General features: G+C 46.0%; 2 protein-coding genes across 6 annotated transcripts; one reads left to right on the top strand and one right to left on the bottom strand.

Annotated features, from left to right (window-relative positions):
* Positions 1–12,462: 12,462 nt before the first annotated feature.
* Positions 12,463–28,287, top strand: GSG1 (germ cell associated 1). Of its 3 annotated transcripts, none has more exons than XM_082741064.1 (6): positions 12,463–12,709; positions 22,598–22,916; positions 24,137–24,184; positions 25,067–25,219; positions 25,818–25,929; positions 27,869–28,287. In XM_082741064.1, the coding sequence occupies exons 1-6, from the start codon at positions 12,662–12,664 to the stop codon at positions 28,209–28,211; spliced, it is 1,023 nt and encodes a 340-aa protein (XP_082597190.1). In that variant the 5' UTR covers positions 12,463–12,661; the 3' UTR covers positions 28,212–28,287. The 3 variants fall into 3 exon arrangements, with proteins under 3 accessions (XP_082597190.1, XP_082597188.1, XP_082597189.1); XM_082741062.1 differs by having other exon boundaries at positions 24,137–24,307; XM_082741063.1 differs by lacking the exon at positions 25,818–25,929 and having other exon boundaries at positions 24,137–24,307; positions 27,874–28,287.
* Positions 28,288–29,027: 740 nt separating this feature from the next.
* On the bottom strand, positions 29,028–63,297 carry FAM234B (family with sequence similarity 234 member B). 3 transcript variants are annotated; one of them, XM_082741060.1, is made up of 14 exons: positions 58,223–58,337; positions 58,016–58,056; positions 53,086–53,484; positions 49,458–49,556; positions 46,854–47,042; positions 45,666–45,796; positions 41,684–41,831; positions 40,969–41,110; positions 39,806–39,949; positions 39,555–39,636; positions 36,551–36,706; positions 34,304–34,421; positions 32,097–32,317; positions 29,028–31,520 (listed from the first exon to the last, which is right to left on the bottom strand). In XM_082741060.1, exons 3-14 carry the CDS (start codon positions 53,174–53,176, stop codon positions 31,515–31,517), a joined length of 1,527 nt encoding a protein of 508 aa, XP_082597186.1. In that variant the 5' UTR covers positions 53,177–53,484; positions 58,016–58,056; positions 58,223–58,337; the 3' UTR covers positions 29,028–31,514. The 3 variants fall into 3 exon arrangements, with proteins under 3 accessions (XP_082597186.1, XP_082597185.1, XP_082597187.1); XM_082741059.1 differs by lacking the exons at positions 58,016–58,056; positions 58,223–58,337 and adding an exon at positions 62,863–63,297; XM_082741061.1 differs by lacking the exons at positions 58,016–58,056; positions 58,223–58,337 and adding an exon at positions 62,357–62,681.
* Positions 63,298–70,869: the final 7,572 nt, after the last annotated feature.

Raw genomic sequence — 70,869 nt, 5'->3', positions numbered from 1 at the left:
AACTAAGTTCTGAGCTATTAAGGCCAGCAAGCAATAACTCTCATGAACAAAAGCAAAACTAAAGCAATATGAACCCAAATCAAGCTGATCCTACAAATGGCTATTATGCTATTGGTATCATCATACACATTTGGAGTATCAAGGCAGGTTATTTTCTCCAAGTTAGTTCTTGTACACAGTAGTAGGGGTACCTTGGTCATGGCCTCCTGGTCCAATGGCTATATATCTCAGATGCATGTTAATAAACATTTGGGAATGCTCGCTCAATTAGTTATGCTTCATATACTAAGTTGTTTCTACGGAGTCACCAGCACAAATCTGAATCGCTACTGTCATTGGGTATGATAGTCCACAAAGTAATAGGAATCCGTCAGTTCACAAACCTGCAAATGAAGATTGGCACTCTCAGAAAGGGGCCACACGTGGAAGTCTATTCGTGTTAGAATCGGGCATGTCAATGTTTTCATCTCCTATGAGTAGAGCGAACAGCAGAGGCCCTACAAAGAGAATCTTCTGTCCCTTTTTATTCTGGTCTAAAGTACACATGGCCCACCATGTTCCTTCACTTGTGTGGCCAAACAAAACAAAACAAACAAACAAAAAAAACACAAGGGTCTCAAGTAACATTACAAGCTGGTAAACTAAGTGAAATCATAGAGGCGATATTTTTGATTCAACATAAGCATTCACTGACTGTTCATTCATTTCCCCTTCCCTTCTCCCTAGAGGAACTGGAAATGAAAGCTAAGAATGTGCCACCAAACCCAACAAGTCAGAGACAGTGAGAGACCGCAGCCCACTTCATCTGGTGCCACCTCCATCCTGGCCAGCCATGCGTGGGGCGGGGGGCAGGGCAAGAGGAAAAGCCAGCATCTGCTGCCACTAGAGAGATGGACCGGCTTGTCTTTAAAAGCTCGCACTGTGGGGCGCCTGGGTGGCTCAGTGTGTTAAGCTGCTGCCTTCAGCTCAGGTCATGATCTCAGGGTCCTGGGATTGAGTCCCACAACAGGCTCACTGCTCAGCAGGGAACCTGCTTCCCTTCCTCTCTCTCTGCCAGCCTCTCTGCCTACTTGTGATCTCTCTCTGTCAAATAAATAAATCTTAAAAAAAAAAAAAAAAAAAAAAAAAAAAGCTCGCACTGTGATAAGATCTACCCAGATAGCGTCAGGTTATTTCCAGGCTGATAACACCTCTGACTGAGCGTGCTCTTGTGGGCGATCAGAAAGAGAACTTTGCCATCGCTTTGTCTCCCCAGAACACGAAGGATTTGTAATGCGACTGAGCTAGACTGAGAGCCAGCCTCGTGTCCCTCAAGGCGGGCATGTGACAAGCCCGGCCTCCCCTCCCATCGGGGTCACTATCGTGCAGGCAGCCAGACCAACAGTGCTGCCCAGAACTAGCATTAGAGCAGACCTCAAGCACATCCTTGATCCCTGAACACCACGGCGCTAATCGCAAAAATTGGGAACAGTGAGATGGGTCTCCCAACCCAACATAATCTTGTTGTTTATTTCCGCCTAAGAGGTGAAATTTTAACCCAGGGCCAGTCAAAATACTCTCTCTATAAATTAAGTGCGATTATGCCTGGAGGCAGATATCAGCTCAGCGGAGTATGAATAGTTTGCAGATCCTAAGATGAAAGGTCCAGGTCTCTTTGGGCTTTGTGGTGCTATTTATAAGAATCCCTTTGCCATCTTTTCCCTCTTTTGCCCTGTGCCTTCCACTTGCCCTTGATGAGGACACAGAGCTGGAGAGGGTGCTCAGAGCCCTGTCTCTGTGGGGAAAGCAAGATCGGGGAACTCAGGATGAAGTTCTGAATTGAATCTCTAAAATTCAGAGATTACTTGGAACAAACTCACCTCTTAAAACCAACACTTCAGATAAGGAGCAATTTGAGGGAGGGCTGTATCCCAACGACTTGTTGTACCTGCCACACACACGTTAATGTTTTAATGAGTGTTTTTGCTTCCTTTATTCAAGGGCCTTAGAATCCTTTAGGATGAAAGGTCCCGGGAGCCTGAAAGGGCTTAATGATGGGCTTCTGGTGTTATTATCCTCCCACAGAGACACCTACAATCTAGAGAGCAGAAGGTGAGTTTTTCAGCCCGAAGCACTCAGGTGGGTTGCAGATTTTGCTGCCTTAGAAAACCTCCCCAGGAGTGACCAACAGCACCGAGAGGGGGAGGGCAGGAGGGCAGGAGAGCAGTAACCCTCATAAAAATAACAGCCTGGGTGAGAGTCACCATGTGGCAAAACGCTACTCTCAGTACCTTCCATTTAACCCTGATGACCACAGTGTGACTACATTTTCCAGATGAGGAAGCTGGGGGCAACCGAGAGCTTCAGTAACTTGCTCAAATTTGAAGATCTTGTAAGTGGCACAACAAACCGAATTCTGGAGACGAAGCTCTTGACAGAAAGACAAGGCGGGACTAGAGACCCCGTCCTCCTGTCCTTGTTCCTCCTTCTGTATTTCCAGTCTCAGAATCGGTGAACACCCAGCCTAGCCTATCCAGTCTGCCCAAGAGTGTGTCTGAAAGAAAGCTCCAGGGAATAAGGGGGTATCTGCTGAGCGTTTGCTCCTCCAGTCTGCCTAAGGAGCTGCCTTTTGCAGACAGATTGAGACATCTAATGGCTGGAGGCTAAAAGCGGACCACACCAAGCTCTGGGCAGACATTTGCAAACACAGACCATGTGGAACTCATTCAGCAGCCAGGATGGTGAAAGAACAGGAGACTATACCAAATAAGGAATTGCTCAAGGAACTGGACGTATTTAGACTGGAGAAGAACGGACTCGGAAGACAGAAGAGCTATATCCTCAAATACCTCATCTGTTCTCCTGGGAAGAGAGAGGAGACCTGGCCTGACAAACCCAAGGGAAGAATTGATACAAAGGCAACGAAGTTAATTTTAGCGCGTGCTCAGAGACACCCACAGACAAATGCACAGCCTTTCTTAGCAAAAGTGTTTAATTACAAGCAGAAGACCACTGGCATCCTTGTTAGTAACACATCCTTTCACTTTCAAAAGAGTCCTGATTTGGGTCTAAATTACGGGTCACCAGAAAGAAGGAACAGAGAGCCCCTTCCCTCCTGGATGACTTGTCTAGGTTTCAAATCATTTCCAAGCATGTAGTTTTTAAATTTGCATCTACGAGATGTTTTTGAGATAGGAATCCTATTAATGATTTGTCACTACGAGGCTTATACCTTGTATCTATTTTTCCATCATTTCTGTTGTGGTCATTGAGCCTATTCCTTCAGGGACTGCTCCATTTTCCTGTCTGTGAGCTCCCACCAGCCCAGGAAACAAGCCAAGGAATGTTGTGCTGAATGGAAAAGGCAGAAAAGTTCTGTTTGGCTTGGAATCCTACAGCCTGTGGCAGCAAGGGTGGAGAAGGGACTGAGTCCTTGCACAGGGTGTTCTTTGGGGCCCAGAAAACTTGGTGAAAGAATCCAAGTTCAAAATAAATGGGGCGGGAGTGCGGGGGGGTGGAGGTGGGGGGGTGGGGGTGGGGGGTGGACACAGAAGGACGGGAGGGACAGGCAGGGACCAGGCCCTGTGTCTGTAGGTGCAGGGGGGAAACTGGTCATCTGGGGATGCCCTTGTTCTCTGCTGTCCCCCGGTCTGCTTTGTTTCGCTTTGTGCTTTTTCTTTTTTAAGGAAAATACGTCCTGGGGCTAGGAGCTAAAAGTGTCATTTGAATGACAATTTCTAGGAAGGGAGGGATCAAGATTAAAAAGAGAGATAGGGGGAGGGCAAGAGACCACAGGAAAGAAAGTTCTTTAGGAAAAAGAAGTAAAGAGGTCCTCGCAAAGCCGGGGTGCTGGACAGATGCTCCTTCATCAGAGGACTAAAACCAGAGTTCTCTCAAGATCCTTCTAGTTTATGATGCGCTGATCATTGCAAAGAGGACCTTCCGTCCCGTGCGGTGTGGGAGAACAGAAAGTACTGGGCCAGAGTCCCCTCTTCCCCTGTTAGGCTCTGGGGCCTTTAACAAAAATCACCTCACCCCTTGGGGCCTCAGCGTCCACGAGTGTTCACGTGAAACGTTGAGGGTCCCTTCCTCTTACTGCCCTGGGCACGTTCTCCAGGTAAAGTAATGAGATGGAGGGAGAGGCAGGAAGGGAATTGGTCCATGACGGTCTTGATGGGCAGGCAAAAAGGAATCGAGCTGATGAGAAACGTAAGCAGGGAAGCCCCCAGACTTTTCCTCTGTCCTACTTACTCCATGTCTTGCGAAGGCCCTGGGGGAGTGACACCGTGTCGGCCCCTGCGCAGACCATGGATCAGGCTCTACAGTGTGTGTAGCTTTCATGTGTGCTATCTCATCAGAGGCCACAGCCCCTCGTGAAGTAAATAGAACTGATAGCATCACCCCCATGTTAAGAGTAAGAAACTAAAGCTCAAAGGGACCTAATGACATAGTCCAGCTCCCGCGGCTGGGGAGTGTCAGAGCATACACGGGCTCTGGTCCACATTAATGAAAGGCAGTACTTCAAAAGAGAAAGGAAGGACACATAACCCAGCCTCTGCTCTCCTTTGGAATTCACTTTTATCCGTGCGCGTGCTTTCCCGCCTAAGAGGCTCCCAGTACCTGGCAAATCATTAGCCTTTCCCTGAGTACTCCTCCCCACCCCTACACACACACACACACACACACACACACACACAATCCGCAATTTCCCAGAATCACACAGGGAGAAAAAGTTCATGACAGTCCCTGCCACACTCAGGCACCAATTAGTACCTTATGCATTGAACACCCACGCAGTCCTCACCTAGCCCTGCGGGGCTTTATGGCCACAGAGAAAAGGCTGTCTTTATTCTCAAGGAATTTATAGTCTTAAGAGGAAGTCGGGGAAGGTGCCTATCAAGTCACACACAGGGTATGAAATACTTCACAAGATGCCAGGATGAATGGGGGCACGTGAAATGTACACGCAGGTGGGCAGCGCCTGGGGCGCGGGAACATTGGTACCACATGGTCATACCGCGAGGTCTCCAGCTCACGACTTGAACAAGCGCAGTCGCCTTGCTCACCACCATTAGTAAATAAAAACATGCTTGCATGTCTTCAAAGGCACGTTTAGATTTCACAGACTGGCGCTGACTCCTACTTTAGCTAATAGAGGGCACACTTCTCTTTACCCTTTTAAGTTCCTTTGATGTCGGTTAGGACTATTAATAATAATAGCTTCCATTCATTAGATGTTTGCCCTGTGCTGGGCACTGTTAAATGCTTTGTATTCGTTTTCTCATTAAAACCCCTCTAAGACCCTAGGAGGTAGTTGTTGTCAGCTTCCTCTTCAGACCTAGAAACTGAGGGCTAGAGAGATTTTGAACCAACCTGCTCCAAGTCATATAGCGTGTAAGGAAAATGGAGATTTGAACCCAGATCTGTCTAAATCCAAAACTCATAGACTTTTATTTTTCCATTTTAGCTTGATGACAGCCTTATGGAATACGTAGGAGAGGTTCTCTTAACCCGTATTTTAAAGATGAAGAAACAGATTTATCCAGAGCTTTGATGATTTACCTGGGAGTTTTAACACTAACCTGCAACTCCACTCCACTTAACAATCTACCCGTCGTCTTTCCACAGCACCAGCAACTACTTAGACCAAGAGGGAAAGCCAGAATATTAACAGTCTTGAGACTGAAGTATAAGCAGGAGGGCGATCCGTGCAGTTTTTAATTTTTTTGCTATGCGAGCAGCTTCCCATCTAAATGTTCAACATCCTACCCTTCACCCAGTAGAGAATGCGGATGGCTTGGACTCTTCAAAGCCAAGCTGGGAATGACCTACATTTGAGAAAACTCCTGTCCTGGACGCTCTCGAAGCTACGCAGTGCCAGAGATGGTTGTAACCTTGACTTACATGAGCACTCAACACTCGAAACCAGCAGTTCTGTTGGGATCGCTGGTGACTCAGACCCCAAACTCCCCTGGAATCCCTCCCTGTGAGCCCTATCCGCTGTCAGTTTGCCTCCATGGAGAGTCACCTTCTCTGAACTGCTGCCATGTGTGTTAGTCATTCTAGTAAGTTGGGCGAGGTGTGGGTCCAGGCCATCGTACTTCTGCTTGCTCAGAAAGCCCTGAGAACCACAGTCCTGCTGTAACTTACCTGAACTAGCCACAGGCTGGCGATCTGCAGAGTCATATCCTCAGGTTCCTCGTGGGTAAAATAATGTTAATAAGCCCACCTGACTACATTATGGGGACTGAATGAGACAATGAAGAGAAAAACCCCATGGCACAGAACATTGTCAGTAGTCAATAAATACCAGCCAGACAACATTCTAGTGTCTTCCATCACATTATACTGTACTATATTATGTTATTAATAGTCATGTGATAGTATTCTATTATTATTACTACTGATGAGGTGGTGGAGCATATTGAAATTCATTAAGGAGAGTATGACTAATTGGTATATGCAATTAGATTTTTTTTTCTTTAAAAACTCTGAGTTGGGTCCTTTCTTAGTCAAACAGTGATTTAAGAAAGAAAAAGACAAGAGGCAGAATTATTCCTATATTCGGTTCAGAGCCTGTTGTGCCTGTGCTGTCTGAATGGCTCAGGGGAAGAAGGCTAGTCCGAGAATACCTACCTTTATGCATCGGAGGGAAGAGAAGATTGCATGAAGAGGTGGGATTTGGGGACCTTTGCTCCTTCACTCACAGACTCCCTTCCTCGTCAGTGTTTCTCTCATAAATTAAAAGCAACACGGCTCAGAGAGGACATGCCTTCCCACGGGCCTTGTGTAGGAGCTGGGGCAAGGATGAAAGTTGAAGTAATTTCCTTTTCCATGGCTGCACTCGTTTCCTGTGGCTGCCCTAACAATTACCACAAATGTGATGGCTTCAAACAGCAGAAATTGACTAGCTCAGATTTCTGGGCACCCGGAGTCTGAAACCTATTGCACCAAGCCAAAAGAAAGGTGTCAGGAGGGCAGCACTCCCGGGGGAGGGGGGGCTTAGGAAAGCCAGTTCCTGGCAGCTGCTGGATTCCTTGGTTTGTGGCCACATTACTCCAGTCTCAGCCTCCATGGCCACACTGCCTTGTCCTCTTCTGCCTGTGTCCAGTCTCCCTCTTATAAGGACACACGTGGCCACATTCAGGGTCCACCTTGATATCCGGGATCATCTCCCCATGTCCAGGTCCCTGACTTCATCATATCTGCAAAGCCCCCCCCCCCACCTTTTTTGGCATGTAAATTAACGTTCACAGGCTACAGAGATTAGGAACTAGGATGGAAGTATTGGGAGGGGTTCAAGAGGTACGGGGTGGAGGCGTGCATGTTGAGCCTAGCACAACCACTTTTTCTGTTAAACTCTGCAGCCAGCTCTGTTTATACCCCTTTCACCAGATCCAAAAAGGAAGATTTCATAGATGTTGTTGCCTAGATTGCTCTCCTTGACTCTTAAGAGGTTTTTCTCCATGGGACGTCTGGCTGGCTCAGTTGGATAAGCCGTTGCCTTTGGCTCGGATCGTGATCCCAGGGTCCTAGGATCAAGTCCCACATCAGCTCCTTGCTCAGCCGGAGCCGGCTTCCCCTTTCCCCTCTGCCTGCCTCTCTGCCTACTTGTGATCTCTCTCTGTCAAATAAACAAATAAAATCTTTAAAAAGAAAAGAGGTTTTTCTCCAGATCTCCCCACAAAAGCTTCAGATATTCAAGCAATCTGGTCTTATTCAACCATTTCAAGTCAGCAAATGAGAACTGAGCAGGCACCTGTGTTTCCGGCACTGTGGGGGTTTCAGAGATGAGTAAGGGATATTCTCTGCCCCCCAGGAATGAACCAGGTGGAACTTGAAGGACAGTAGTTCCACTTTCCTTCATGAACAATAACAGAATAAACAAAACATCGATCGAAATGAAGTCTCAGAGCCTCATCAGGACCAAAGCCCTGGTCTCAAGAGGATGTAACGCCAGTAATGGATATATTCACATCTACTTCCAAAATGTAGTTGAGAACTATTTAGGGGATCTGTAGACACTTCCAGTACTTGTTTGCAGAGAGAGCAGAAATAATTTAAATTTATGGAAAAACTGCACAAATAAGCCATACTTAAATTAATACAAAGAACAGTCCTCTACCTTTTTCCCAAATTTACCTGTTGTTACAGTTTTACCTCATTTGCTCTATCATTTGCTTCTTTCTCCTTCACTCTGTCTCTCATACTTAAATTTTTCTAAACACCCTGATCACAAATTCCTTATATCACAATCTTTTGCTCCTTACTGTGTATTTTGTAAGAATGGGGGTATTGTCTCACACACGTGTAATGCGGTTATCTACTTTAGCAAATGTGGCATTGATATAATACTTTAATCAACCATGGGATTTCCAATTATGTCAGTTGACTCAATAAAATCCTTTAAGTTTTTCCTCCTCCAGGACGGAATCCAGTCCAGGATCAGTATTGATTTTAGTTGTCATTCCTCTTTAATTTCCTCAATATGGACTCTTTCCGTAGCTTTTCTTTGCCCTTTGTGACATTGACATTTTTGAAGCGCACAGTCCGACTTTTTAAATACAGTGTTACTCATTTGGGATTTGCTCAATGTTTTCTCATGCTTAGACTCACCTCACACAGTCTCCACCCAAATCTTACACAAACGATGCTGTATTCTTCTCAGGGTTTCACATCTGGAGACACAATGCTATCCATCTGCCCCTTTTTGGTCAGGTCACTTGAAATCACCTGCTCAAAGAGTTATCTGATTTCTCTGCTGTGCGGTTACTTTTTCCCTTGCAATTAATGAGCAGTCTGTGGGGAGCCACTTTGAGGCCATGAAAATAGCCTGTTTCCCATCACTTTCCCCTATATTTAGCATGCATTGGTAAGTGGATTTAAACCTGTCTTTACTATAATGGTTGCAAAATGATGATTTTTCAATTCCAGCCTGCTCTCCACATTTATTGTTCAGGAAGCAAGAGCCTCCCCTTGTCCCTTGTTTATTTGTTATTTATCTGCCAATTTATGCATCAGTAAAGACTCATTAATTCTTGCTTTTTCCAATCATTTGTCACCCAAATTTGATTTTTCCAAATCATTTGTCACTGTACTTAATTATTCTGGTGCTCAAACTACCAGAGTTAACCAGTAGAAATCCCTTCAAAGTGGCTTCCATACCCTTGTGAAATGCCCCTCATCATTTTTTTTTTTCCAAGCATTACTTTACTTTCTGGCATAATGTTCAAAGTTCATCTCATAATTAGCTTGTCCCATCTCTGGGATTGGTCATTTCTTTGAGAAGCTTTTGATATTAGAGGCCAAGATTGGAGTGCTACGTGCTCATTGCTGCTGGGGATTCCTTACTTCTAGGCCCTTTCAGTAGACAAAGCTAGAAAAAATATACATGTGTTTACACATATACATACAAATATAATACACGTGTACATATTATATATATACACATGCAAATATGTACATGTCTATATATTTATGTGTATATATATTTATGTGTATATATATAGATGTGTGTGTGTGTGTATTTAATCACAGTGATGCCTCCAACCCCAATCTACCCAACAAGTTTCCTTCTTGCCTTCCCCCATTCCATATTTTGATGTCACTTTCCCATACGGGAATTGTAGCTCCCAATAGCAGTCACACATTTCCATTTGCCCAGTGTCACAATATATTGAAATATTTCAAAATTGCTTGACACGCCCACCACAAGATGAGTGCAGTATATTGACTAAAAGGAGTTCTGGAGTTGGTTACAATTCTCCCCAACCCGGCCTCACCCAACACAGAAGGTAGAAGGTCAAACACTGTGTTCATGAGTATCTTGGATTTGTTCTTTCTATTAACTTCTCCCCACTTCAGTGTGGTTGTAGTGTTTATGGGAAATACAATTGCCTTTGTTTGTTTCCATTTGTTTTCAGTTGTAGATTTTCATTTCCCTTCCCATCTTGCTTTAATTTTCTTCTTGAATACGTAAAACATTAACATGCCTCCCAAAGTCAAAACTATACAAAAAACATTGTGCTCAAAAAAATCTCTCCCTCGTGAATCACTTCTATCCCCTCCATCCACTAAGTAATCAACTTCATTGTTTTTTTGGTTTATCTTTCCTGTGTTCTTTGGTAACAATAAGCCGATATTTGTACATTTTATTTGCCCTTCTTTCTTACACAAATGTGCAACTCTCTTGCACTTTCCAGCTTTTCAGTTAATATTTCCTGGAAAGCATTCTATATCAGTTCATGAAAATCTCCCTCATTTGGTGCTTTTTATTTTTATGTAGTGGCACAGTACCCCATTGTTTGTATGTGCCATATTTAATTCAACTGAGCTATACTGGGAGATTCAGGTAGTTTCCAGTATTTCACGATCACAAATAGCACTCTGCAATGAGTAACTTTGTACATATAGATGTCCATATAGTTGGCAGTACATCTTCAGGGTAAATTCCTAGAAGTAGGATTTCTGTGGCCAAGGGATAAATGCACATGTGGTTTCGTTAAATGTTGCCGATTCGACTCCCCACTGAGCTCAATCCCAGAACCTGGGATCATGACCTGAGCCAAAGATGGCTGCTTATCTGAGCCACCCAGGCACCCCCTCATTGCTGTTTTAATGTGCATTACTCTGACTATAAATGAAGTTGAATGCCTTTTCATATATTTAGGGCCACTTACATGTCTCTTTTTATGAATTACCTGTTCCTTAATCTTGATCTCTTCTATAGGAATTTTGATCTCTTTTCTCCCTTAATGTTTAGAAGTTCCTTATATATTAGAGACAGGCTTTAAGCTGTCATATGCATGGCTCATATTTTCTCCCAGTTTATGATTTGTTTATTTATTTTGTTTATGGTGATTTTTGCCATGGAGAAGGTTTTTGTCTGTTTGTTTTTTAATGTAGTCAAATTTATCCATTTTTTCTTATTTAGTATCTGGATTGTTAGCCATCATCAGAAAGCCTCTATTTCCAAGCCTTTACTCCAAATGATTTTAGAGTTGTTTGCCCCTGCTTTCTTCTAGCACTTGTAAAATTTTGTTTTCTACTTTCATATCTCCAGTCCATTTGGAGTTTATCCTTGAATATCATATAAAAAGTGGGTATAATTTATATTTTTCTAAATAGCTGTCCAGTTTTTCCCAATGCCATTTGTTCAAAAGACCATCTTGGACCCAGCAATTATAGATACCACCTTTGCCACATACTAGATGTCTCTATGTAGATGTGTTTATTTCTATTCCGTTGGTCTGCTGGCCTAGTCATGCTCCAGCACCCCCACTGTATTCCCTGTAGAGGCCTGTAGACTGCTTTAGTATGTTAGGGCTGGTCCTCCCTTAAAGCTCCTTCTTCCCAGTATTTCCTTGCTGGTCTTGTGCATGTGTTTTCTGAAAGGAACTTGAATGTCAGCCTGTTCTGCTCTTTAAAAATATTCATTGTATTAGGGTTACATTAAATTTGCAAATTAGAGAGAGCTGACATCTGATCAAGTTGAAACATGCCAAGAACAAGGCATGTTAATTCCCCCTGTTCAAGATAGCGATGGATCATTTTAGATCTGGTGGCCTCTCTTAGATGTTTACGTAGGTATCTTAGCTAATAAGAAGCTCCCCGTTAGAGAGCGAGACCATATGCACTATACAAGCTCAAAGGGAAGAGAAAAAGAGAGAAGATACCTAAAATCACAAGGGTAGACTGTGGGCTGAACTGATCCTGGAATCAGGCATCCTGAAGGGCAAATAGGATTTAGGTCGGGTGGCAAAGAGGTGGATGGAATCCCAGTGAGGAGCACCCAGAATAAACTCAGAGGTACACTCAAGGTGACACGTCTTACAGGACAGAAAGCCCCCAGCCAGACTCTTACCTGGAAGACTAGGGAAGACACCACCTTTCTCTTTAAGCCTCAGAGTTACATCTCAGTGTTAATAGTTCCCAAATCCTCACTATGTGCTATTAAAATTAGGTTTATGAACATCAGCTAGATTTCCAGATACTAGTCCTATAGAATGGTCATTTCTGTACATTGTTGCCTTTTCTGGGAATGCTCTAGGGCTGGGTTACCCAATTCAGTAGCTTCAGTTTTAACACTACTTAAGATATTGTTGTACTGTGACATGTGTGTCCATTTTAGTTTTTGAAACGTGGCTACTAGAAAACTTGAAATCGCATGCATGGCCTGTATTGTACTTCTCTTCAGCCGCACTGGTCTAGAGCCTCACCACTCAATGTGGTCTGCGCAGCACCATGTAGGAGCGATCTCAACCCCTCAGAATCTGCTTGCTTACAAGGTTCCCCAGGTGCTTCTTACACACAGTAAGAGACGCTCTGGCTTGGATGACTCAGAAGACATCCAGGCCTCTGCTAGGTACCCCAGAGCAGCTCCCCATCCTTCTGGGGGTGGCCCGAGGAGGCAGGGGTGGGGGCCGGCAGAGAAATGGCCCTGTGTGATGTCATTGTGATGTCATAGAGAAAAACCTCTTGCATCAGCCAGCCCCGCCCAAACTGGCGTCCTGGCTCCAGGATATCTTTTCCATCTTCTCCAGTCCACCTCATACCACCTCACCCCTCTGCTGGCAAGAGGGGGCCTGATTCATCTTCCCGCCAGGTACGTGTTCCACGCAACCAATCAGGGCCGACCAGAAGAAGACCTGAGACACCTTTGCCTCAGAGCTTCGAAAAGTGAATGAGCAATCCTTCTCAACTGACTCAAAATGTTTGTCTCACCCAGAAGGTAAGTACCCCACTTTATTCCCCCTAGGTTTTTATCGAAATTCCAGTGAACATACAGTGTAATACTAGCTTCAGGCATACAATGTTGGGTTTGTAATACAAGTTCTACAAATTTACACTTTATTTCACATGTGCAGGGTAGGAACTGGAGAACACACTGCAGGATTACCCAAAAGGGAACAGAAATCTGTTCCTCAAGCCCGTTTTCATTGATAAACCTGGTGATGTCCATACCTTGACCTTCTGTTTTCATCTTCTTCCACTAACCATTTGTTACCACCTCCTCTGCCTCTTCATGACTTTTCCTCACTGCTCCCAGGACGGCTTGGGGCCCTCCCGCTCTTCTTTCTCCCCTGGTATCTGTATGATTCCTGTTGCCAAAATCTGGTTCCTGGTAAAAGGCCCGGTGGCGGGGCAACCCCAGAGCTGTGTAAGACTCTAATGAACGGAAGAAGCAGATAGTAAATGCTCTGCCAGAGAAAGGCGAGGCACCCCTCCAGTCCTGCTGGTGGCCAGCTCTGACCAGGCATCTACTGGAACTGAGGAGAATGCAACCTTAGCTGTGCTAGTTTCTCTTTCCAGTCTCAGAGAATCTGGGAGAATGTGCAGGGAGCCTTCCAGATCCAGAAAGACCCTCTGTCAGCCAAAGATGTCTTGGCTCCTTTGGGAGAACCCACATCTGGAAATGACTTGCCTCCCATCTGAGACAGCTGGGAACGGCCAACTTTCAGCTCAAAGGGTTACTAAAAAAGCAAATGTTCATTTCTCACACCTCTGGTCTTTCTCAGAAGAATGAAGCTTCCCATTAGGCACGGAAACAAAACACACACTCACGCACACAGAGCACGGTGGCTTGTGCTGTTCATTGGTGGTTGGGGATCACAGGCGGTGGGACTGCAGCCCAAGTGAAGAGATCACAAATAGGAGAACCCACAGAAATGGGTAAGAAGGTGATGAAAAAGCCAAGCGTGGTAAATTTTATCTTTTTTTATTATGGATTTAGGAGGACAGAGGGAACATGAGTTTATCAATCTGTATCTTAAGTATAAAACATAATCCATTTCATCATTCCGTGAGTTTCCCGTGCCTTTTGCTAAGTGGCGTGCATCTTCCCTTTCCCGACTGGCAGCCTGGGGTTGAATCCAGAGGGTTTTTTTTGTTTGTTTGTTTGTTTGTTTGTTTATTTGTTTGTTTTTAAAGATTTTATTTATTTATTTATTTGACAGAGAGAGAGCACAGTAGGAGAGAGGAAGGGAAGCAGGCCCCCTGCTGAGCAGAGATGACCTGAGCCGAAGGCAGCGGCTTAACCCACTGAGCCACCCAGGCACCCCGAATCCAGAGGTTTTGAACACTGACCACCATTTACTAGCCTTGTGGCCTTGAGATAGTCCAACGCTCCCTGTAGAGAACGGAGTGGCCGCCTCTCCCTCAGGCTGATTGTAAGGATTACCTAAAGAGTCTAGCAAGGTGTCTGGAACTCGGCAGATTCCTTCCCCTTCCTTTCCACTTTCCCTGCTGCCCCTTGGTCTTCACAGCAGCACTGGGAAGGACGGCTCTGTCGCCTGACTTGCTTCTGAATCGCTCAGGTGGGGTATGCACCTTGGCCAGACTCATGAGTCCAGTCGTGGGTGCGGCTGGGACTAGAGCCCAGATCAGACAAGCAGTCGCGGGCTCCAGGATTCCCTCTCAGAGCCACCAAATGAGGCAAAGGCTTAACCAGCCGCCAGGGATCTGTACCTTTAGGGAAAGGGCGGGGGCTGGGAAATACCTGACTCTGGGGTTCCCCTGCCACCCGCACCTCCCGACCCTCAGGCCCAGAGGCTGGGCGTGAGGCGCTGATCAGAGGGCCGACTCTTCCCCGCCCTCCCTCTGCCGAGCCTCGCCAGGGCAGCCAGCCATCAGGCCAGGCCCGGGGCTCGGCCTCCCTCCGGCCGGAGCTCGCCGGCTCCTCCTCTCGCGGGGGCCCCCGGGTCGCGGCTCCGAGCCGACGCCGGGGCCGGGAGAGGAAGCCAGGGCCCCAGGCCGGGCCCCACCCGCTCGCAGAGTCCCAGGCGCGGGGCCGCTAGGGCGGAGCCTCCCAAACAATTCAAAACACGCTCCGCGCGCGTCGCCGTGGCAACGCGCGCCCGCTGCTAGGCGACCGGGGCGCCGTAGTAAACCCGGGGCGGACGTGTTACTCACGGAGGGAGGTGGGGGCGAGCGGAGCCGGCGGGGCCTCAGCTGGGCCCGGGCACCGCGACTGCCGGAGAGGGGGAGGGGGAGAAAGCAGGAAAACAAGGGACGGGGTCGGGGCGCACGCGGAGTGGAAACGGGGCGACCCAGCTGCGCGCCCCGAGCGACCCTGGAGAGGCGGATCCCTGCCCCGCCCCGCGGTCCCCAAGATCTCCCAGCCCCCGCAGGCCCCGAGGGCTCGGTCACCCGCGCGTGAGCGATTGCCCCACAGGATGTGCAGATGTGGCTGCCCCTCTGATTCACTCCAGCTGCTTGGGGCATGGAAGAAAGGCGGCTTCCTCTCCTGGAAATGACTGCATTAGCAAAAGCCCTCTAACAATTCCACTAACAACGGAAAGGGAAAGGCGACGGAGAGGAGAGGCCCTAAAGTGCTTTTCTTCGGTCCTTGCCCCTGAACAGGGTCCATGCTCCTGACCCATGTTAGAAAGAAGGGAGTTGTTCTTATTCCCTGTGCCCCTCTTTGGGGGCCCTGGGGACATGAAACACTGTTGCAGTGGAGGTTAACCTGAAAGCCCAGAAACCCCAGAGCTAAGTGTCCTATACTGGTGGTATAGGGGTTTTGGTGCCATTACTCTACCCTTCAAGGCTGGGAGGAACATCAAAACGTGTGAGGACCTTATCTTCATCAGTGAATGAGTGAATGCACTGAAGCAAAAATTGTGGACCTGGGAAATTTCGGATGGTTGGGCATAACGTCATCCGAAAAGGTTCTAATCAGTAGGGAATCCCGGAGCTTGGGAAAGAACATGGCTTTTTCCAATCCGTCACTGGCGTTTAAGCAATCTGTTTGTACCCTGGTCCATGTGAACTAAAGATAATACTCGTTCATGAGATCATTGCTGTTTTCTGGGCTTTGCTGGTCAAAAAGCAGGACTGTTTCCACAGGTGGGAGGAAATGTATTGGCAGAGGATCTGTTGGCTATGCACGCTTCTGTGTAGAAAGCCACAGGGTGCGTCTGTGGACCTTCTTCCACCTTCTACCTTCTTGCAGCTCCTATGTATGTGTATCAGGAGGATTGGTGTGTCCTTTAACAATAGAAGACCAGACGCTTTGCTCTGTTCACAACTTCTGCTCGCTCCTAGGCTTCTCAATTGCATTCTGAGCCTGGTTTCCATTACAGACTTCATTCACTCATTCCCTCATAGTAGAAAGTGCTAGGCTCTAAGGATCAACCATGAGTAAAACACAGCTGCTCCTCTATCTAGCATCTTCAAGTCAAGCCTGCATGTTCTGAGCTGCAGGAGAAAGGCACACAGTGGAATAGGCAGGAACAAAGAACAGGAGCCTGGAGATCAGAGCCAGTGACAGCAGAAACATTCATGTCCTGTTCCAGCTTTTTGACTGCTGAGTAACAGAAAGGAATTAGTTGGTGAGGCATGGGTCAGAAATCTGACTCCAGGGCAAAGGACAAAGATACTACTACTGGTTGGGGGCAGATGGTGGCAAAGGGGGGTGGTGGGGGGGGGTGGTAATGGCAGCTGCAAATGAACCTATCTTGAGAGAAGATGCCACTACTGATAATGGGAAAAAGACAAAAAACAAAAAAATACCCAAATCCCTTAGCCCCAGGCTGTGCCATCAGGCAAGTTGTATGCATACAGTCTGCTCTGGTCGGGCATTCTTACCATTGTTTTAATTGCATCTGATCTACTGTGTATTCACAAAACAATAAATTGGATTCCTGTTTGCGAACTGTGTATGGGTGTCCCAAGACTATTGTTTCTCTTTGTGTATACTAGTATGGTTTGGTACAGTGCAAGGAAGAGTCACTGAGGACCTTAGCAAGCACAGATGAGTCCCAAGCCTTGGCTTTGTGATGTCATAAATGCTGAGTCACATATCGGTCCCTGGGGAGGGGGGAGGTCATCCTGACATGGTAGCAGTCCAACATACCAAAGTCAAATACTGTTTTGAGATACGGAATCTCTGTGTGTCTCCTGAGTCATGAGCTTCTGAGCCCAACATAATCACAGTCATGTTGCAGTGACTGGCAATTACTTTTTCTGTTCTAAGGGAAGAAAGAGAAGAAAAAATATTAGCATGCCTAAATTATAATGAAAGGAAGTGAGTGGGATGCCAGGCAGAGAAGCTCATGTTTCATCAAAAAAAGGAAATTAAAGGGGCGCCTGGGTGGCTCAGTGGATTAAGCCGCTGCCTTCGGCTCAGGTCATGATCTCAGGGTCCTGGGGTCGAGTCCCTCATCGTGCTCTCTGCTCAGCAGGGAGCCTGCTTCCCTCTCTCTCTCTCTGGCTGCCTCTCTGTCTACTTGTGATTTCTCTCTGTCAAATAAATAAATCTTTAAAAAAAAAAAAAAAAGGAAATTAAACATTGTGGCATGGGGTCCATGGGGCTAGGGGGTGTCCTCAAGATGGATCAAGGCTAGTAGCCAGCCAGCCAGCCCAGCCATGCAAAGTACACGGCCTAGATTCAGGCTGTGGGGAGGCCTAAAATAATATAACTTCAGAGGCTCTCTCTAGAAAAAATAATGCAAAGTGACAAGTATGTCGGGGTCTTGGAAGGGGTCCGAGTTAGTGAAAGCCCCCAAAACTGGAGTGTCACAAGCTTGCTTCGCTTCCAGTCTCCCTCCAGGCCTCCTCACATAACCTCAAGACTGCAGCTCCCATCCTTTTCCCCGGAGAAGGCAAATTTCAGCCTATGAAGGCACAGGGGGTGCGGTTTCTGAGCAGAGGCCATAAAAACCAAAGACGACAGACTGTGCCAAACGGTGACTCAAGCGGGATGTGAGAAGCGTCTGCAAGTATTGGAGGGGCGTTAAGTGCAGAGAAGGGAAAAGAATTGTTCACTGCTCTAGGGTGGAGAGGGAGTGAGGATACGATTCAATAAAGAAAAATGTGCACAGAACTCCTCAGGAAGCATTGGCTAACTGGATTTTCTGACACCGTGGAGTCTGTATTTCCCAGGGGAAGTATCTGAGGCTCTGTGAGTCACTGAAAACTGGAACAGCCCGTGAAAAATGTGCTACAGGAAATAATCCTACAAGATGTCCTCGGGGGAGCGGCTGGAGGCTCCCAGGGTTCATTCCGACCCCTGAATTCCCCAGGGCAGACACAACGCAAGCTATACATGTGTGAGTGGGAAGAAGGCCCGGGAAAGGAGAAAAAGCCCTCCCTGGGGGAGGAGCCGCCACCTGCACCCGCACGTGGAGGGGGGAATGGTGGGGGCAGCACGTGACGGAAGGGGGGAAATGTAAGGAGATAGCGCCACCCAGCGTCGGGACAAAAGCCGTGGCCGGGAAACCGACAGCCAATTCAAAGGTGAAGTGATCACAAAATTCCAGCTCTGGAGAGGGAGCTCTGTCACCATGAATAAAGGGTCGTGTGGGTGCTGTGGGACTCACGCCTGGGCACAGGCACATGTGTGTCAAATGTGCGGACACGTCAGTCCTAGAAGAGTAGGAAGCAAGAGCCAGAGAGACTCCTCCAGTTGGAATGTGGATTAATTCCCTCTGGGGGCTGGGGACGGCCTTTCCTTCCCCCAGCTAACTGCACAGACACAGAATGGAAAAACCATGACTTGGTTGGTGGCAAATCTGGAAGATTCCAGGTGGGGGAGGGCCGGGGCAGAACAGGAGGGTTTCATTAAATGTAAGCCCCCCAGGAGTCAGACAGGTCATACTTAGGCGCATTAACTCCCTAGCTCCATATCTTCCAGGTTGTTCAGCTTCTTGTTGTTAAGCCAAAGTGGAGACTTCCAAGCTCTTTCCATATGGAACCGGAAACCAGAAGTCCATCCCTATGTACAAAGAGCTTTCTAGAATTACAGATTCCTGGGCCTCACCCCTGCGGTGGAATCTCAGGCCAGTCCCAGGAATCTGAATATTTTCCACAGTTTCAAAGACTGTTCTGATATTCATTCAGAACTGAGGACGGCTGCTCCAGCAGAGGAGGAGCCTCTGAGGACTTCACCGTCCAGACAGCTATCATGAAGTATAGAAAGTATTACAGAGGGGTACAGTATGGAAGGACAGAGGGAAGGGAGCTGTTCTCGCTCATGCAAAGGATGAGCGACTTTTAGACTAGTCTTGATGGGAGGTAGACCAGATGAGGACACTGAAGACATTCCACGCAGAAGGAAGCGAATCTACAAAGGCACGGAGGACCGTCTCAGTATTCCACTGGAGGGACTGGGAGGTGGAGACCACCCATGACACACGGAAGCTCTTTCAAACCCATGGCTCTATGGGGCCCCGACATTGCAGATAATTGCTTACTAAAAGGTTGAAGGGGCGCCTGGGTGGCTCAGTCGGTTAAACATCTGCCTTCCGCTCAGGTCATGATCCCAGGTTCCTGGGATGGGCCCCACATCAGGCTCCCTGCTCATTGGAGAGTCTATTCCCTCTCCTTCTGCTCCTCCTGCTAGCTTGTGCTCTCTCACTCACTCACTCACTCAAATGAATAAATTAAAAAATCTTTTTTTTTTTTTAAGATTTTATGTATTTGACAGAGAGATTACAAGTAGGCAGAGAGGCAGGCAGAGAGAGGAGGGGAAACAGGTTCCCTGCTGAGCAGAGAGCCAGATGCAGGGCTCCATCCCAGGACCCTGGGACCCTGGGATCATGACCTGAGCTGAAGGCAGAGGCTTTAACCCACTGAGCCACCCAGGTGCCCCCAATTTAAAAATCTTTTTTAAAAAAAAATAATAAGGTAGAAAACCTTACACAAAGGAATGGGAACTCTTGTAGTAATGGTAACCCTGCAATATTTTCTGTGTCCACCATAAAATCAAGCCCAAGCCATTCTTACCAGCTTCCTGGGGAATGGCAGTTAGGTGGAAACTGAATCTTCACATAACTTTTTAAAGAAACTTCCCTCTGTGAAAGCAGGTCCTTGCTTCTTTGTGCTTAATCCCAGATCCCTATTGGCAAGCTCTCCTGTGTGATCTTCCAGAACAGCTGGGCCATGATTGCACTGTCAATTATTAAATGCCCAAGTTCCCTGCAAGGCAGCATTTAATCATGAGGCACTCCAAAAAAATAGGAGATAGAAGAGGGATGGGAAGGGAGGCAGGAGGGGAGGAAGGGGGGTTTCATTCTGTCGACATTAAACCAAGGGGATTTGGGGCACAGATGGCATCCTGTGGTCCAGACAGCTGCAAGACGCTGACCATGGCCAAGGTAACCAGCTTCCCCCTCTTACTGCTTGAAACATAACTTTGCATAGCTATTTTGAATCTGATTTTAAGAGCTGTGCCTGTCTCATCAATTTGTTGTCTATGTTAACTCTGAGTATTTCTGTTCATCTGTGTTGATGGAAGAGTGACATTTTGGCACTTTTGCACTTCCTGTTGATCTGAGCCGGAGTATCTGGGAAGCCACACTCTCTCCCTTTTCTAGAGAGTAAAGAGTCACCTTGACATGGGGCTTGTCAGCATATGCAAAGATGAAACTTTTCTTAAGGCCGCTACTTCTTTGTGATTTTGTTAAAGAGATCATGGCAAAATTAGACCGGTTCTTGCAATTGAGGAGGTTATCTGGATCCTGGAGAGAAAGGCATGTGTAGGAAGAAATAAAACACATGATGAAGGGCACAGTACCGTAGGTGTTGAAGATAATTCTTGAAAAGTCTCTTGAATGAATTCCCATTCGATTGTCAAGATGATTCTTGAGCGAGGCTCCTTGTGTCTATCCTTGGTTGGATACTCCTTTGGAAGCAGTCTCTTTGAGCTTCATTCTAAGCTCTTTTTCATCCTTTCTTTCTCAAATCATTTCTTCCTTAAATTGTCTATCGCCTTGGTGCCGGGTTCCTTATTCTTATCTGTGATTAATATGCAGAATAACTTATAAATATGTGTAACTTGAACGAATTGAGGCTAGAATAAAAATATGATGTGATAGTGGACAAATTTCCAAGTCATATTCGATTGAAAATGAAGTTGAAAATGTAGAATTGCCTAAATCATTAGTTCAGTCTTCAGACAGAAAGATTAATGAAGATGTTTTACCTAGAAGTCTCATTTCCTGTTCACCCAATGTATATGAAAATAATTAGAAAGAATAAATTACAGTAATGGAACAATGGCTAAAACCAATAGGGTTTGCACAGCTAAAAACAAGGTGGGAGCATTCTTTGGGGGGACGGGGCGGTGTCTGCCTTCTATACGGGTAATAGAAGATCTTTCTTCACTCCAGATGCTGTGGTTTTTAGTCTTTACCAAGGTCACCCAGCATCCTGCACAGACTGACAATTCTTGGTGAATTTAATTTGTTGAGTGCTTTTTTAAAAATCATATTAGCAGATTGCTTTCCAGAGGTGGTTTCATCATATGTCTTATATATTGATTTTTATATGCATATGAACCTTGCATATTTCTTATGCCCATAAATAATCACTTTGTGGTATGCACTGTTTTAGTCCCTGGAAATTCTGAAGAACAAACTGTTACATTTCTAAGATAAAGTTCCCTGTAATGTAGAAAATGTTAAGCTGGAGATTATGAGGCAGATTTATGGGCCTGTGCATTTAGCTATGGTTTTATTTACGTTTCTTTAGCTAAGCAGATTTAGGGCTGATTAATTCTGATATGAGAGGTCCCCTGGAAAGCTCAAGATGGTTTACTTTAAGAAGCATCTGTCAGCAACTAAATATGGGCTTCTTTTCCCTTCAGTATGTATTAATATAACAGCATAAACCACTCTATAACATAAAGTGCAAGACCCATCAGATTTCTTTATTTTTCTAAAGCTCAGTCTGGCTCTGAGCCATCGCTTAACCAAGGTTGAAACATCTAATATTGGTCATTCTTCAGGGGGCTCTCCTCTTCTCGTCGGCTAAAAATGACGGGGAGTTCGGGGACTCCAGCCAGAGCCACACTGTCCCCCCAGGAGTCAGGCACCACAGCTGCATCGAGCAGTGGCAATGCCTGTCCAGGTTCCTCGCTCCGTGACCATGACACTTGGTGCCCAGTCTCCATGGGCACCACACAGCCACCTCCCATTGGAGATTCTGTCCTCTCTGTGGCCGTGTCTGAAAGCTAGGCCCAGATCACCTCTCTCAGAACCTACAGCCTCCTGTCCTCTCCAGGGGTTTCAACCACCCCGTATCCCAGTAGGTCCACTGCCTTCTTTAATGCTGAAAGTCCTAATCCTTGCTGCTCCCTGCCCTGGGGTGATCCAGTTTAATACTGACTGAGAAGAGCCATATCGTCCTTTACTCTCCTCTCAGAGGAATCCGTCATACGGAGAAGAGGACACCAAAAAACTTGTGTAGTTACAAGAAATACCTCAGCAAGTGGGTGCTCCTACCTTTCACTGAAGACAAAACCAAAAGTAATAATCACTGAGCGCCTTAGAGTGGCCCCAATTCTTGTCCTCACTTGACAGACCCCAGCTCTGCGGCTTAGCCACATTCCCACGGAGGCTATTATGGGATACTTAGCTCAGATCATCCTCAATAAGCACTTGAGTAGAATGAGGTCCAGCTTCAATAAACATCACCACCCTGGTGCCCACTCCAGGCCATTCCTGAAGCTAAACCCTCTCATTCGTGGCTCCTTGCAGAAAGCTCCCCGGGGACCAGAGGGGCCCCCATTATCGTGGAGGACTAGTGTGGCTTGAGCCCAGGCAGTCACCGGGAAGGGTACCCAGATCTCCTGGGAGGTTCTGAAGTCAGGCTCTCCCCTTGTGCTTCTCTATTCCAGATGGAACTCCCGAAGGGCTGCTCTGCCCAACGGACACTCCTATCTGCCATCCTCAACATGCTATCACTCAGCCTCTCCACAGCATCCCTGCTCAGCAACTGCTGGTTTGTGGGCACACAGAAGGTGCCCAAGCCCGTGTGCGGAAAAGGTCTGGCCGTCGAATGCTTTGACGTGCCGGTGCCCTTGGATGGGAGCAGCGCCAACTCATCATCCCCGGAGGTGGTGCAATACAGCTGGGAGGCTGGGGATGACCGCTTCTCCTTCCATACCTTCTGGAGTGGCATGTGGCTATCCTGTGAGGAAACTGTGGAAGAACCAGGTGGGTTTGTCGTCAGCCCAGCTGCCTCATATCCCCCCCTCTCCCCACCCCGGGGAACTTCACACGGGGCGAAGGGCCAGTGGGAAGTATACAGCACTCCCCACACCCCACCGGGTCTCAGCATCTCCCCACTCTGCATCTCGTCCCTTTTCCCTAGAACTCCCTTTCGATGGGACCCGAAAGTCCATCTAGCTTTTCCCCTCCTGACTGTCTCGTAGACATGCTGGTTTAAAACCTCAAAGGGTTCCATTTAGACTTGTAACATCATGAGAAGTCCCACACTAGCGAGTTAGTGTTGCTGTTTGAAGACCAAATGAAAGAGGATTCTTAGGGAAAAGGCCCCCCCGCTCTGTCCAGCTGTGACCCCAGATGAGCAGCTTCCTCTCCACAGACTTTAACTTTCTCACCAGTGAGATGAAAGGATCTGAGGAGATCCCTTGTCAAGCCCCTTCCTCCCCAACCCCACCAAAAGGGTTTTCTTGTTCGGAGTATTACCGTTACGATTTACAAGGTAGGGGGGCTGAAGCCTCAGGAGGGTAACTAGGTGGAGTGAGGCTACCCTTGACCTCCCAGGTCTCTGGTAGCTCAGCGCGTGTGGCAAAGCCAGTCTTGTGTCACTGTGCATACCTTAACCTGTGCTCCTCAGCTTGGGAGCAGCTGACCTAAGGACAGTCCTCCTCCCTGCTCAAAGCATTCGGACATCACCTGGTAGTGATGTTGTCCTAAAGCCCAGAATCCAGTACAGTTAACCTGTTTCTCCCGATTTGGGTCATGGGAAAAAGGAGAGGGATGAGGAATATAAATGTGTGTGTGTGTGTGTTTATATGTGTTATTGACATGTCATTTAGCTCAGCTCCAACCCCAGGGTCCCAGAAACAGTTTCAAGCCATGCAGACCAGGGTACGGAGGCAGGGAAAGGTGCTGGTTAACATCAGGCTTCTTAACCCTCCCGGACCTGAGAAATGGGAACATTTCCCTGTGGAAGCCCTCTCAGGCTCACATCCTCTTTTTCACGGTCAGGAGCTGGGGACAGAGAAATGAATTCTGAGGGATTCTTGCCTTGGTCATGCAACCATCCGTCCATAATGCATTCTTTCCCACTTTCAGAGAGAAACTTCTAGTGCCCACCTACCGTGTGCTGGGCAGGCACAGGTCCCAACCAGTGGAGCGGCGCCAGCTGCGGGACGTACCCCTGAAGTTGTACCTTGTCTGTGTTTCAGGGGAGAGGTGCCGAACTTTCAATGAACTCACACCACCAACCGAGAGAGGTGAGAAAGGACTACTGGAGTTTGCCACGTTGCAAGGCCCACGTCACCCCACTCTCCGATTTGGAGGGAAGCGGTTGATGGAGAAGGCTTTCCTCCCCCACCCTCCCTTGGGGCTTGTGGCAAGTATGTGGGTTTGATCACCAATTTAGTCGCCATTGAGTTGGACCTCTCTGGCCCAACTGTGCTCTCTACACTGTACTGTGGTCTCCTTTTCTCTTTTTCTGAGCCCCGCGGGGTGACCCACATTCCTTCCAGAGCTGACTCTCATTCATATGCAGGAATGCAAAAAAGGAACAGCAGGAACAAATAAAGTTCACAAATAGAAAACCACCAACAGTTCTAACCTCCTCCTGTTGCCAAGTAACCATGTTGAAAAGCTCAAGAGGTTTTTTTCCTTCCAATATGTATATATATTTTTTAGTTTAAAAAATATATATTTTTAATAGGAGGGAGTGAAAAAGGAGAGGGAGGGAGAAAAAAACAGAACTGACTGCTCCAAAATTCAGTAAGGAAAAAGAGGACAGAAATGACCCACAGCAAAGTCATGCCTCTGCCAGATTTTGTGACGATTAGCTGATCTTTTCTTGAATCTCCCTAATGGTACTTCCAGTCAATCTAGTTTACTGGAGTCTTTATCAGGTCCTGAGCTGAGAGCAGCAAGCGCAAGGGTAACAGCAAAAGACCCCAAAGAGGGAACGCTAGCCAGCTGGTGCCAGCCCTGTCCCCTTTTCCCCTTCTCTGACTCTGGGAGGCTTTCCCTTCTGCGGGGCTCCGCGTTTCAGCGCTCGGTCATGTAACTGTCAGGGTGAAGGCTCTTCTTGTGATTTCTTTTGTCTTGTTGTTTAATACTTGGATTGTATTTTCTTCCCTGGTTTCTGACAGAGATCCTATGGTTATCACTTGGAGCCCAGTTCTTGTCCATCGGACTTGAATTCGTCAGCTTCCTCCTGCTACTGATGGACCTGCTGTTCACCGGGAACCCGGGCTGCGGACTCAAGCTGAGCGCCTTCGCCGCCATTTCCTCCGTCCTGTCAGGTGCAGCCTCCCAGGCTGGGGTGGGCGGGGGCCTGGCCACCTTCCAGGCCCCTCTGATGGGCTCCTGTGTCCATCCAAAGGGCAGGAACGAGGAGGCGGGGTCCAGAATGGAGGGATGAGAGATGGAAATTTTGTATTGGATCATCATGTGCTTGGCAAAATGATTTCTCTCTGGGTTCTTCTTATTTGCCAGCTTTATCAGTATGTGAAATACAGTTTGGTTCACTTCTCAGTTGCCCATGCACACAGCTTTTCCGGACTCTGCTGGATCAAGTAGGAGTAAGAGACGCAGATATAAAGATAGATCAAGAATAAAGCTCGCGTTGAGGGCATGGGTGGGAAGAAGTAAAATGCCCCAAGTGCAGCATTGACTCAGAAACTTTTTCTGTAGCTCTCCACCTAAAGCCTGGGGGGGACTTATTGCAAAGCCCCCATCGCAGATTAGCGTCCCAGAAGTGTGGGGGCCGATGGGTGATGGGGACATCTCCACATAGGCTGTAACAGATACAAAATGAGGAGGTTGCTCCCAACTCCTACTCCCTATAAATGGCAAAGCCAGCCTGGGTCTAAGGCCGCCGCCTTTCTGTTCCCTCTGTAGGCCTTCTGGGCATGGTGGCCCATATGATGTATTCACAAGTCTTCCAGGCAACTGCCAACTTGGGTCCAGAAGACTGGAGGCCACATGCTTGGAATTATGGCTGGGCCTTCTAGTAAGTGCTTGCCATCTCCTGAACCTTCTAGCTCCTCCCCGGCCAACCTGTGTTGGACGTGCTGCCCTCAACTAGATGTTTGCTCCGTGTCCTTCCATCTTCTCTTCAACCCTCGTGCCAGGAGTCCGTGGACCAGAGAGTGGGACCATCAGGCCACCGCGGCTCTCTCCCCACCTGCTGGGAGGCACAGGGATGATTCTTCCGGCTTGTTCTGTCGGGTCTTTCTAATGATATAGCTGTCGCAGTTGCTCCCTCGCCTGATGGCGTGTGTTCCCTTGGGAAATAAGACTGGTTTTGTATGGCTTATGCCAATGATGCTCCCTTTATTATACATTTTATGATTCAAGATATTGGAGGACAGAGAAAGGAAGAGATCAGCCTTGAGGTGCGGTTCGCATTCTACCCCCTGTGCATGGCTGACTCTTCTCCTGTAACGAAGAGCCACTTCCTCCTACTTCTGCTCTTATTCCACTCAACTGTCTAAGAAACAAATCTCCTCTACCAGCCATTCTCTGACCCTCAAAGAACTAAGGGGTCAGTTATTTTCGATTTCTCTTGAGAGTAGCAGCAGCCATGACAGACATAGTTGAAGCAAATACACCGTCTGTTTTAAGAGTCCTTCACTTCCTCCCCTGAGGAACACGCTCTCTCTGTTGACTGTGCAGGTGCCCACTTGGGCCTGCATTACAGTCTGCAGTCGGTGCTAAGCCCTTTACCAGTGCTGAAGAGACAGGGCACTGGGCTCGGTTTCCATGCTAGCGGAGGTAGTCCTGAAGGTCATCCTATCCCCTTTCCTAGTGATATAACGTGCTGTTGGATTCGGGCGTCTTTGGGCTATTCCAAAACCGGCCCCCGGAGCTTGCTTTCCAGACACATCGTTTTGCACCTTCTGTCTGTCTTTAAGCCGTTGTTGGCATGACTCTGCCAGCAGAAGCAGCCCAGCCTCAGTCGGCAGAGTCCGTCAGAGGCAGGCAGATGGGAACACGCTGTGCCAGTGTGTGGCCTGGCTTGACCCATCACCTGACCTCATGCAATTCCTCACTAACCTCACACAACTTCCTCCTTCCTGGGCTTCCCAGAATCATGGGGGAAATTTAAGGGTTGACTTCCCAAGTGTTTAGGAACGCGTTTGATCTAGTTCCCTGGTGGGGTTTTTTTTTTGTTGTTTTTTTGGTTTTTTGATTCGTCAAATCCATCCAGCTTCTCTTAAATCTCCAGCTTCGTTCCATCCATTATAAACTCCTTGAGGCCAAGAACCACATTTGTTTTCTTGAGGCAAATTCCACTGGTACAACGTATAGCAGCTCCAGGTTTGCAGCGAATGTTGCCTGAACGACACTGAGAGGCTCAACTCCGTGCTCCCAAAGACCACTAAACGCAGAACAGAAGGAGATGAAGGGGGTTGATCGCTCCCACCATCTGTTCGGAGTGAGGGAAAATCCTGGGTGGGATGTGTGTGTGTGCTTGTGGGGGGTGGGGCGAGGAGGAGGCTTATAGCACTGGGCTATGTCCCCTCCATACACCTGAGCTACCAGTCTGTGAATCGGAACTGAGGTGGGGAAGCCCTAGTCCAGAAAACTACGTGTGGGTGGGTGTGTGATATGTACACAGAAGATACACACCGGGAATAAAGGAGCACCGCGCTAACTGCTAATCGACCCAGTGAAAACGAACCTGTTGAACTCCTAGTCCGACTTGCAACACTACCAGGGTCATTCTCTTTGACTACAAAACATTCAGAACATACCTAATGAGACCCAATTCAGGCCTCTGGCCCACAGTGCTCTCCCTGAAGCACGGTGAAAGGGAGCCCACCCCGGTCCCTGAGTCCCTAAGGGGCAGCAGCCTAGTTACTAATGGGAAGAGATCATGGTATTTTCCTCTCAAACCTGTGCGTATCTCAGATTCTGACCGTCTGGTTTTTTTGGTTCCTCCCTAGCACAGCCTGGCTTTCCTTCACCTGCTGCATGGTGTCGGCGGTCACCACCTTCAACGCATACACCAAGCTGGTGCTAGAGTTCAAGTGTAAGCACAGTAAGAGCTTCAAAGGAAAGCTGAGCTGCCCGCCGCACCATCCCCAGTGCTTCCTGGAGCAGCTGTCCTGTGCAGCCCCCACGGGGCATCCTCTGACCAGCTACCACCAGTACCACCCTCAGCCCGTCCGCTCCGTCTCGGAAGGAGTTGACTTCTACTCCGGGCTACACCACAAGGGATTTCAAGGACCCAGCCAGAGGCTGAAGGAAGAGGCGGCTGGGTCATCCATAGAGGAAGAACCGTGTTAGAAGTAGTAGGGTTTAGAGGGCAGGCTGAACCCAACCTTACATGTTCGTTTGCTTATCAACATGTACTGAAGCCAGAGTCTGTGTGTCGAGCATGGTTCTCACAGGTTTGCGACAAGCGTGTCTGAAAGGGCAGGAGCTAAGGGGTGCGTGTGCGGATGCTGCTGCCCCCCTCTTCCTTCCCAGCTTTTCCCTTTCCTTGTCTCATTTCAGCATCTCCCTATCTCCCATGCTTGGAATCACCCCCTCTCCTTCACTGATTGCTTGCTATGTGCCAGGTTTGGGGCTCAGCAGACAGAAGTAAAATCCAGTTCCTGCCCCTAAGGGGCTTATCCATCTGCCCCCTCTCTGGGATTTGGAGGTGCAGGTAGGCTACTCAACAGTCGTTTACTGGGCTCAGCCTTCCCGGAAGGCACAGAATGGAAGATAAAGGCCCTCCTGGGAGCTTGGACACGTAGGACAGATGCCCTCGACACTGCCTATTACAGGGTCCTGCACTCACATAGTAGGGACCCAATGAAAGTTTAAATATTATCGTAGAAGCCACCAGGAAGCTAGAATGCATGAGAAGTGTATGCAGGGACATGTAGGGACAGCATGCAGGGACAGGTCCACTTCCAGAAATGGTCCACTAGAGTTATTCCTGGGGGATTTATGGAAAGGGACACTTCCCCAATGAACATACACTCCTCTCCGGATCCCCAATGAACATACACTCCTCTCCGGATCCCCAACTCACTCACTCACACCTCCTTCCTCTTTTCCATCAAGGGAAAACCAACCACCCGATGGCTAAAAAGAACGAGAATGACACACAAGTATGTTTCCTATATAGTATTTATTTGTTCTGCAACAATTCACATTTTAAATAGTGCTTCCTGACAATATACCAGCTGGCTTGTCTGTAGTATGGGCAATAAAAGCAATTCACATTCAAGGGGGTTGGTGTCAGCATACCCGACAGGGAGGGGGAGCGGAGAGCATCTGGGGGAGGGGAGGATGCTGTCTAGGGTGGAAGGAGCTACCCGGATAGCAAGGAGGAGAGCTTGGGAGAAGGAAGGTCCTTATACCCGCACAAGTCACGGCTATCCCTAAGAGGCAGTCACAGGAGCCTTGCTGGAGTGGGAGAAGGGAGGAGCGCTTCCTATCTTAGAGGTCCGGTAGGGTGGGTGCCTCCAAGGAGAAGGGAGTGTCAGGACACACCTGACCAGCTAACACCCATGCTGGTCACGTGAAGCTTCTGCAATCCTCTGCTACCACTCCAACCTGCCCTGGCTGTAGAGCCTGTCCTGTGTCTAGCAAAAATGGATTCAAACTTATCATAGTTAAGACAACAGTTTGTAAACACACCATGAAGAATTTAGGGACTGATGCTCTTCTAGCTTCCTCTTATTTCTGGGACTCACCCCGCATAAACACCATCTTCTACCCAAAAGGATACCCTCAAATCAGGCCCTCAGTAAGCGACTTGGCATTTTGCTCCTCTACCCAAAATGGCTTTCCCAGAAAGCCTCAACATGGTGAAGAACAAGGTAAGAAGTAGATGGCTCAGCCCAGGCCACAGAACCACAAGTCAAGTTTTAGCTATTCAGTCAACTATAAATTAGTCCTCAGAATCCTCTAGTAGGCTAAACAAGATCCTAGAATCTTCTACCCAGATTCAAACTCTAGAAGTCAATCTAGAATCATCCCTATCCTCTTGGATATCCTCTCATTGTTCCCCCAAGTTCACAAAGCTTCCCAAAGTGTTGAAATTAAATTTCCTTTCAGGGCCCTAAGTCAAGGGGGTGCCCAGAAACCTGGCAGGCCAACCTGATATTGGTACTAACCTTCTGTTATGTCATAATGCCTACCACTGGGCAAATAATACACATCCCTTCAAATCTGAGATCCCTAAATTTCTGTAATCTCTATAAATTTGTCTCGACTCCCTTTATTAATACAAGCTAAAAAGATACAGGCTCAAGTAAGACAGAACCTGAGTTGCACTCGGGTATGACCTATCAAAATAATTCAAAAAGAAAAGTAGTTCTCCACCAGCTAATGTGGGACTTTCTGCTATATAAACAATGACCTAGAAGTTTAGAAAAGAACTTAAGTAATATTTATGGAAGAAGGGAGAAGTAAGCACTGGTGATAATTCTAAAGAACTTAACCAATTATAAAAGAGTATTTACACTGGAGTTTTCTCAAAATACAGTGTTTCAAAGGCTCTACAAGGAAGGAGATGTGCAGGCAAAATGGTTGCATGTGGGAGTCAAGGATAAAAATCCAGGAACAGCTTTGCTCTCATGCAAGCAAAGCAAAACTATCTCTGAATAAGCGGGCAAATGAGAGGCAGTACAGAGGATGGCCCCTAGGAGATGCTAAGAGAACAGAATAGAGTTATGGCAGGGATTAGGCTGCCTGCTGAGTCGTTCCTGACTTCACAGACCTAGGACAGCGCGCATACACACGTACACACACACACACACACACACACACACACCCAGCACTTTGGAAGTTAGCAGGGAAAAGGTCAGGACCAGCAGGCCAATCCAGACCACATGATACCACACAGACTCCATCAGAGGCCGCTCATGAACTACGCACTGCTCTTGCTCCCCTTCCGATAGGAATGTGGTGGTAGCTATGGTCACCAAGTGTGCAGAGATGTAAAGTTTGTGAGGTGGAAGGCTACTGAAGATAAAAGCTGCAAATGCGAGGACAGCTCCCTCAGCCTCCCACTGTCTTGTCTCCCTGCCGCTAGGGTGGGAAGAAGCCCAGGTACAGGCGATGAGAGAACACGGAAGGCAAAGACCAGTGACCCTGATCAGAGGCAGGGCACTGGAAATCTCAAGACAACCAAACAAACCAGGTGTACTTCAGAAGGACAAGAAACTTGGTCCCTGGAGCTTAGAACAGATCGAGAAACTAATTCATCATCACACCAATGCATACACACGTGGCATAACGCAAAACAAAATGTTCCAGGGAAGAATTTCACTGGGATTTCCCAGCAGGAGTTTATAAATTAGACACACAAAAAATAAACCATAAGATTCACATTTCCAAACTATCCCTGGAGTGCCTAGAGGAGGGGGTTAATGCAGGGATTGAAAAGTTAGAGGTCAGATAACCCCAGCCCAATGGATCGTGCCGTCATCAGAGAACTCCAACGTGCCCTCCAAAGTGCTTTGTGACAATCGCACAGAGGTGGTAAAATGAGGTGAAGTCTTCCTTCTCTCCAAAGAACTGACTTGACACTGCTGGGAGAGAGATGGTACCACTCTGTTCACTTCTTCTGAAACGGAAGATTCCATGAGACTACATCTAGGGGAAAAAGTGCAGGTGTCAGCGACTTTCATTCCTTTCATGACAGCGATGGAGGAAACCCAAGCTATTTCTCTACTCTTCTGTCCTTCTGTTTAACCCGGAAAGTTCATAAGTCCTTCCAGAAAGATCCAGAAACCTTGTTTTTTTCCATGATAAACTCTTGAACATTGAACTAGACCACAGTATTTGAGGGCTGTGAGGGTAGCAGCCAGATAATTCTTTGGATACGTAACTGCTCCAAGTGTGGCATGCTGTTAGCCTCGCCAGCCTCTACCCAGAAAATACTGGTCGTGCCCACCCCCTCAGTCACTGAGACAATAGACACCATGACCCCACATTTCCAAGTGTCCCCTAAGGGGATAGTACCATTGCCAGCTAAAAACAACTGAGTGCCATTTCTGAATGGTCATAACGCACCTTAAGAAAACAGAGCTGCTCTTGAACAGCTGGTTCTTGACACCCAGCTAATCAAGAGGGCTCCTACTCCCATCTACTTTCTCGAGAACAAAGTTGGATTTCGTAGCATTTGCCCCAAACCCTTACTGATAATCAAATAAACCAGAAGAGATTCACCTGGTGGGGAGGATCAACAAACTTTATTCTAGAGAGGAATCTTCGCAGCTCCCCACGGCCAATTTTGGGGGTGGTGTCCTCAAGTTGGACCACCTGGCCTTCCATCAGCGCCCACCGTAGACTAAGCTTGCTGACCACCAGGGGTGCCAGATGGCCTTCGGAGCTTGGCCCTGTTGTCCTGGTAACATAAAAGGCATCTTTCCAGAGGTCGTTAATTCCAACTGAGGAGGACAAAAACAAGAGCGATTAACGAGGACAGAATACTTCTGCAGCAGGCGAGTGGCTTGATTCTGCAACTAGATTCATTCATTCATTTACCCCTTCATTAATTCGTCCACAAAGTTTACTGAATACTTATTAAATGCCAGCACTGGGCTAGACAGTGGGTGCACAGTGGGGAACGACAGGATGCCAGCAATGCAGCACATTCATTCCTCTTGGTCTTTAGACCCTTCCTTTTCTGAAGCTGCTTCTAAGAAAGCCCCAAATCAGGAAACGAGGATATGCCAACTGTGGTGACAATTTGATAGCAAAAAATTCTCCAAAAAACTCTGGAGAATTCCTGGACTGTCAGTACACGGTCGCAGATGCTATCTGCTTCACCAGCTCTTATTTTGCCTTATCCTTAAAACAGCTGTTGTACTAAAAAGGGTCTCGATTCCTAATTACTACTATTTAATGTTCACTGAATAATGTTTTTCACTAATACTGAAAAACAACTCAGGGGCACCTGCCTTCAGCTCATGATTTTAGGGCCCTGGATTCAAGCCCCACATCAAGCTCCCTGCCCAGCGGGAAGCCTGCTTCTCCCTCTCCCACTACCCCTGCTTATATTCCCTCTCTCGCTGTGTCTCTCTCTGTCAAACAAATAAATCTTAAAATCAACAACAACAACAACAACCCATCAACTCATTTAGATCCCACCACAGGATTCTGTAGAATGCCACCTCCCTGACCCTGCTCCCCACCACACACAAAGCCAGGGGGCAGGGGTTCTTGCAAATTCCTTGTGAAGTATTCTTCCTAATGTATCCCAACAAACTGAGAGTCACAAGCACGTTTTAACTTCCAGGCAAATGAGTTTGTACATGGAGAGCAAGCCTCTGAATGGCAAGAAAATACGGAAAGACGTAAAGGAGAAGTGGCCCATCTGGTTTTCCTCACCCCATACCCTCCACCCTCCCCTCCCCAGCCACAACAAGAACTGCACACTCCCTCAGTTCAGAGTGAGGCAAAGGATCTCTGAGGAAGAGCCCATCAGACACTTCAAGACCAAGAGGTCGCAGTGGCTGAGTTTCCAGGGTTCTGACTGCCTGAATTACTGGTCTCTAATGATATTTGATCCAAATTTTGCTATATGGTATTATTTATATACATACATAAAATTGAAGACTACTTCCAAAATGTTAACAGGGTAACAAGTGGTCAGATTCTGTGCGATTTTTCTTTTTCCCTTAATTTTTCTCTTGGCAGCCACTTCTATGCAAGGGGCATGTTTACCTGAGCTAGTCAGAAGAAAGTCTCCACTGATCCTACACCAATGTCCTAGACACAACATGCTACCCCCACCATTTTCCTCACAGGTAATTCTTTTTTTTTTTTTTTTTTTAAAGATTTTATTTATTTATTTGTCATAGAGAGAGCGCGAGCGAAAGCGAGTGGAAGGCAGAGTCAGAGGGAGAAGCAGGCTCCCTGCGGAGCAAGGAGCCTGATGCGGGACTCGATCCCAGGACACTGGGATCATGACCTGAGCCGAAGGCAGCTGCTTAACCAACTGAGCCACCCAGGCGTCCCCCTCACAGGTAATTCTAAATCCTCAGCTCCTAGAGGGTCAAGAGTCTAGTCTTACTTGTACTCCCAGCACCAGCACCATGCCCGACACACAGATGATGCTCAGCGAGCGTCTGCTGAATGACGCTGCGTGAACCACATCCACCTGAGGACCTCTGAGACGGGCCACACTTGCCCTCAGCTTTCAGCCTATTCCGAGGGCTGGGTCCTTAGCCTGAGAGCCTGCTGCTCCTCCCAGAGGGGCACTCCGGCCACGGCCCTGAGGAAGCCTGGGAGCGGCTCAACTCCCCCACCCCCTGCTGCGGTTTGACGACATGTGTCCCTCCCTCACTAAGACAGCGGGATCTTCACACACACAGCCAGTACACTGTCTCCCCTCATCTGTGCACACAGCCCCCACTGTCACATCACATTACCCTCTGAAGCCGTCACTGTGCCTGTGGCATTGGCCAGATCCAGAAGAATAGAGGGGAATGCTGGATGCAGGAGGTACAGGTGGTGAAGGCTGGGTGGCCCAGTTCCGGGGATGACATCCTGACAGTGAGAAGCAAAAGGGAAGAACGTAGTTAACTCTCATTCCCACATGTGACAGCCCTCCAATGAAAAGGGGTTTTGTGGAAACAAAATGTATACATGAAAAGACACCTCTTCTCATTGGATATTGAAGCCAATTACAAATATCAAGCTAAAATCACAAAAATCTCAGTTTCTAAAATAAGCAGAGCATTGCCCAGACAGAAGAAAATCATTAATTATAAAACAAAAATTCCAATTCCAAGTGGCAGCCCCCCAAGTCCCCACAGCAGAAGAAATGCACACAAGAACTGCCCTTGCCAGCCTGACCTCTGTGCAGGGATGACGTTCGGCTCACACGCATGCGTGTGAAAGACCATGTACAGGTCAGTAAAATGATTGCTCTACTGAGCTCCTTGTGTGCCTCCCCCACCCCGGGACTACCCTTGGCCGCACTAGTGGAGGAAACAGGAATCCTGTATTCTTAGCATAAGAAGCACATGAACGGAGGAGGAGCACAGGCAGGACGGCTGCAGCTGCACTGCCCCCACGTGCCGCACAGCAAAAGAGGGCATTTCCCGGACCCTCAGAGTCCCACACCTGACAGGACAGACTTCTGATTCCGTCCACATGACAAGCAAAGAGCCAAACTCCCTTCTCAACGTCAAGGGAATGGAGCCCAAATTCCTCAGCCTGAAAGCCAAGGTCTTACACCACTTAACCCAAATCTGCCTTTTCCAGCCTCTTCCTACCGTTATTCACCTGGCCAGCCAAGCTTCAGGAATGTCTGACTGGCATCTTTGCTCCATCTAACCTCTGCCTACGCCCATCTAACCCTACATCCCCCTTAGGCAATTCTCTGGAGCCCATTTCCACGACTGAAAACAATCCTCATCCTTAGATCCCACATCCGAAGGCCACCTCTTTTAGAGAAAGCTCCCCAGCTGCCCTCCCTTTGTGCTTCTAGCTAAATCTCTTATTTGTGCTTCTATTAAAGCATCTGTACCACACCTTTGTTTTGGGGTTATTTACAGACACTTACATTGGAGAGTCACCTGTTCTAATCCCCTCGCTTTATTCAATGAGGAAACCAGGAAGTTAAAATGTCAGGTAAACTGTCGTGGGCACATGTTAGGGCAGGGCAGAGTTACAACCATAATCTAGATTTTGAGTAAATCTGATCCTCAAAATGAGGGACTATATTAGCATCTTCATTGATGGATAAAGAGCATGAGGCTCAGAAAAGTTAGATGGCTTGTCCAAGAGTGCATAGTCGATGAATTCAGGATTCTTTGTCCTTCTGGGTCCCCCCAGCATCTGTGGACCTTCTCTGAGAGAGCACCAGCACGGTTTCTAGTCTATCCTTAGGTCCCTATGGAGAACATGGTGCCTGGCACAGAGCAGGTGCTGGTCAAGATAGGCTTTATTGAGGGGCGCCTGAGCGGCTCAGTGGGCTAATAGGCCTTCAGCTCAGGTCATGATCCCAGGGTGCTGGGATGGAGCCCTGCATAAGGCTCCCTGCTCAGCAGGGAGCCTGCTTCTCTTTCTGTCTGCCACTGCCCCTGCTTGTGCTCTCTCTGACAGATAAATAAAATCTTCAAAGAAAAAAGAAAGACTTTGGAAAATCTGCCTGCTGGGCATCGGACCTTCTCCCCTGTAATTCCCCCAGACAAACCCTCAATCTCAGCTTCAACGATATTTTCTCCAACTGCCTGGCCATCCCTGCCCCATGCCATTTTTGCAGACTCAGTTTATTCACCTCGAAGCCTAGCCTCACCCACATGAACCCTCCTCTGCCCCCTCCAGACCAGTCACCGTTACTTCTCTTTGACTACAGAACATGTGAATCATCTGGAATTTCGGACCTAGCATCTTGAGAGGACCTATGCCTCCCACTGTTGGCAGCCAGCAGCCAGGGGCTGCTATCAGCTTTCCCTTGACTGCAGCTGAAAGGCAAGGCCAGGACAAGCAGAGCTCAGGAGGGAGCAGGTTCTAGCCCTGCCCATCGGGTGCTGCTATGTTTTACCCACACCCACCTAGAAGCGTGGCTGCTCCAGTAAACCTTCCAGACCCAGTCAGCCCCGCAGAGCAGCTGTCATCTCACTGAGTGACGAAAGGCCCCCCATCCCACACCCCCCAGGCTCACTCACAGAACTGGGAGATGCAGCTGACGTCCCTTCAGCCCAAAAGAGGAAGACAGACTTCTGGTCTGCAGTCACTGCTGAGGTGGTTGGTGTGTCTTTCAGGTGACAGGGAGCACTGTAACTCCAGGGAATGGAGCCTGAGTCCCCATCCACCACCACCAACTGCAAAAGAGGAGACAGTGAGGACAGCCCACCTTCAGAAAGGAAGCAGGCTGCGGCGCCCGGGGGGCTCAGTCAGTTCCGTGACCAGCTCCTGATCTCGGCTCAGGTCGTGATCTGAGATGGAGCCCCACATCAGGCTATGCAGCAGGTGTGGAGCCTCCTCAAGATTCTCTCTCTTCTCCTGGCCCCCCTCCTACTCCCCCAAAAAAGGCAGCAGGCCGAGGAAACACACAAGAGAATGAAAACTCATGTATATTAACAGGTTGAGCTTAGTCCACATGAACAAGCTAGGCATTCGGAAAGCATTAAACAGTGACTCGGGACCAGACCTAGTTTTCCACAGCCCTTGTCCCCACTTAGCAGAGTTTAAAGGTCTGCTGAATTCTCAAGCGGAAAGGGGACATTAGAAATCACCCAATCAGCCTGTCATTCTGCAAGTGAGAGAAGGCAGCTCGGGGACAGGAGGGAGCTCAAGAGTGCTCAGTGTCTGTGGCGGTCCTCTTCCAGAAACAGCAGCCCTTTGGAGGGGAGGTGCTGTCACCAGACACCCACAGCAGCACCTCCTACCGGCTCCTTCCCTCCCACCACTGCAGCGCCCACTGAGGGGACGGTGACCAAGTGGATGCCCGTGCTACGCGCTGTGCTCCAAGCTTTACAGGTTTGACTCCTGGGCGTCACGCATACAGAGCTCAGCCCTAGGTTGGTCTTAAAGTCAAGACAGCACATCGAGACAGGAAAATCAACTAGGAGAAAATACACTCCTCAGCTGCATCGCTCACAGGATAACGAAGGGGACTGAGCTCCTAATCCCTGGCTGCACATATATCTCCTTCTCACCCCAAATACCTCATACCTCACAGTTTTAGAGCCTCTCCTTGGTCCAAATCCATAAGAAACTCCCCACCCAGCCCCAGCCCCTGTCCTCAGTGTCTGTTCTTCGGTGAGTGGAAGGACTGCACCCCCATCAACAATCACTTTCCTACTCTTCAGCCCCTCAGGCCCACCCTTCTGCATCCCTGCCCGGACTCTGCCGCACTGCCTGGGGAAACAGCTACCCCCCACCCCCGCCCCGAGCCAACACTTCAAGATTCCCTCTGGTAGTCTCGGGACAAAAGTGTTGAGACACCACACTAAAAAACTGGATCCAGTCACATGCATTATTTTCCTGTCATGATAACCCTATGAAGCCAGGTGCTATCACAACCCCCACTTTATAGACGTAGAATCTGCAGTTAGGTGAGGTTATGTAACTTGCCCAAGGCCACCGGAAAGTAGTGGAGCCAAGATTAAATTCCAGGTCTAAAGCCCCAGCAGCTCAGCTCTTAATCAAGCTATGTATACCCTTCTCCCTTAATCCTGCCAGGAATGCCAATGAAAATTCCAATCTCTACCTGAAATTATTTTGAAACAATTGGACATTGTTTCTTTCCTACACAGCACTGCTGGAAGACTCTCCCTGAAGTGATGCCTTTATCATCAGCTCTGTCCTCCACTCAGGACCAAATGACCCCAGTGCCCCCAGTACGTTCACCTAAACGCTGCCGCCCTGCTTTCCAGGGCCTTCCATCAGCTGAGCTCACTCAGAGCTCTGTGGTGGAAATGCCCCTTGGCTCCTCCTTACATATCAATCCAGTGAACCACTTCTCTGCTTTCAGGATGTGAACATCTAGCCCGCAACCAACACAGAGCACCTCTTGACTCCCTTCCTTCTGTCTGCTCCCTGCGCCTCCAGGCATCGTGCGGACCTCCACCTAGCACGCGCCGTGGCGTGGCAGAGCCATGTGCATACGCACACCCCAGAGACTAGGAGCTGCATAGGACCAGGGTCTTGTGTTCATTAACTCTGTGTCTCCAGAGACATTATCTGTGCATCTGGAGCAGAACTTGGTGGACCTTAGAGGCGATGATTAACTGTTGAGTTGGCTCCCAGGGAACAGTGTGCAATATATAAATACATATTTTAGAGTGAAGGAAAACACAAAAGCTAGGTTAATTATAAAAAAAAAAATTTCAAAACCTTAATTCTCCCTATAATGAGAATGAAAACTGAGGGCGCCTGGATGACTCAGTCATTTAAGCATCCAACTCTTGATTTCAGTGCAGGTCATGATCTCAGGGTCGTGAGATCGAGCCCTGCGTCCACTCCGTGCTGGGCATGTAGTCTGCTTGAGATTCTCCCACCCCCTCTCCTTCTGCCCCTCCCCCTGCTCATGCATGTGCACACACACTCTCTCCTTCTAAAATAAATAAATCCTTAAAAAAGAGAGAGAGAATGAAAACTGCCTATCCAATCATTGTATCTTCACAATATACAACCTCACGTAAAATCAGAAAGACCTCCTCAGTGTCCCTGGAACGTGCCATACCATTCTGTCTCTGGGCCTCAGGCATTGGTCGTCCTGACCCGACAGGCCTTCCCATCCACCCCTCCTCATATAAATATAATTCAACTTTCGAGGTCCTGCTCATCTTTCCCTCCCTTAATAAGTCCTCCATAATAACCAGCTACCCCAGATATCCCGCCTTCTCTGAGAGCTTAGGAAACTAGGTACCGAAGTACTAAGTTTATTTATGCCTGCCTTTCCCCACCGAGAGACTTCAGAAGGTTCTTACTGCCTAACTGTAAGAATTCAGAAGAGGAAATTCACATACTGGAAGGGGGTTAACTGGAAAAGCTTCCAATGCTACAGATCTCAGCACTAGCTTGTGAGTTTTCAGCTACTCTTTGAGTTCTCTGAAGGAAGGGACCATATGTTAGGTTCCTATTTCTCACAGTACCTAGCATACGGCTGGACACAACAAATAGACTTTCTAGATGTTTTCATTGATCTGAGTCCCAAAGTTTTACCTTTTTCATCCCAACTCCATCCTGTATCTGGAGAAGGAAGTCCAAGGTCTGATCATCAGTGAAATACCCAGGAGTAGGCTGGCTGCAAATGAGAACAAAGTTAAGCGATCAGTAGTAAAGCAGAAGGAGAGGAAAACAAGGACTTCTTTCTCCCTCTTCCGCACCACCCCAGGTATCCAGCAATTGTTCTGGGCAATTTTTAAACACGGGAAAGCAGATCAAAACTACATTAGGAGGAGCATACGGCAAACCTGTGCAGGCCTTGCAGGCTCAGTGTCCAGGAAGGTGTAAGATTTTGCCCCCGCAGCAGGATGAGGCCTTGTCTGGTTGTAATCAGGAGGTTGCTGCAGTTGGAATCAGGTGCCTTCACCATCTGCAGTAGCTCAACACCATCGCTGAATTAAACAAGACCCAATGGTTAGTCTCTGGCTTGGATGAGATTCTGGAGCCACAAGTTGGGGCTCTTTCTCTCGGGGTACGTGTTTCTCTATACTCTTGTATTCACCTCCCACCATTCTTACGAGGGAGGCACTGTGTCGTTCCAGTCGAATCTCATTTTAGAAAGCAAGAATCCCTGGAAAATTCATGCCAGTTCAAAAGGAACTCCTAGGAGAAGGGCCACAAGGCCAGATCTCTCACATTGGATACTCTGGGGGAGGTTAACAGAGCCAAAGATAATGGCACAGAAAGCAGATGGAGACCCAGACAGGAGCCTGAGATTGTCACTGAACTTGGACAGGAACCCATGGTCTACACTGCATTGAATTATTTCTTTTTCTGAACAACTGGGACCATTCCATTTAATACCTGCCTAATTCTTACTGAAGCAATGTGCTAGTGCCTGAGAAAATGCTAGAAGATGATCTGAAACTTCTGACAGAAGAGAATGAAGACAATCACTACCCCGGCCTGGGGTTAAATGGGTAAAATCCACCACATGTGACAAAGGACATGCTTTTGATTAAGAAATAAACAAGAATAAAAAATAAGATTTCATGGATGCTAGTCTTGCTCCTGTCAAAACGATTCTTCAACTAAGAGAAAAACAGAAAAGGAGTAGGGCAGATACTTCTGCCCAGTTTACAAGCAGGTTTTTTTTTTACATAAATCTCTCTCCCTGCCTAGAGGTCTCCCCATCTCAGCCTGCCCTTCTCTGACTCAGAACGCTAAACAGATCTCCTTCTTTTCAGTCTGTGTGTAGAGTGATCACAAATCATGATCACCAACACCTTATGTTCCCAAGAAAAGAACGTATCTACCTCACCAGATAGGAAGATGGTATATGAAGGCTAGCGGTCTTTCCCCCACAGACCTCTCTGGCCCCTTATTCACCGGCCCAATTCAAATGCGGAGACTCCATGGCTCGTAAGATCTCAGGAGATTGAACTGCAACAAGGTCAGATATCTGCCCTACCTGTAAATGTCAATGAGCTCAGACAGGTTGATGGATCTTCGCTTCTCCCATTCCGGCTCTTCTATCTGCAGAGAAGGTGGTAAGCTGTCTCGATTTTGGGCCTGAACAAAAATGTCCCGCAGGGCGACAGCTTGGATATTTCCTAGCACCACAGGAAGAACCAACACTGAGAAGCTGAATTTACTAGAACTCTCCCAGGGTGAGGATCTGAGCGAGAGACAAAGAGCCTGATCAGATGGGTCTCACAGGGGCCCCTGGGTGGCTCAGTCAGTTAAGCGTCTGCCTTCAGCTGGGGTCATGATCCCAGATTTCTCGGATCGAGCCCCACACTGGGCTCCCTGCTCAGCAGGAAGCCTGCTTTTCCGTTTCCCTCTGCTGCTCCCCCTGCTTGTGCACTCTCTGTCAAATTAATAGATAAAATCTTTAAAAAAAAAAAAAGATGGGTCTCACAGATCCCACCCAGAATGGTTCAACATGGAATGGGGAAAGGAATGAAGCAGATTCTGGGCAAGAAGTCTTCTCTTTGGAGAAGGCAGTTGGGGAAAGCTGAGTTAATAACCGGCCACGGGTGGCAGAGAATGAGAGGCCCCTGGGATAGGAGGTGGCAAAAGGGCTGACTGATGTCAGCAATTCCCAAACTTTCACTCTGTCTCAGAAGGGAGGCCTACCACACACACAGATGGGGAATGGCAAAAAAACTAGCTTTGCTTCTTACCAAAGCCAAACAGGATGTAGACAGCCCCATTTGTGGTGACATAAACCTGAGGACCAATCAGATTCCCCACTCCCACGATGTTGTACTTCACGGGTCGGCCCACTGGACTCCCTGTCCGGCCAGACACCAGCAGAAAGCACAGATCTGGCTGAAGAAGTGAAAAAAACGGAGTCAGTAGATGCCATATTGTTTCCTTAACCAAGTAGTTTCTCCAGACATTACTGATTCCTGATTAGCTAAGGGTTCAGAAACACTTCCCAAAGTTGGAAAGCATAAAGCCAAACCTGCTTCATGTTCTTCCCCTGGAAGCAAGAAAATGAAGCCAACGTTCCCATTCCTTTGGTAGATATGTGCAAAAACCATCTGTACGGTAGCTCAGGCAATTTCTCTGAAACACGGTTGTTTCTAGATGAAACCTTCTGAGGCACAGATTTCTAGCCCAGAGCTAACTACAGGACTGCTGACTCCCGGTCTCTACTCTCACACCCAGAAATCGCCAGTAATATTTGGTCCCAACTAAAATCAATACAGGCAGCCTCTCCCATCATAACGTTACATGTCTAGCCTGCCTGGCTACTATCAACCTTACTCTCAAGCAGAGATCAGCAAACCTGTCCTGTGAAGAGTCAAATGGCATTGTAGGTTTTGCAAGCCAGATGGTTTCTGAAGCAGCTAGTTGACAGCCATAGCGTGAAAGCAGCCATGGATAATAATAAGAAAATAGGCATTGGCTATGCTCCAATAAAACTGTATTTACAAAAACAAGCAGTGGGCCAAATCTGGTCTACAGGTCACACAGTCTACCATCCTCTGCTCTAGAGGGTTTTCTTTCAGCAATAGAATCACCAACTGGGAAATATGAGAATTGTACTGATAAGCTGACTTCCGTAAAGCTTCTGACAAAGTTTAGTGTCATGAATTCTTTTGGACAAGACAGAAAGATACAGTTTTCAGAGTGAGTCAATACCAACCTACAGGGAGGTTGCTGTGGAATGTCACACCACCCTGCTACTGTCCCATTCCTACTAATCACTCTTCTCAAAGACTTGAATGAATGAATAGCTTCTCACAAGCTCATCACAAAGCTGAAAGGGATAGCTAATATGCTCTATGACAAACTAGAAATTCAAAGAAGTCTCAGGTGTGAAAGATGAGTCAAAATCTGAAAGAAGAGGGGCGCCTGGGTGGCTCAGTGGGTTGAGCCGCTGCCTTCGGCTCGGGTCATGATCTCAGGGTCCTGGGATCGAGTTCAGCATCGGGCTCTCTGCTCAGCGGGGAGCCTGCTTCCTCCTCTCTCTCTGCCAGACTCTCTGCCTACTTGTAATCTCTCTCTGTCAAATAAATAAATAAATCTTTAAAAAAAAAAATCTGAAAGAAGAAATGGGGCCATTAATTAATTGATTAGTTAAAAGGGGTGGGTACTTTAATAGATTATAAATAAATGCAAAATCTTAGGAAGGCCACCACAATCTTCAGCTATGTTATTAGAAATACAAGGCCTGTATCAAAAGAAGTAGTATTTCCTTACACTGATATAACTGGTTATATCACAAACAGAATACGGTTTCCAGACACAGGTATGACATTTTAAGAAATATGGATAAAACGAAATGCAAAGGGAAAGAAAGCAAGAAAGAGAGGACTCTAGACTTCATGATGCATGGGGGACAATATAAGAAACTGGGGGCAGTTAACCTTGCAAGTAGCAGGCTTAGTGCGATGTGGCTAAGGTGAATGGGCTTTTATGTAGAAAGAGGAATATATTCATTCAAAGTAGCTGATGCTGGAACAATGAGTAGAAGCTATGAGAAAGTAGAATTCTTACCAATATGACAGAATTTTCTAGACCTGACCAAAAATGAAAAGAACAGTGTTACAAATCAGTGATATTCCCATTGGCCTGAGGACTTGAGGAGAGTAGGGGCCAATGTGTCTGGAATACTGTATCACTGATTCTAACATGGTGTGAGAGGATCAACCACATGGCTTTGAGGTCCCTTCCCACTAACGTTCTAGGCCAGATAAGTTCCACTAACCCCAAGCCATCAGTTCCTCTGTCCCAAGCCCACCTCACTCTAAACCCAGATCTAAGAATGCATCATTCTAAGTCATAGACCTAATACGTTCCATTCCTTAAGAAGAGAGAACCTTCCATACTGTAGCTTAGCATAAACCAGAGCTTGGGTTCCCCAGGTTCCTTGTTGCTAGCATTAGAGGTCAAAAGAGGTCAGTATAAAGGTGAGGCTGCTCTAAACCCATCATTTTTCTGCGATTTTCTAGTACTATCACTTTTCAGACAGAATGGACACTATTCATATCTCTATACTATGTGTAAATAAGTAAATTCTGTGAGGCAAGTTGGACAGTACACTTTTTTTGCTGTTTGGTTAAGACAAAAAAAGAAAAAGAAAGAAAAAAAATTACAGAGTAGGAGTAGGCAAGAAGCCAGTTCCTCCAACAGAGGCTGCCTCACTGTGGAGGGTCCCTAAAAGCCTCAACCTCTAGCCTGTCAGCCACCACTGGCAATGAATAGGGTATGAAGGCCAAGATTGTTAAACTCGCTCAGGACATATAAACTTGCTATGCCTCCACTAACTATACCTCATTAAACCGTTAAGAAGAAACTCCCCATACTTTCCACTTCGGGAACTTCAGAAAATCACTCCCTGATGGATGTAGTTACTGAAATTCACAATGATTGGGATTAAAAAAGATTATGTAAATATTTGTTGAGTTTGGGGTTCAATCTACTTTGAGACCAACTTGCTAGTGGAAGAAAAACTAATAAAGTACCCTCCAAACTCACTAGTCTTCAGAAATTTACCTTACTTCTTTGTTCTCATCTCACAAAGTACTGCCAGATGTCCTAGAACAATGCTCCCCAAACAGTGCTCAGTGACTGGAGAAGCACTTTCAGTTTACTTATGGTGCTCCTGGCAGAAAACCATAAAATACTAATGGATTTCATTCTATTCTAAATCATTTTACTTGCAGATTTCATAACTCTACACCATGTATATGCACTACAAAAATCACAACAGCAAACACAAGGTCTCTTAAAATTAAAATAAATCAAATAAAGCAAAATGATCTATATCCACATTTTCCCACAAATATTAGTTGCCAATTGTTCAATTCTTTCGTCCACCAGCATTTCCTGGCAAACCCACGTAGGAAGTCTGAGAAGACGTCTTAAAGGAACTTTTGGCACAAGCTCAAAAAAAGTGTTAGGAGTAAAAATGGAGATATACGGAGTAAAATGGAGATATAGGAGTAAAAATGGAGATACATGTGCTCGTCAATGTACTCTTTCCTGTGATTTAGGAAGGAAAACTACTATTATTTTATCTGTACACAGAGTACTAGCCCTAGTCCACTGGAGCTCCTGCAAAGCATAATCAAGGAGCATAATTTAAGGACAAATGTCCTGGACTCCAGGTCTATTGTCATAGCCTGTATACAACGTCCTTTCTTAGGTCATTGCTGTTATTACTTACTCAATATATGATGTGTTCCATATCTATTCTATGAGCTGTCTTGTGGTTTTACATAAAGGTTAAGTATGTCTAATACAACTAACAATACACCCACACGGTAAAAAATAGGCACTACTTTACGCACTTCAAATATGGGAGCTCCGGCTTTCACAACAGCCCCTGTTCTAGATAGAACATTCCCGTGTTACATCTTGGAGAGATTCCATGGCTTGCCCAAGGCCACAGGGCTACAGTGGAGCAGGACTTTAAACACAAGCCTCTCCGGTGCCCAAGTTCCACCCTGCCACAGTCAATGGGAACATAATGAGACTGCTGGGAAAATAAGTTCATTATGGCAATTTATTCATTAAATCTCCGAGAGAGAATTTTCTTAAGCCTAAGCCCTTGTTAAAAGGTTCAAGCAGCATTTATGATACCCGTACTAGAACTGACTGAAGTCGAAGCACTTCCTATGAGAAACAGAGACAATCGGACGTAGAGCATACCTGCAATTCCCCAATGGCCAGAACGACAAGGTCTCTAACGCCATCTTCATCCAAGTCCGGCAGCACCACCCCTGGGGCAGCCAGGGTACCATTGGATAAGTAGTTTGGGTTTAAAGTCCAAATGGCTTTCCCTAGGGGTGACAAATAAGCTGATCACAATGATAGCTTCAGCCTCTGGAAAGGGCAGATGCAGAGCTTCCAGGTAAGAGAGAAACTCAATGGGTAAATGACAGCCAGCAACTCCTTACCTTTTCTTTTAGTTTTAATCTTACTGGGGATGAAGGGCACAGGGAGTGTGATCTGAAATCCTTAAGCGTCTGACTAAGAAACCCATGTGATAACTTCACACCTAGGTTTTTTAGATAAAATGGAGGTGCTGAAGTCTCTCCAAGAAAGAGGAGCCCACTTGTCTGGGGCAGAGGAACTGATCTGTTAGAGATTATTACAATTTCTGAGGAACCATCCAGGGGCAGCCAACCAGACCAACTCTCTCTGTCCCACCACGTGCTCACATGAGCAGGGGAGTCACAGGAGGTTTTCAAAAGGACTTTAATTCTGCAGTTAACTTAAAGTTTTTTTCACTCAGAATTACCCCACTACCAAACTTCAACCTCTGAAACTGGAAGGTTGCTACGTGTCCAGCTTTGGTCAAGTCTAAAGCATTCACAAGCAGGACACTTACGGTTTTACATGGGGCTTTCATTATATTTGATTCTCTCTCGTTCCTCATGTCATGGGTGTCTAAATATACAAAGTAGTTAAAAGCCCAATTCAACAAGCATCAACAAACCTTACTTTCTTCCCTGATCTTTTTTTTTTTTTTTTTGAATTTTTAAAACTTGAATTCCCTGACCATTTTTTTAAGTGGTAAATGGGTAAGTTTACACAAGGACCCCATCTATATCCAATATGAAGGGACAAAGCCCAGCTGTCTTGTACAAAGTAGGACTACTTAGAAACCAAAAGCCTCAGGGTAGTTTCTGTTTGGGTAACTCAGTTTAGCTCCATCCTATCACCAAACAGGTTTAACCATGACCTATTACTCAACCTAGTCAAACCCTTTCTCTGTTTACCTTAAATTCACCTTCCAAAGGAGCCCAAACAGACTTTCCACTGTGTGAAAGTGGAAAGGTCCCTTCCATATAAGACCGTTCTGATCCCCAGAGACTTCCGTGGAATGACCTTTACCTGATGTCGCATTGAATGCACTGAACATTCTGTGTGTCCCTGTCACAAGGCAGATGGTTTCAGCCACGCTTCCTGGCATCAGATTCAAACATGTAATATCCCGGGCCTCCTCAGGGAGGGGACTGGACCAGAGTGTGCTGCCATTCATTCCCGAGAGGCACACGAGAATAGCGGCTGCCTTTGAGACACCTAAAAGCACACAAGAGACACAGGAATGGAAAGGAGGCAGAGAAGGTAAACAGCCCAGGTGAGCAGGAGGCCAGAACCACAAGTAAATGGTGCTAAGGCAGCTCACACCTGTGCATTCCACGGCCTCCTGTACTTCTGGTACTAAGTCTGACAACAGAGTACCTAGTATAGAAGCTCAACACATTCCTCATGTCAGGACATGCTGTGGACCTCCTCCAGGCACCCTGTGTGCATCCTGCACCCCTCCCAGCATGCCTGCTTCCATGTCTGTCACTTCAGCCCCCACCAAATTGTCATATCCTGAAGGATAAAGACCATCCCATTCATTTCTGGAGTTTCAGAGCCTCACACAGCACCTACACATACAGCAACCAATCAATCATCTGCTGAATAAAAGGAGCAAAAATCCAAAATATAGGAAAGTCATTGTTAAGAACAACAACAGCAACAAAAACAAACAAACAAACAAAAAAAAAAAATCAAGGAAAGGCATGCTCAGAAAAGTGAGACTGATCTAAAATATGTACAGAGCAAAGGAATATGTGAATTCTAATTGTTGCTAGCAAGTGCTCCCTGAAAGCAGAAAAAGTAAATATTTGAAAAATAAACCTGAAGATTACAACTCAGCAATGATCAGTAGATCTTCCTGGTCAAGAGTCCCACGGAATCAGCTGATAAAGCCCCAGCAGTTTCCCAAGAATACTTGGGAAAACTTAGGGGCCAAGCACATGAACTCCAGAGACAGTCTCTCAGCTACACCGTTTGGATACCAGCTCTCTTATTTACCCAGTGTGGAATCTGAGCCAGTTCCTTAACCTCCCCTTGTCTCGGTTTCCCTATCTGCAAATAGGGGATAAGAATATTAGTCTACCCTGTTGGGTTATGTGGAGGGATAAATTCATTCACAACATATGTTATGCACTTACACTTGGCTCTATTGTTTTTATAATCTGCAACCAAATCAGGCTGGCCCGTATTATGTCCAAACCCATAGCCTTACCAAACGAGTCCTGATAAATAGCAAACTGTGTAAAATACCAAATGATTAAAACAGATTTCCAAATCTAAAAGTGGTTGGGGAAAATTTTTACTTCGAAGGCTAATGAGTCATAGGCAGAAAAAAATAATGTAAATTAAAGTCAATTAAAGCCAAAAGTCAACCTTCTAGGCTGAAGGTCCTCTCTATAAACACACCTATTCCTAAGTTGCTTCTACGTATTACATAAAACTCAGAAAGGTTCTTCTAATAATCCCAGAGAGGCAGGCAGCCTGGAATTCTCTAAAACATACCTAGATGTTATCCCAGCTCCCAGATCATTAAAGGGTAGCTACCAGGGCACCCCAGCTGCACACCAGACTTACTGTCTCAGTTCACAGACTGTGGGTTGCTGTCACTTTAATGGGTGTCACAGGACAAACCAGGAGCCCCTGTGTACCCACGCTGAAAATACAACCTCTTTTTTCTTTTTTTTAGCTGATGTGTATCAGCACACTCAATTAAGTTGTGTAAGGTTTAATAAAGAGATTATTTACAAAGATGTGGTCAGGGTACAGGGAAACCATGAGAGATAGCACAGTCCCTCAGAACGTAATCATTCATAGGCTGAAAAAGACAGGAGAGAAAGTGATTCCTGGAATCCAGAAAAAGAAAGTCCTATAAGAAGACCACCATTAGAGAGGATGTGACCTAGGATCAAGGAAGTAGCTGGCCTGAGGTCATCCTGGAGGGGAGGAAGCCAAGAGAATAAATACCCTCTCTCCCCACTCATTTCCTCTCCTCCAGTTTCTTGCCTAGACTCCCCATTGGCCAAACCCAACAGGAAACTGGCAGGCAAGGGAGCCTGTTGACATAACGTGTACTGGTCAGCCTTCCAAAGCAGACAGCAGGATGGAGAGCAGAGAGAAAGGAGGAAACAGAATCAGTAAAAAGAAAGCACACGGCCATGTTAATGTGGGTAAAAATATTTTAGAAGATGAACAAGAAGCTTTTCTACTGTGGTTGGTAAGGTAGGATTGTGTCAGCATTTACTATAATCTAAGAAGCAATGGAAAATTGGCTGGGAGAAAACTCAAGGACTGGGAGAAAACCTTAAGGACTAATGCTGTTCATTGCCATTTCAAGGTGTGCATAAGTCACTTCTCTGGATCCTCCCATCTTCATGGGACTGGGTGACTACTAAAATTCCTTCCAGCTGCAGATCTCCATGATTTCTTTAAATAAGCTTTACTGATACGCAGGAGCTTATTGACAATGTCTGTCATGTATGATAGACCCATGATGACTTTCTGTTCACTCCTGACCCTTTTCTACAGTGCCCTTCAGGACACAACCCTAACGCTTTCCCTTAGCTCACAGCCCCTGAAATCACTGAGCTTCTCCTGTAGTAGCCTCTAAAATACATGCATGTCTCTTACCAATTGCACTCCCGTTCCGTGAAGTTACAAAGGAGAGAAGGACATCACGCAGGCCATCTCCATTCACATCAGCCAATTCCAATGGAGACAGGTCCCCACCTGATAAGCACATAAAAAACAAAAAAAGTCCTGAGTTAAGTCACCACAAAACAGTTCTCTACTCCAGGTTAGAAAGGGAACAGACACATGGCACTGCCAGCACCTTCATAAAAACCAGGCAGACTCCTGATTCCTAAACAAGATAGAGTACACACAATTCTGCCTATTCCTCTAAGTATACCTAAACTCCCTGCACATTACAGAGAACACAAATGTAAGAAGACTCTATGGTGGGGAGAAGGTAGGTTGGCTAGGGACTGAGAAGCCCAAGGAATGACAGGGTGATGACCCTCCACCCCGGGTTTTCTTTTGGCCTCCCATGTCCCAGACAAGGTGCTGCAGAAGCCGGCAACCCAGAAATGCCAACAGGTACAGACAAAAAAGGCCCAAGAAAAGCTGACTCCTCTAGCTGAAGGTCCAAGAAAGAACAGCATAGCAAGAAAGAAAAAGTTTTAGATCATAAATGTTCTACTCCAACCAAATGCCACACAGAGAGAACTGCGGCCCTATCCCCACAACAAAGCCTAAATGGGAGCCTAGATTTCCACCTTTGCCCAGCCACAGGAAGGCACCCCTTCATCTCCCAACCAAGGTCATGTCAGAGAAGGCCAGGTGGGGAGCCAGGACTTTCCTCCCCACCGAGGGTCTTCCACACACCAGGGAAGCCTACAGCTCTACCCGACCCGGTATTAATGAGGCAGACGCCCACCCCTGCCAGAGCGGTGTCAGCAGAGGCCTGGCAGGGAGCCTGGGCTTCCAGCCTGGGCAGCGACAAGGCAGACAGTGCTGTCCTGCCCCTCGACAGTGTAGAGTCAGAGGATGTCTGCCAGATATGGAGAGAACCCAATGCATGGCTGGTGGAAGTGCAAACTGGTAAAAACACCATGGAAAACGATTTAACATAAACTACTAGGCTGGCACATGCACACACCGTATGACCTAGCAATATCAGTCATAAGTTAATGGCCGAGAGAAATTCTTACATATTGTATCAGGAAAAATGCACAGGAATTTTCCTAGTGGCAATAATGATTTTTTAAAAAACAGAAGCCACCAAAACGCTTATCAACAGTAAAATGGACCAATAAACCATGGGGCTCTCCACACCATGGGAAATGAAACAGTGGAAAACATGAATAAGCTCTAGTTACACAGCATCAATACTGATGTCTATAAAATGCTTTTATGAACATGCTAAAAACAAGTCACAGAAGACTGCTTAATTACATTTATACAAAATTCGAAATAGGCAAAATTATTTTACCATGTGGTGAAATTTTAACGGAAAGTATAATGACTCGGGGCGCCTGGGTGGCTCAGTGGGTTAAAGCCTCTGCCTTCTGCTCGGGTCATGATCTTAGGGTCCTGGGATCCAGCCCTGCATCGGGCTCTCCGCGCAGCAGGGAGCCCATTTCCCTTCCTCTCTCTCTCTGCCTGCCTCTCTGCCAGCTTGTGATCTCTGTCAGATAAATAAAATCTTTAAAAAAAGAAAAAAAGTATAATGACTCAAAACTCAGGATGGTAGAACTCTTTGGCAGAAAGAGGTAGCTTTGGTAAGGAGAGACACATGGGGGTTTCAATGGTCTTTATAATATCCTATTTCTTTCTTTCTTTTTTTTTTTTTTTTAAGATTTATTTATTTTAGAGACTGACAGGGGGAGAGAGAGCAGGAGTGGTAGGGGCAGGGGTAGAGGGCGAGGGAGGGAGAGAATTCTCAAGCAGACTCTCTGCTAAGCATGGAGCCCAACACAGGGCTTGATCCCAGGTCCTTGAGATTATGACTGAGCTGAAATCAAGAGCCTGATGCTTAACCGACTGAGCCACCCAGGCACCTCAATGTCTGATTTCCTAAAGTCGGTGGGTATACCAACAACCTGTTCCTAGTCTTTACACCATATACAAATATTATAAGAGCTCACTTAGAACCATCAAAAAAGGGGGACACGTGGGTAGTTCAGTCAGCTAAGTATCTGCCTTTGGCTCAGGTCATGATCCCAGGGTCCTGGGATTGAGTCCCACATTGAGCCCCTTGTTAGGCTCCCTGCCCAGTGGGAGCCTGCTTCTCCCTCTCTTCCCCACTCATGCTCTCTCTTCCTATCTCTGCTCCCTCTCACAAATAAACAAATAAAATCTTCAAAAAAAAATAACCATCAAAAAACGAAGTGAGAGATCTCTTATGTGGTGGGAACACACCGTAAGTCACATCTACTCAGTTTTGCCTTGAGAGAGACAATAATAATGAGATCACAGAACAACTGATCCGAAGCTGAATCAGCTGGGATCAGTGACTCGCCAAAGGTAAATATATCTAGATCAAGATGATGTAGGGATCTGGGAGTATTGAAGGGGAGGAAAAACTTCTCCTCTACCCTCTTAGGGTTTCTAGCTGGGACTGAGTAACAGGAGAGATGAGATAGCTGATTAATAAGAGAGATTAAGAAAAGGAAAGGACTCAAATTTATTTAATAAGATTCCCCATGTCCATTGGAGCCCTCACAGGAACATAAAGGCCTGGAGCAGAGGTGGGGAGGCCTCAGGGCTTCTGTACTCATCGAACAAAGAGCCCTGAACAGCCCTGGAAGGGGAACAAACATGGATCCAGAGACTACAGGAAGATAAGAGTTATTTTAACAAGGTCTGTTTGTACAGACTCCCTTCGGCCTCAACTCCCCATCTCTGTTGATGAGTTTCTTTCCTCCTGGTACTGGGAGGGCATCTTGTACATGGGCGTTTCATCTCCTGCCTTCCAGGAAAAATTAGAGGTCAAGGTCAGAGTGCCCTTCTTGCATCTGTTGTTATTCATGTGCCTTCGGTTCAAAATAAACAATATGCCAAAGCAACATATTTTGGGGTAGTGTGTTCTGAACCCCTTCACCCCCATGAAGTTGACAAAACACAAGACTGCTCAGCACTCACAGCTGAGAGGTAAACCCCTTGCTGACCCAGAGCAAGCCGTTTCAAAGAAACCTGCTCCAGAATGAGACACAATAGCTAGAGTCACTCAGGTGGTTCCTCCCCAACCATTAGGAGCAAGAAAGAAAACTTACTGCAAGAAAGCAAGTTGATTTCACTTGAAATTATTTTAAAATTCAAACCAGGTCAGGCTCCTATAATCACCAAATGCCTGAGGGTCCTACAAAAGCCCCGGCCTCTGGTCTGGCCAGGCCCTGAGACTTACTCTTCTTGGTCAACAGCCTGACCTACAGCTTTGTTTTCTCCTCATACTGTGTTGGCTGCACTGCAGGGACCCAGGAAACCAAAACTCTGTCCTCTCTGCATCTAATTAAGGCCAACGCCAACAGAAACACAACAGGGCAGTGATCTTCGTAAGCGGTATCAATCTATCTTTTTGTTTTATTTCCAATCTTAACTTCCTAACCACCTCCACACATGGGGAGAGAGATGCTATAGGATACACATTTATTTGTAGTAGGACCTGGAGGGAATTTTCAATGTAACCAGAAGTTTTACAGAATTACAGGTAATCATGAAATTTTACAGAATTGGGGCGAGAAATCCTACAACTCACCTCCCTGGGGGCCCAGGTGGCGGCTCCAAGTGCTGTGCAGATCTCTGGGAGGACACGGGATCAGGAAAGCACATACGAGCACCAGGATCATGGAGATGACCAAAGTTAGCAGAAAGACAGAGGTGCGCACATAAGACACGATGGAAGAGGTTGCCTTCTGCTCCAGGCCCCCAAGGGGCTCTGAGGGGTATCCCTCTGTGGCGACCTCTGAAAGATGTGGCTTTGCAGCCCCCACAGCTTCAGCATCTGAGTCAGGCTCTGGCACTTCTCCCAGAGGGCTCTTCCCATTTTTGACCCCTCCATTCTTCTGCTGCAAGTTGAGAACAAGATCATCCTCGCTCTCGTCACTATCCGCCTGTGTGAGGGGGTCATACTCCCCTAGGTCTGGGCTCTTCTTCCCTGAAACACAGAAAGACAGAGCGTCAGGGCAAACTAGGAAGGAGAAACCCTTACCAACTGCATGGTAACTGTGAACACCTAAAAGAAAACACAGAAAACAAAACCAGTTACGTTTACAAGTTTAGAACTTGATGGCTATATGTAAGGAGAAGAATGGGAGGGAAATGAAATCAGTGTTCCAGAATTACTGCTTTCATGAGCTTAAGAAAATTGGAAAGGAAACAGAGAAAGTGGCAAATTTCAAATACCTTTTTTATTATTATTTTAAAAGACTTTATTTATTTGAGAAAGACAGCACAAGGGGAGAGGCAGAGAAGAGAGAGAGACGCAGTCTTCCCAAGAAGCAGGGAGCCAGATGCCAGGCTTGATCCCAGGACCCTGAGATCGTGACCTGAGCTGAAGGCAGATATAACTGACTGAGCCACCCAGGCACCCCTCAAATACCTTTTTAGTTTGGGGAAAAAACCAAAAACCAGAAACACTCTCTTAATTTCTCTGAATCAGAAGACATTGCTCTTGTATCAACCCCCATATGCCTAATTTGCATATTCCCGTTGATTTTCTTAAATCTGTGGTGTTTCCATCTTTCCTGGAACTTGCCTAAACTTTAGAACAGTTCTCTGTACACTGCTTCTCACAGTCAGATATTTGCGGCTTCCCACTTGTCTCCATGGAAAACAACTTGGGAAGTTGAACACTAAATGTCACCTGGAGACGTCTTAATAAAAACTCACTTCTGAGCTTCCTATGATTAATTCCAATGCCCTGTCAGCACATGTTTCAGTAAACAGTGTTTACACTTAAAAATGCTATTCTGAGCAAGTGTTCTAGGAGGGGAGGGACCAAACAGGAATGCAGAGGTACAGGACCTGACCCAAAGCTGGCTTACACAACAAGCACCCTGTTTTTACTTAGACACTACATTTATTTGGGGTGGGGGAAAGGGGAAAATTACAGGAGAGCTTAAGCACACCTCCTCCCAGGTCACTCCTTGGCCCCGGCTGCCAAGCACTGAACAGTTTTATGCCTGTTGTTCATGCTATAACCAAGCAAAAACCAAGAAAAAATTTCTCATTTTGGAAATTAGATGGTACGCTGTACTAATATAAACTATACGGTTAAATCTTTTGTTAAGAAGAGATATAAAAAAGAAGATGAAGCCCAGCTAATTAAAAAGGAAGCAAGAAGAATTCTTGATGTAAATCTCTGCCTCTGGTCACTGTTATCTTGCTGATATCACTTCATGTTTTATGTCTTGTTTACTCAAGACATAAAATGAAGCAATAAAACACTATATGGAAACTAATATGGGAAGTACAATCTTTAGTGTAAAGCTTGGCGCTTGGTACATAGAAAGTCAATAAATATTTGATTAAAAATAAACATTACACAGAAATATTTTATAACATTAAATATTTTACAAAGAAAACCCACAGAAGATACTGAGCAAACTGGCATTCTACTAACTAGAAACTTCTATGTATTTTCACTTTCAAAGCTTTCATTTTATCCAACAAATACTGGATTTGATTTTTAAAGGCACAAATTATAAAAATTATTAAGAACTGAATTCAAAATAGTATACTCTTCCAGTAATTAGGATACACCATTCCCTAACTGTCCCATTTAACTTTAGTTACAATAATTTTCAAACACAACCATAGGCTACTGCAACAATATTAATTCTAAAACTTTTTAAAGTTTTTTTTTAAAAGAATATACCTGATGGGCTTAAAAATGTGTTATATACATCCAGTGGAATATGACCAAGCCTTAAAAAGTAAAGAAATTTAACACATGCCACAAGACATTATGCTAAGTGAAATAAGCCAGTAACAAAAGGACAAATACTGCATGACTCGTATATGAGGTATCTATCCAAATCTAGTCAAATTCACAGAAAAAGGACAATGTGGTCTCTGGGGCCTGGGAGTGAGGGTAAATGGGGAGTTGCTAATATTTGATGGGCACAGGTTTCGCTCACTATCCCAAAGTAGAGGGTTCCTATCGAACTCCTTGTAAGCTAAAATAGCATAAAGCAAAAAAGCAAATACCATTAATTTACAAGGAAAAACTTTTGAGCTTTCCCAGACACAAGCAATAACCTCTCCTAGGCTTTTCTGAAAACTCAGGATACATCTTGCTAAAAGAGGCACAAAATAAGTGCAGATCAAGCAGAGATGCTCACAGACACAATTCAAGGCTCTGGAGGCTTGAGGTTGAGATGCTGAGTGTGGCCCCTGGGGGAAAGAGCTGGGTAGGGGTCCCTCACTGCTGAGGGTGGGGCTGAGCACCGCTGCTACAATGACTTGCTGCAGAACAAACGCTGAATACTGTTTTCACTTTGTTGTTGTTGCTGTTTTTTATTTTATTTTATTTTTTTGCTGTTTTTGCCTTTTGCCTTTTTTCATAAAAAAAGGAATCCTCTTTGGATTTCTCTAGGTTAGCAAAAACAAGTAGGTCTTTCATAAAAGCAAAATGACATGACGCAAAGTATCAAAAAATGGGTCTCAGCTTTGCAAGATGAGAAAGTTCTGGAGATTGGCTGCACAACACTGTGAATATACTTAACAATACTAAAATTATTTAAAAATAATTAAGATCATAAATTTTATGTGTTTTACCACAATTTAAAAATGTTTACATTTAAAAAAAAAAAAGGGTATCTGACAAAGAGGAAAACATAGATGGCAGCCCCAAATCTCAGCATAGGAGGAGACTTTAAAGATCACATAATCAAACACCAAGCAGTCACTTAGCATGAGGGAATTCACGGCTCTCCAATCCAGAAAGCAGTTCCACACACTGATTCAAAAATTTATTTCTGGGCATTTGCCAATCATCAGTCCTGGTTCTAATATCTGGGACCCCTCTTCCACATGCAAATCCTTCAAAACTTGAAAATACCAATCATGAGAAACATAAGCTATGGTATTTAAGAATTTAAGTCTTTACAAGCTGACAAAAACAGTCAAATCTTGACTCTATCCCTTATTAGCCATGTGACCTTGATTCAATTTCTTAGCTTTACTAAGCCTTATTCTTCCCATTTCTAAAATGGGAATTATTTTTCCTACCTCATATGACTGTTTTTAAGAATTAAATAAGACAACATACGCAAGGCCTTTAGTGTCTGGCTTACTGTGGCATTTGATAAATGTCAGCTTCTAGGCACACTTGGGTGGCCCATCAGCTGAGCAACTGACTCTTGACTTTAGCTCAGGTCATGATCTCAGGGTCCTAACATCCAGACCCGTGTCCAGCTGAGCATGGAGCAGTGCTTGGGATTTGATCTCTCCCTTTCCTTCTGCCCCTCCCATCCTCCTGCTCGTGCTTTCTCTCTCAAATTAAACAAACAAACAAACAAACTTCGGCTTCTATTATTATTGTCGGCATTATTCCTCCCTACCGCCCACCCCATCTTCTCTTCCCCAGGTTAAATGTCTCCACTTCTTTCAACTCATTACTTGAGGAAGCACTGTTTCACATTCCACAATATCCTGTTCACTCTTTTCTGGACACAATGTGATATGTCAGTGCTTCTTAAAGTATGGTTCTCAGAACTGGATACGATCCCCAGGGTGCAGCCTGACCAGAGCAGCTTGCGCTCCCTAGTCCAGAGGGTACACTACAATTCAATTACTGTAACCTAAGACCTTGCCAGCTTTCTTGGCAGTCACATCACACAACTGATTCAACTCAAAATCCCAAGTATCTTCTACACACGCTCAAGCTGTCTTATATAATACAACTGGATCTTTAGCATCAAGTGAAAAATTCACCATTGATATTTAAATTTAATCTTGCTAGTCAGCTGTCACCTTGCAACAAACATATCAGCCTAAAATAATCAAAGTAAAATCATTACTAAAATACTGGCCAACAAAATAGTTTAAAGGAAATGCATTTTTATGATATCACACACCATCATAGGTAGAGAACTTGGCTGCATGTGCTACAGAAACTAGTGAAATCTTTACTAAATCTAATTTTTAGTAAAATCTTTACTAAAAATAATTTGCAGGGCACCTGGGTGTCTCAGTCAGCCAAGTGCCTAATTCTTGATTTCGTCTCAGGTCATGATCTCAGGGGTCTTGTGATTCAGCCCCACATTGGGCTCCGTGCTCAGGAGGCAGTCTTCTTGAAATTCTCTCCCTTTCCCTCTGCCATTTCAACTCTAAAATAAATAAATCTTTAAAAAATAAAAGATTATACGCTTCCAGTAGATAATGGCAAAGGAATACATTTCTGTCAGTTTCCTCCCTAAAAACTGGGGAGGGGAGGTAATAAAAATAGGAAAAAAAAAAAAAAAAAGAGCCACCCCCCCCCCAACTACAATTTATGAAAAATTCCCAAATGCAACAAAATTTGTACCCAATCAAAGAAGCACAGTAAGAGTGGGCACATGGTCTCAGGTCTCCAACAAGGAGCACAGTTCACAGAGTTAATGATGACTACGATGACGACAGCGATGATGGTAACAGGAAAGTACTCAGTACCTACTATTCTGGGCACCAGGCTAAGCACTTACATGTTAATTCATTTAATCCTCATGACAACCATGTAACTCCACTGTATCAAAAAGAAAATGAAAACATAGAGAGGTGAGTTGCATAAGATCACAAAACTAGGAAGAAAAAGAGCCAGGATTCAAACCCAGGCAATTTGATTAGAGTCCATGGTCCTAACCAATAAATTATACTGCCTCTCTTGTACCACGGTTATATAGCCAAAGTACTTATCTCTTTCTCAGAAGGACGAAGTCTGGCGTCCCAAAGATATCAATGACTCCCCCTCAACACCACAGAGACAAAGGGGAGATAAGATGAAATGAGAAATGCTTTACAAAAAACAGGCTGTCGGTTTGACGGGTAAGGAAACAGCTGTGATCAGTCAGTCGTGAAGAGAGGGATTTTTCTCTTATTTATTTACTTATTTTTTAACAGGCTGGGTCCCATTAGATTCAATTCTAGCTTCTCATTGCCCCTGCTCACTGGCCAGGCCCCAGCCTCTGCCTGCCTGTCAGCCAAAAGCTAGCCATAAAACAACTGACCATTAAATATGATTTATAATCAGAAAGAAGCCATCCATGAGTACACGTTCTATAAGCTACTACAAAGTTGTGCAGATATCCAAGAAAGAAGTTACAAAAGAACATAGCAAACAAAAGCTGCCAAGGAACCAACGCTGGGCGAATGATGCCACAACATGGAAGGAATAAGGAACAGACGCTTCACTATGGAATCCAAGAAAGGAAAGGAAACAGTCTTCTCTGAAATAAGGGCTCACAGAAAGAAACAGAATATTTCTAAGAAGAAATGACAACTCAATAGGGAAGATGAGAAGTAAACAAGCAGGGCTCAGAAAAACAATGGAAGAAAATAATAAAACAATTTTAGAAAAGATACCCTTAGAGGGATGAGCAAAGAGAGCAGACGTGCCTGCAAAGAGTCGGAAACAGAAAGGGCAGGCTGGTGAAAAACCGAGAAAAATAAAATGGAAACAATAGCTGGCAGTTCCAAGCCCCTCTTCTCTGTGCACTCTTCCAAACCCTTTTACTGTCTTATCTCCAGAATTCTGCATAACAACTCTTGGAGATAGACATACTATTATCTCCATTTTCAGGATGAGGTTTCAAGTTCAAGTAACTGGCCCAGAGTTAAACAGCAAATAAGCGGCAGGGCAAGGATTCAAATCCAGACATTATGGCTTTGAAGGAAGTGCCCGGACTATCTGTGTGTCTCCCACTGAAAAGACTAAGGCTTTAAAAAAAAAAAAAAAAAAAGACTAGAAAAGCAAGGACAGAGAGAGCAAAGGTGATGCAATATATGGGGAACTAAAGAGAACAGAAAAGGAAATGGCACCAAAAACAGTAACTTTAGAAGACATACCAAAAAAGCTCCCGTAACAGAGCAAGACCTGAGATACACGGAGTCCCAAGAAAAACTGCTACAGAATAATCAATATTGAAACATAGCACAGGAGAAATGCTGAACTTCAAGACCAAAAAAGAATCCTATGAATCATAGGAGCAGCCGGGTGGGGGAAGAATCAAGTCGTTAAGGATGGAAACAACAATCAGGCTAACCTCTCTGTGGTAACATTATTATTAAAAGATAGTATATTTTTGACATTACAGAGACAAACCTTAGCTTAATTACTGCAGACTGTGAGCTTTGATCAGACAACTCCCAGGTAAATAGTTTTGCTACCTATTCACTGAAAGAGAAGGGATTCTGTGCCCAAAGTTACGACTGTGCTAAGGAGCTGGACATCGAATCCAGGCTCCAGAGCACAGAGCACTTAGCACTCTTTTCTCTGCTTATTTCAGCCACCACTCACATTTTTAACCAATGCAAGGTTTTCAAAGAATAAAGGAGAGGATGCTGATTTCATAATACATGAATATAAATGAGTTTTCCACAACTCACTTTTCCTCCTAGGAAGACTAAATGCCAGTCAAATGGCATTCCCACCATGGTACAAAAGAAAACAGGGAGAAGATGCAACTGTATCATCCCCCGACACCTTCAGGAAAACATACTATAATATACACTATTCTGTGATAAGTACTATAATTTACATAGACTATACCATGCATTCTACAGCAACTAAAGATACATAATCCACCTTAGGGATTAGATTATCCAGGGGCATATAATGATTCCAAATTACACATACTAAAACAAATCATTCCAGTAACATTATGCTCTGATAGTTCCTTCAGTGTTTGACCTTCAAACTTTAAAATGGACTAATATATATATATATATATATATATATATATATATATATATATACTTAAGATAAGTTGTTTGCCAGGCTGTTTTATGAATGTCATATGTCCTTCTGTTACTAATTAACCTCACTGTATGTATAGGAGCCAAATATCGTTCCATCTTGAGCTTAGTGGAAGGGGATGGGACTCTGAAACAGACTCCAAGAAACAGCTCTTTCTTCACAAGGCTGATGACATCTGTCCTTAGCTTATGATTGCATCAGGCCTTCCTTCAGGTGTCACATTTGTAAATGGGCATGGTGCTAATGAAGATGATAATAAGAGTAATAAGAGCTAAAGCTGAATAATTAACATGTGTCAAAAGTAAACCTCTTCAGTACATCCATTTCTTCTACTGAACCAAATAACCCCATAAGGTAGATATGTAGCAGCGTGTGTGGCTTATAGTGAATGTTCCATAATAACGGTACTGTTACACGTGAAGAAACTAACACTTAACGAGGTTAAGTAACTTGTCTGGTGAAGACCAGATTGGAGCCCAAGGCTGTCTTGTGTTCTTAGTCACCATTCTCGTCACATAGAAATAGTGAGGATGTCATGGTGGTGATCATTTTGCAATATATACAAATATCATTATATGGTACACCTAAAATTAATAGGCTATATCAATTAGACTTCAATTTAAAAAGAGAGAGAGAGGACGTTCACTAAAGTAACATAACATGGTAGCTTACACAGGACAGCAGCCGCACAGTCCCGAGGACAGGGTATCCCAAAAAGAGCTCTAGGAAAGCAACTTCTACCTAATACAAAAGCTAAAAATTGTTATTTAGGCCAGTGGGGAGAAAGGACAAAAGGGAGGAAAGCAAAAGGATAAAAAACAAACAAAAACAACAACAACAACAAACCATAACCTGCATCACAGAGAAGAATACATCGCCATTGTTTCTGGGCCCTAAAAAGTATCAGACATACCTGTCCAAACACAGGCCCAAGGACCAGACTGTACTTTCCCTATCCTGCCAGCTGACCAAGTTTCTGCAACTGGATACTCCAGGGAGTAATAATGACAGGGTAGGATGTGAGAATGCAAAAGAGCTCAAGAGTTTCGAAAGTGATTTCGTGATTTTCTCCTTAGAGAAGTACAATTATCTATGCTGGGGTGGTATGGGGAAGAAAAGCAATCTAAAAGAGAAAAGAAACAAAGCTAAGTATGTCTGCACCTCATTACCCCCAGGGGGGAAATCATCCTACACAAAGGACAAAGGATAATCCTGCAGGTACAGGGATACATTCCCCACTTCATTTCATTGTTACATACACATTTCAAGACATTATTATCAATGTTTCTTCCAATGTTCTCAGGAGCCTAAGCGGGGGTGGGGGAGTGGTGGGGGCGGAAACACATCTCTGAAGTCATTAAGTCTGGGAACAGAAATGCAAATTCATACCCAACCCAGTGTCATCCCCGGCACAGTGCAGCAGACTGGAAACTCCTTGAGAATAAGGTCCCTGTGGTCCCCTTGCAGCACGTTGATGGATATCCACCAGACACCCAACTAGCCCTTTCTAATGATGCTAGTGAAAGCAGCTGTTTTTCCTACCAACACCTGCTTTTCCCACTATCACCTTAAATTATCAGCAAATAAATGTTTATAGCTTAAGGTTTAAAACTTGTTTAGGTAGAACCATAAAATTCTTAGAAGCCCTAACGTTTAAGATTTCTTTGGGCAGAGTAAATATACTTTTATTAAAATAGCAAGTTTGTAGCAGCACCGTCTCATTCTGGAGGTTTAAGAGAAAATTAAAAAAAAAAAAAAAAAAAAAAGCTTGGAGCTGCTGCCCAAAGTACTGAATTAGCTCAAGTTGTCATCACCACAAGAGCTTCCCTAAAGAATATTCCACAATTTACGTGCAATTTGCAAGTGCCGAATCATTTCCCTCCTAAATGCTTAGCCTGGACAGCCAAAGGCTGAACAAGCGGAATCAAAAGCCCAAGATTCTAAAGACCCCGACGCCGTAGTCCAGGTTTTTCCCATACTGTCCGCGCGGCCTTGGACAAGCCAATGAGCCAAGTTAAGTCTCGTTTTCCTCTTCTGTAAACTAGAAGGGGTACGCACCTGTCCCACCTACCTCACGGCTGCGTCAGTGTCGTTAAGTGGAGGGGCTGCTCCAGAGGGTGGCCCGCTTCCTGCCGGCCCTATCCCCCTGTCCCCCCTCGTCCCCAGGGCCAGCTCAAGATAGCAGGAGCCCGGATCCGGCCGTACGTGGTCCGCGGCTCCTCAGCAAAGGATGCTCCCCTCACCAGCCCTCCCCCTGGGATGGCGGCGACGCGCACTCTGACAGTCACCCCCGCAGCGGCGCCCGCCCGCTCCCGGCCACGAGCCCCGCGTGCCCCCCCGCGGTCCTTCCCTGGATTCTCCCAGGCTCGCCCCGCGCCCGCGACCCCCGACCGGCCGTGCGCCCCTCTCGCCCCCTGGTGGCGACAGACCCCAGCCCGCCCGGGGCTGCACCGGCTCGCCTCGGGGCTCCTGCAGCTACGCCGCCAGGCCTCGGCCCGCTTCGCCCCCAGAGCCTCGCCTCCGAGTCTCCCCAGGCCCCGCGGAGGCGGCGGTGGTCGCAAGGCTGCGACTCCTTACCGGGGAGCTTGAGCGCCCTGGACAGCACAGTCGCCATGGCGGAGGCCCCGGTGCGCGTGCGCGCGCCCGCGTCCTGCCGGGAAGAGTAGTTCACAGCGGGCGGCGCGCGGGGCCGGGACCTGCGAAGGTGGGAGCGGCGCGGCGGGGAGGGGCGGCGGAGAGGCGGGAGCTGCGGCCGGCGCGCCCGCGTGCACACCGCTGCTGGCTCTGCCCCCGGCCGCTCCGAGCCGGACCCCTCACCTGGCAAGTCCCTTCCCCGCTCGAGTCTCACTTTCTTGCTCAGCGAAACGGGGAAATGGAAACTGCCCCCGAGGCTTGCAGTGGTAACGAAGGGAGATAGCAGGTGTTACGGGAAGCGCCGGCTGTGAAATGAGCATGGGCTTTGCAGGCGGACGGACCGGATTTGAACCCTGCCTGCATCCCTCACTCGCTGGGCCATCTTGGGCAAGTCCCTTGGTGTGACTAAGCTTCAGCCTCATTTTTAAAATGGAGACACTACTTCATTCACGGGCTTACTGTGACAATTAAATAAACTGTTTACGACACCCTGCACGCAGCAGGTACCTAGTAAGTGTGTTTCTCTGTGTTTCTTAGTAAAGGGAGAGGTTTCCTAGGGCTCTAACCCTCGTCTTGGGTTTCCAGTTCTTTCCAACTATCTCCTGACACTCTACCCTGCAGCTTCCAGCTCTAGGAACAGGAACTGACCTGCTTCTTACCCACAGGCACCAAGAGATCAGCATTTTAGTGCAGGAATGCTAAAGATGTTATCTATATTAGAGTTGGGACGAGTCTTAGAGGCCATGTAATTCACCCGTCCTGTCACGGAAGAGAAAACCCAGGTTCAGAAGGATGATGTGACTTCTTTCTGTCATACAAAAGCTCTAAGATACCTCTTTCTTGGACCCCGCCTCATTCCCCTGAGAAATCGTCAGCAAGACTACCCTGAGGCTGTAATCCAAGAGACTCCTAACAGCCATCCCATCACCCTCTTCCCCATGAAAACAATGTCCCTGGACTCTGACAGGGCACAGAGCCTGGAGACAGGCCACTGAGCTCAAATCTGACTCCACCATATCCTAGCTGTCAGATCTAAGGCGACTTGCTTAATCTCTCTCTGCCTCAATTTTCATCTACAGAATGGGTTGAAATAGTTCCTATTCCACAGCCTTGTCCTGGGAATTAAATGGACACATGGAAAGCACTTAGAAGGTGCCTGGCACTTAGTATGGGTTTTATAAGTGTTAGCTCTTCTTTTTATTAGTAATTTATTCATTTTGACAATTTAATAATTTAATAACAAATAATACATTTCATAATAATGGATTTGTAATTTATTCATTTATCCCTTTAACGTTCTACAATACCCAGAATTTTTACTGTTTGCCACCTCTCTGGAGGTATGATTAAAAACCATATTTTACATTTATGTAGGTCATCTCCAAGGAGCAGCACTACAAGTCACAGTAAGTCAGTAGTGGCTTGCCTGATATCAGATTAGCTAATTGGAACACATTCTTGAAATAATGAAAACTAAGGAAAACAACTTTAAAGTGAGCAGGATGTAGGATAAGTCCGTTTTAGCTGCAAAAGAACAGGAATTTATGTTTCTGGGAGAGAGCAGTGGGGCTGGAATAGCTGTGTTGCACAGAAGAGGAAGTAAAGAGGAAATCAGTTCACTCTTCATAGTGAAACGGTATATTTTCCTTAATGTGATGGAAATAAAATTGTACAGTTTAAAGTTCAGTTAAGGGCACCTGGATGGCTCAGTGGGTTAAAGCCTCTGCCTTGGATTCAGGTCATGATCTCAGGGTCCTGGGATGGAGCCCCGCATCAGGTTCTCTGCTCAGCAGGGAGCCTGCTTCCTCCTCTCTCTCTGCCTGCCGCTCCGCCTACTTGTGATCTCTGTCTATCAAATAGATAAATAAAATCTTAAAAAAAAAAAGTTTGGTTAAAATTTTCCTTCACATGGTATAGTCACCAAAAGCACCAATAGGCATACACAATTATGTGTGAATGTACACATATTGCATACGAGCCCCTCAGCTTTCCATGCTCCTAATCTTTGTGGCATTTCCACTCACCCTGTAATCACTCAGCTTTGCCCTAATGATTTTCAGGGGGAAGCGGATGCTGAGGACTCCCTCCATCCCAGCTCCCTGAGGGGTCTTCCTCTTTGTTTCCTTTGGCCTTTCTGGAAATCTCCTCCACCCTCCACATCTTTTTGCATCTTAACACAGGACCTCGGACTTAAACTGTGCTTCTCTACCTAAATGTGCTTTTCTTCCAAGTAAGGAAAAAAACACTCAAAGTGGCCACCAAGTAAATTAAGATCCTTGCCTTTTACATCGAGAAAACCTTTGAGTTCCTTTCTCAGTACCTGAGAGCATGTGAGAGTGCCTTCACTGTCCCAACACCCACTGAGGTCTCTGTGGTAAATGCAGACACTCTGAGCTTCCTGACTTCCCAACTTGGCTTACCTCCCCGAGAGGTAAACCAAGAGAAACAAAAAAACTGGGGAGGGATGCCCGCAGGCGGCCTAAGCTGTCTAACTGTTGTACCTGTTATGAGAAGCAAAAATTCCATTTCTTAAAATCAGAACAGAAGCCAGAAGAGCCCCTTCTCTTCTTCCTCCATTGGTGGGAATATTCTTTACCAAGCTTCCAAGGTTCGAATGCTTGGTAGAGGGACCCCATATTGGCTGGCTCTTATCATCTTTGTGATATCCCGAACATTGCTCAAAATCTCTGCACATCCTACATGGATTTGTGATCCAATCTGGTCATTTAATCCTTAACATTCTATGACCACTGTTTCCACTTCTGCTGTTTCCGACACTTCGAACTAGCTTTCCCCACTTCCTCTTGGAACCAGTACCGCTGTGTCCACCAGCACCTCCCACCCCTTCCTCCTGGTACCACTGAGATTTCCAGGCCTCCTGGCTATTTCTACTTCCTTTTAAGACTGCTCCTTCTTCCTCTGTCTCCCCATCCAGTCCATGCCACTTCGTATTTTAGTGCTGTTAAAATGGCAAAGTTGTTCAGGGCAGGGAAGATTGCCTCTCTTCTATTTTTATGTTACTATTAATTAGAAAAAATACAAATGCTATGCTGCCTCTTCTTCAAGGTCAGAGACAGTGTTTTCATTAAACAGAGCTTTCCATTTTTACTTAGTAAGTCAACCAGGGCAGGGTTTCTGCTCTTAACGAACAACCTCACAGTTTCAGTGGTTTTAGAGACTAAGTGTTCATTTGGGCTCACCTCACAGTCAAAGTGAGAATGGGACGAGGCAGTGATAGGGGTTCTAGTCCTCCCAGATTTTCAGGGTTTCTTTCGGGCTTCTTCTTCATCCTTAGGCCTTGGATTCCTCCATTAGATTATTTGCATCCCCAACCAGGCAGGAAGTTTTCTGTGCCATGGCTTATGTGACTTCTGCCCACATTTATTTGGCCAGAACTCAGAAACAGAACATGTATGCCAGGAAGGTATGAGCCCAGGAAGAAAAGGGAATAGTTTAGTGAGTATCTATTCAGCTGTGATGTAGGAGACACCCTACATCTTTATGGGGTACAGACTTGAGTTCTTGGTAGTGGGGAGAGGGTTTGGCACTGCTCTACTTAGAATCGCCCCTCTCCTCTAGAGACTAAAGCTTTGTTCCTGAGCTGAGCTCCTTGTCCTGAGTTAAGACTTTCCACTGCGTGTAAGGTAAGGCTCTCCCAAGAGGCCCCTCGGTCTCTCTAGGTGCCATTCTTACAATGGTCAGCAGGGCATGGACAAGTTCAAACCAACTGGCAGGCCCATCTCTGGCTCAGAGTACTACCCTCTGCCACACTGGTACCAAAGACATAGAATCAGGAAGCAATAATAAGATTTTAAAAACAAAAAGAAAGCAAATAGCACTGAGACCCGGGAGACTGAAAAGAGCAAAAGAGGTGCTCAGCAAAGATGATTATGGGGCTAAATGTCCATGTCAAGGGTCTTATGAAATCAGCCTTGCTTTCGGATCAGGACATTCTAAAAGGGCACGTACACATGGTGTATTCACTTGTCATCACAGACAACTGGACTCTGGGACCAGGAGTTGCATGGCTTATGGTAAAGACAAACAGGTTTATGTTCTCAGAGCGTCCCTTAATCAAACACAAGGCCCATCTGGTGTGGATTCATACAGACACCCAGTCTATAGAACTTTCTAGAGTCTCAACTATAAAATGCCTTCTGGGCCCTGAGATTAAAACAAAGGTTCTCCTTAAGTCTTTAGCTGGAACATATGTTTAAGAATAACACTATAATTAAGGACAGATCTGCCCAGGGCAGCTTGGTTCCCATTCCTCTTGGCCTTCATCCTAGCTTGTTCCAATGTCTACCAAAGCACTTGTGGTTGTAATGGGTGTGCCAATAGCTACCATGTACTGAGTACTGATCTCCTACAGGAGAGGACGTTGGACCCTTGCCAACCTTGACCCAAAACCAAAACTTGGCCCTTCACTAGCTTTCAAAAAAAAAAAAATATCCAGTGAACCAAGTATATTTTGATTTATGTAGTTTTCCTGAAGATTTAAGGGGGCTAGGGATGGAGTTACAGGGGACACATAGCATTTCACCAAAAATATCTGTTCAGCACAGGTGTTCTCCCGGACCCTTGCTACTAGCTTCATCACTGTGTCTTTCTCCACTGGGGCCCTCTTGTGTCTGCCACACTTTTAAGCTCTTTCTTCTTCTCCCTTTTCTGCCTTCTGCTGCCATTAGCCTTGATAGGAGGCTGGAATCTAATGTCCATCCTGAAGCAGGCATGGAAGTCATCTACCTCACACAGTGGGCATTCTGACACAATGTGTGCCATGTTGTCCCTTAGGTCTTATCACCCCAATCTTACCACGACGATGTATAAGCTGGATGGATAAAGCCACTGGCCCAAAGTCGCACCAACCCTAGACGCAGGAAGGAGGATTCAAATGCAGGTGTTTGTTTGTTTGTTTGTTTGTTTAAGAATTTATTTATTTATTTGACAGAGAGAAAGAAAGGTCACAAGTAGGCAGAGAGGCAGGCAGAGAGAGAGGGCGAAGCAGGCTCCCCACTGAGCAGAGAGCCTGATGCGGGCCTCGATCCCAGGACCCTGAGATCATGACCTGAGCTGAAGACAGAGGCTTTATCCCACTGAGCCACCCAGACGCAAATGCAGGTTTGTCTGGTTTTTAATCACAGGCAGGGACACCAAATACATGGCACGTGGACTACAGTTTGTCCTTTCTTCATCCCTGGCAAACATCCGTCACCACCATATTCTTTCCCAGTGAGCCTGCACACAGCTTCCGCATCTTTAACTCAGCTTTCCGGCGAGCCAGGACCTGTCAATTCTATTTGGCCTCAAAACTAAAAACTGTTTGTAACCCCTGCCTCATTCAGAGCATAGTAACCACACCAAAAGCCCCTTTAAAGATGGTCCCTGATTCATGTATTCAGTGTTAAGTGTAACTGATGTTTGGCCAATAATTGCTCTGAGTGGTCGGGACTCCTAGCTGCTGAGCCAGACACGCTCTGGTTGGTCAGGACCTAGGCAGTACTGATATGTTAACGTTTAGACTCTACCCCTGGTTGAGTCTTTTTAGGTCTACACTTCTAGCTCACTGGATAAGTTCTAAGTGATGCTCTTAAAGTCAGTACATGAAGGTACCACAGGTTGTCTAACTGGCTTCTTTTTTCTGCCTTTCTTAGACTATTTGTCATAGACAGCTGTGTTTTGTAATGATTTGAATATGTTTCTACCATATTAAAGCTCCCATGCTAAATGTTGAGTTCCTAAAGAACAGAAGTGAGATTCTTGTATCTTTTTAAGCCCTACACAATGCAGAGCACACTGCCCTCAGATGGCTTATTGGATAAATGTGAATTCATAAATGACTCACGTGAGAGTAGAATGAAATCAACTCAGAAAAAAGTTCTTAAAAAATGAGAGAAGAACCCCAATATTTGTAGCAGCAATGTCCATAATGGCCAAACTATGGAAAGAGCCCAGATGTCCATCAACAGATGAATGGTTAAAGAAGATGTGGTATAGGTATATACAATGGAATATTACATAGAGTGAAATGTGTTTGTGGGAGCAGTGGAGTCAGGCAGGGAAGACAGTAGATAAATAAATAAAATATATGCTGTAGCAGATGGTGATATATGTTAGGAGAAAAACAGAATAGGGAGGAGAAAATGAAGTATGGAAGCTATAGGCAGTGAGGGGGTCAGGGGGCCCAATTTTAAATGGAGGGTTAAAGAGGGTAATATTTGAACAAAAGTTTAGGGAGGCAGGATGAGGAGCAAGTGAAGTCTCAGAGGCAGAAGCCTGGCCTGCTTGAGGACTAGCAAAAATGTGGCTGGAAAGGTGGTTCAAGGGTAAGTTTCATAAGAGATGAGGTCAGATATGGCCAGAGCAGAAACAGGGTATGCAGAGTTTGTAGGAGGCCCAAGCAAAGACTTTTTGACATTTAGTCTGTGTTAAATAGGAAGCCTTTGAAAGTTTGGGGGCACAGAAGTATTGATTTGACTTAAATTTCAAAAGGATTCTTTTGGATCACTTTGTTGTTCGAAAACAGGCTGTAGGGGTGGTAGGGGTGGTGAATGCTTTTGGCTACTGTAATAATCCCAGTAAAAATTGATGGTGGGGGTACCTGGGGGCTTGGTCGGTTAAGCGTCCAGCTCTTGGTTTGGGCTCAGGTCATGATCTGATGGGTCATGGGATCCAGCCTCACTAAGGGCTCTGTGCTCAGTAGGGAGTCTGCTTGAAGATTCTGCCCCCCTAACCCATATACCTCCATCAAATAAATAAGTAAATCTTTAAAAAAAAAAAAAAAAAAGCTTTTTTTCCTCACTAAGACTCAATAGCAAGAAATATGAGTGCTCGAGTAAGATCAAAATCTAGAGGAAAGGGAGATGGAAAAAAATCTTCTAAGCTGGATGAACCTGGAGTTGCTAAGCAACCAGGTAAAAAAAAAAAAAAAAACACCTCAAAAAAAGGACCCACCTACTGAGGATCCAGATATTGAGCCTGGACAAGAGAGAGAAGAAGGAGCATGTGGGGTTCACGAACCTGAATTGGAAGCTGAAAGCCAGGAAAAGGAAAAGGGTCTGGAAAAGACTGGGGGTGAGCATGGAGATGGCCCTGATGTGAAAGGGAAGACTACACCTGATCTAGCATTTGCTGAAGTTCAAGAAGCAGGTGATGGACAGTCATAAGTGAAAAAGAAGAGAAGCTGAAGCCACACATACAGTTTGTTATATTGATAATATGGCTTAAATTCTCTCAATAAAGATTTAAAGTTTACTCTGGAAAAAAAAAAAAAATTGATGGTGGTTTAGACCAAAATGGTGGCAGAAGAATTAAGGAGAAGTGGTAAGACTCTTAATAGATCTTGAAGGTAGAGCCTATAGGATTTACTGATGAATTAAATGTGAGCTGTGAAAGAAAGAGAAATTAAGGAGACTTTGAGGCTTTTGGCCTAAACAACTGGAAAAACCATGAAGGGGAGACAGAGATGACCAGGATGAAAGGGGAGATGAAGGTTTCGTTTGGGGTGTGCCAATTTGGACGTCCAGCTGGACATACAAATGAACATGGTGATAAGGCAGTGGAGTTGAGGGAGAAGTCCTAGGTGGAGGTGCAAATTTGGGAGTTGTTAAGCATAGAGCCCATATTCAAAGAGGTCCGCTCAAACAGTGAGTAGAGGAGAAGGGAGAAGGGGAGGGAGGGGAGAATGAGCCCAGAGGCATTTCTACACTGGAGGTTCTTGGAGAAGGGGAAGAACCAGCAGAGGAAACCACCAGGAGTAACCAGTGAGATCAGAAAATAATGAGGAGAATTTGGTATCCCAGAAGCCAAGAGAAAAATGTATTTGGGGGTAGGCGTGTAATCGAAAGCTTGTAATGCTGCAGAGAGACCAAGTGAGAATAGACCGGGAGTGATCTGCCCACTTTCAGAGCATTCACTGTGGTCTACTCTCTGCAGTTGTCCTGCCGGATA

Source organism: Mustela nivalis (genome assembly GCF_964662115.1).
Source record: "Mustela nivalis genome assembly, chromosome: 7".
NCBI classification, from domain to species: Eukaryota; Metazoa; Chordata; class Mammalia; order Carnivora; family Mustelidae; genus Mustela; species Mustela nivalis.
This window is presented reverse-complemented; position numbering and strand designations above follow the sequence as displayed.

Bases quoted from the DNA above. Each gene is read 5' to 3' on its own strand.
- FAM234B (XM_082741059.1), bottom strand. From the start codon at position 62,899: ATGGCGACTGTGCTGTCCAGGGCGCTCAAGCTCCCCG. The intron at 47,043-49,457 runs GTAAGAGACATG...GTGTGCTTTTAG, and splicing joins ACGGAACGGGAGTGCAATTG to GTGTCTCAAAGGCAGCCGCT. The intron at 39,950-40,968 runs GTAGGGCAGATA...TGTTTAATTCAG, and splicing joins GAGCTCATTGACATTTACAG to CGATGGTGTTGAGCTACTGC.
- GSG1 (XM_082741062.1), top strand. From the start codon at position 12,662: ATGAGCAATCCTTCTCAACTGACTCAAAATGTTTGTCTCACCCAGAAG. The intron at 24,308-25,066 runs GTATGTGGGTTT...GGTTTCTGACAG, and splicing joins TCCCTTGGGGCTTGTGGCAA to AGATCCTATGGTTATCACTT. The intron at 25,930-27,868 runs GTAAGTGCTTGC...GTTCCTCCCTAG, and splicing joins AATTATGGCTGGGCCTTCTA to CACAGCCTGGCTTTCCTTCA.